Source organism: Delphinapterus leucas, chromosome 17 (genome assembly GCF_059928025.1).
Source record: "Delphinapterus leucas isolate spDelLeu-1000000601 "Yukka" chromosome 17, BTC_Dleu_Yukka2, whole genome shotgun sequence".
NCBI classification, from domain to species: Eukaryota; Metazoa; Chordata; class Mammalia; order Artiodactyla; family Monodontidae; genus Delphinapterus; species Delphinapterus leucas.
In genome coordinates, this window is record NC_143145.1 from 58,102,336 (window position 1) to 58,174,424 (window position 72,089).

The 72,089-nt window shown below is 36.9% G+C and overlaps 2 protein-coding genes across 5 annotated transcripts in view; both read right to left on the reverse strand.

Moving 5' to 3' along the window:
- Positions 1-939: 939 nt before the first annotated feature.
- On the reverse strand, positions 940-48,814 carry LRRCC1 (leucine rich repeat and coiled-coil centrosomal protein 1). 4 transcript variants are annotated; one of them, XM_022555010.3, is made up of 19 exons: positions 48,604-48,813; positions 46,086-46,291; positions 45,706-45,771; positions 41,198-41,365; positions 39,038-39,213; positions 38,877-38,939; positions 34,299-34,495; positions 33,877-34,024; positions 25,235-25,383; positions 19,497-19,701; positions 18,841-18,980; positions 17,235-17,436; positions 16,506-16,691; positions 15,583-15,757; positions 14,557-14,720; positions 11,720-11,928; positions 11,490-11,627; positions 8,851-8,986; positions 948-7,012 (listed from the first exon to the last, which is right to left on the reverse strand). In XM_022555010.3, exons 1-19 carry the CDS (start codon positions 48,690-48,692, stop codon positions 6,890-6,892), a joined length of 2,940 nt encoding a protein of 979 aa, XP_022410718.2. In that variant the 5' UTR covers positions 48,693-48,813; the 3' UTR covers positions 948-6,889. The 4 variants fall into 4 exon arrangements, with proteins under 4 accessions (XP_089755134.1, XP_022410716.2, XP_022410717.2 ...); XM_089899008.1 differs by lacking the exon at positions 48,604-48,813 and having other exon boundaries at positions 940-7,012; positions 46,082-46,183; XM_022555008.3 differs by lacking the exon at positions 8,851-8,986 and having other exon boundaries at positions 942-7,012; positions 48,604-48,814.
- Positions 48,815-64,413: 15,599 nt separating this feature from the next.
- Positions 64,414-72,089, reverse strand: part of LOC111164973 (solute carrier family 7 member 12-like) — an 11,660-nt gene continuing 3,984 nt past the window's right edge. The window contains exons 2-4 of the mRNA XM_022555053.3: positions 70,618-70,749; positions 67,601-67,962; positions 64,414-64,834 (exon numbers count right to left, since the gene is read on the reverse strand). Of these exons, the coding sequence (XP_022410761.1) occupies positions 64,547-64,834; positions 67,601-67,962; positions 70,618-70,749 (782 nt within the window). The 3' untranslated portion in view covers positions 64,414-64,546. The remainder of the gene's footprint in view (positions 64,835-67,600; positions 67,963-70,617; positions 70,750-72,089) is intronic.

The window sequence follows — 72,089 nt, forward strand, 5'->3', positions numbered from 1 at the left end:
CATTCTTTTTTTTGTTTGGCGTCAGTGATTTCCATTACCTTGTCTTCCAGCTTGCTGATCCTTTCCTCTTTATAATTTAGTCTACTGTTGATTTCATCTAGTGTATTTTTCATTTCAGTTATTGTAGTCTTGGTCTTTGTTTGGTTGTTATTTGTATTTTCTAACACTTTGTTGTTAAATACTTCTAACTTCTCAATCTGTGCATCCACTCTTCTACTGAGTTCTTTGATCATCTTTACGATTGTTACCCTGAACTCTTTCCCAAGTAGATTGCCTATCTCTATTTCACTTCTTTTTCTGGGGTTTTATCTTGTTCCTTCTTTTGGAACATGTTCCTCTGTCACTTTATTTTGCCTAACTTGCTGTTTTTTTTTTTTTGTACGTGGGCCTCTCACTGTTGTGGCCTCTCCTGTTGCGGAGCACAGGCTCCAGACGTGCAGGCTCAGCGGCCATGGCCCACGGGCCCAGCCACTCCGCGGCATGTGGGATCTTCCCAGACCGGGGCACGAACCGGTGTCCCCTGCAACTGCAGGCGGACTCTCAACCACTGCGCCACCAGGGAAGCCCTGCTGTTTTTATTTCTATGTATTTGGTAGGTTGGTTACATTTTCCAGCCTTGCAGCAGTAGCCTTTTGTAGGAGATGTAGCTATGCGTCCCAGCAGTGCACTCCACTCTTGTCACGGGAGCTATATGCTCTAGGGGTGCCCCCCTATGTGGGCTGCTTGGGTCCTTCTGTGGTGGTGGGCTGACTACTGTGGGAAGTCTGATAGGCCTGGCTGGTCCCTGGTCCAGTTGGTTGCCAGGCCCTCCTTGTTTGGAGGCTGCTGACCATTGGTTTTTGAGGCTGTGTCATGAGGTAGCTGGTGGTGGAACCCCAGACGGCGAGTACTCGCTCACTGATGGGCTGTCAGCTTCCAGGAGATCTCAGGGTTGGTTCCTGCCCAGTGGTGGGTGAAGCCATGTTCTGGAGCTAGTGATGACCTACCCATAGGCAGAGCGATGTCCTGAGTTCTGCCTGCAAGGCCCAGGGTGTCCCAGAGCTGTTATTGGATGGGAGTGGTTCCTGACACCCCTGGGTGTGGGGTCTGGGGTATTCTGAAGCTTGTGTTCACCTGCTGGTGGGCAGGGCCAGGGCCCAGCCAGTCCCAGGGCTGGGGCTGGGCTGTTGGTGGGTGGGCTGGGTCCACAGGCTGTGGGGCTGCAGTTGTCCTGGGGCTGGTGTCTGCCCTCTGGTCTGTGAGACTGATCCCAAGGCTAGAGCAGGTTCATGGGTGAGTGAGGCCAGGGATTCTGGGGTTGGTGCCTGCCCACTGGTACGTGGATCTGGATGCTAGTGTCTCTGGTTGCAGGGCCCTGGGGTCCCAGGTCTAGGCCTGCACACTGGTGTGTGGGGACAAGTTCCTTGGCCCTCTGGTGGCAGGGTCATGTCCAGGGGAGGCTGTGGGCTCAGTGAGTCTTAAGGCAGCTTCTATGCTGGTGTGTGTGTACAGGGGGCTTTGTCCCTGCTTACTGAGTTGTCCCAGTGTTGGTGACTATAGACTGGTGTGTGGGGGCAGGGCTGGGTCCTGAGGCTTATGAGCTAGAGGGAAGATTCCAAGTTGGCGCTTACAAGCACCAGTGTCCACGTGGTAGAATGAGCTCCCTCAAATGGCTGCCCCAGTGTCTATGTCTCTAGGGTGAGCTCAGTTGCCTCCTGCCTTTCTAGTAAACTCTCTAACATAAGCAGGTTAGGTCTCACCCAGGCTCCTTTCAAACCACTGCTTTTGCACTGGGTCCCAGAGTGTGTGAGATTTTGTGCATGCCCTTTAAGAGTGCAGTCCTTTTATGTTTCTCAACCTTGGAGAAGTGGCCCTCTGTAGGAGATGTCCTATGCATCCCAGCAGTGTACTCCCCTCTTATCACCCAATGGCTAGGGACCAGCTGCTCCCAGGATAGTGTCTGGCCTGCATTTGTGGACTCTGTCTGCATCCTGTAGGACTTTAGTTTTCTTGCTTCTGGTGTCTGCCCCCTGGTGGTTGAAGCTGGTCTGGTCTAGAGACTTGTGCAGGCTTCTAAGCAGGAGGGGCTGGTGCCTGCCCCCAAGGGGCTGGAGTTGGTCTTGGTCCTCTGGTGGGCAGGGCCACGTCTAGGGGCGTGTCTAGAGGTGTCTGTGGGCTCAGCAAGTCTTTAGGAGCCTGTCTGCTGATGGGTGGGGCTGTGTCCCCACTCAGTTTGTTGTTTGGCCTGAGGAATTCCAGCACTAGAGCCTACAGGTTGTTGGGTGGGGCCAGGTCTTGGTGCTAATGACCCAAGCAAGATGTCTCCCTCCAGTGAGAGTTCATATAGATGAACACTCCCCCATATCTCTGCCATCAGTGTCTATGTCCCCATGGTGGGCAAGAGCTGCCCCCCACCTCTCCAGGAGATGCTTCAAGACCGGCAGGTAGGTCTGGCCCAGGCACCTATCAAATTACTGCTTTTGCCCTTGGTCCTGGTATGCATGAGATTTTGTGTGCCCTATAGGAGTGAAGTCTCTATTTCCCCCAATCCTGTGGGGCTCCTGCAACTAAGCCCCGCTGGCCTTCAAAACTGAATGCTCTGGGAACTTCTCTTCACAGTGCTGGAACCCCAGGCTGGGGCTCAGAACACTCATTCCTGTGGGAGAACCTCTGTAATATAATTATTCTCCAGTTTGTGGATCACCCACGCAGGGGGGATGAGATTTGATTATATTATGAGTCTGCCCCTCCTACCAGTCTCATTGTGGTTCCTTCTTTATGTCTTTAGCTATAGAGGATATTTTCTGGTAGGTTTGTCTTTTTAAATGATATTTTCTGGTAGGTTTCAGTCTTTTTAAATGATGGTTGTTCTGCAGATTTTTGTTATTTTTGTGTGCTCCTGAGAGGAGGTGAGCTTAGGGTCCTTTTACTCTGCCATCTTGGCTGCTGTCCCTCTGTACCTTTCTAGTAAGATTTTAAATGAAGAAGTGTGAGTTTTCCAACTTTTTCAAGATTGATAGTCTAGGTCCCTTGAATTTCTGTATGAATTTTAGAGACCATGTTGTCAATTTATGCAAATAAGCTAGCCGAGATTTTGGTAGGGATTGCATTTAATCTGTAGATGAGTTTGGGGAGAATTACCACCTTAAGTCTTCCAATCCATGAATATTGTCTTCTTTGTTTCCTTTCAACCATGTTTTGTAGTTTTCAGAGTATGAGATTTGCACTTCTTTTGTTAAATTTATACCTAAGAATTTTATTCTTTTTTATTCTATTGCCTATGGAGTTCTTTCTTTTTATTTTAAACCACTGTATTAAGGTATGATTGACATGCAAAAGCTGTACATAGTCTGTACAATTTGATGAGCGGGAGTAAGTATAAACTAATGAAACTATCACCATCATTAAGGCCATAAACATATTCAACAACTTCCAGAGTTTCCTCCCACCCTTATTATTATTATTATCATTTTCTTGTGCTCGTTCCTGATTTTAGTAATTTGAGCTCTTTTATCCTGAATTAATTTAGCTCAAGGTTTATTTTGTAGATTTTTCAAAGTCAAAATTTTAGGTGCACTGATTGTATTGTTTTTCTATTTTCATTAATTTCTGCTCTAATTTTTATTTCCTTCAGTCTGTCTGCTTTGGCTTTAGTTTGCTCCACTTTTCCCAGTATTTATAGGTGGAAGGTTAGGATATTAATTTCAGGTTTTTCTTCTTTTTTAATGTAGTTGCTTGCAGATAAAAATTTCCTTCTGACAACTACTTTAGTTACATCTCATAAATTTTGTTACATTCTTTTCATTTCCATTCACCTCAAAGAATTTTTCTAATTTCCCTTGTGATTTCTTCTTTGATCCAGTACTTATTTAGGAGTGTGTTTAATTTCCACATAATTGTAAATTCCCCAAATTTGTTATTCCTTCCTAATTTCAGTTTGCTGTGGTCACAGAGCATACTTCGTGTGATTTCAATACTTCTAAACCCATTGAGGCTTGCTTTCTGACCTTCCATCTAATCTATACTGCAGAATGTTCCATGTGCACTTCAGAAGAATGTAAAGATTCTGCTGTTGTTGAAAGCATCCTGCAGATGTTTGTTAGGCCTAGTTGGTTTACCGTGTCGTTGAAGTCTTCTGTTCTCTTGTTGATCTCATGCCTCATTGTTCTATCCATTATTGAAAGTGAAGTATTGAATTTTCTGTTACTGTTGAATTACCTTTTTTTCCCTTCAAGCCTGTCAGTTTTGCTTCATGAATTTTGGGAATATGCCAGTAGGTACATCCATGTTAATAATTATTATACATTCCTGATAAATTGACATTTTATCATCTTTCCTACTAGTACATTTTTGTTTCAAAGTCTATTTTGTCTGATATTAGTATAGCCACTCCATCTTTCTTATGGTTGCTATTTACATATATTTTTCTGTCCTTTTACTTTCAACCTATTTGCATATTTGAAAGTGTCTTGTAGGCAACACACAGCTGGATCTTGTTTTCTTGTCTATTTTTGTCTTTTGGATTATTTAATCCAGTCACACAACATAATTATTGATGTAGTTGAATTATACATGAGTTGAACTTATTTCTGCCATTTGTTTTCTAAATATCTTTTTTATTGCATTTAATAATTGCTTTATACTTTATTGCTCTACTTCTGCTTCTTTTGTATTACACAAATATTTTCTAGTATAACATTTTAATTCTATTCTTTAGTTATTTGAGTTACTTCCTTAATGGCTTCACAAGGGCTTATACATACCTTATCGGAATATACAACAGATTTATACTAACCCAGTTTCAATGAAATATAGAATCTTCTATATAGCTCTATTCTCTTCCTCTTTGTGCTTTCTGTTATATATGTTACATCTATTTTATAATTGCAACTGTTTTTATAGTTGTTTTATATAACTTAAAGTCTAAGAAGAGCAAATATATATAGTTACATTTTCATATTTATTATTGGTGTCACTTGTTCCTATGATTTCAAGTTACTGTCTCCTGTTACTTCCTTGCTTCCGTACAGCTTTGCTTCCACCCACCTTTGTGCTGATATTGAGAAATATTACATTTTGTTTTACTCCCAATAATACAATTATACACATTGTTTTACATATTTGCTTTTTTAATCAGCTAAGGGATGAAAGGAAAAGAAATATGTATTTATATTCTTTTATAATTACCTTTACTGGTGTTTTTTTCTTCTCATGTGTATTCAAATTACTCTCTAGGGTCACCTTCTGAAAGGATCTGAAGCCTTAAGAACTTCCTTCAGCCTTTGTTGTAAGGTGGGTCTGGTAGGAACACATTTTCTGTTACCTGGGAATGACTTTATTTTGGTTTCATGTTTAAAAGATAGTTTTGTGGGATATAAGATTCTTAGCTAATTTTTTTTCTTTGAGTACTCTGTCAGCCCACTGCTTCTAGTCTCATTTGCTTTGCATTTATTCTGAGGGATAATATTGTTGGATGTAGAATTCTTTTTTTTTGTTTTTGCTTTTTTTGCAGTACATGGGCCTCTCACTGTTGTGGCCTCTCCCGTTGCGGAGCACAGGCTCCGGATGTGCAGGCTCAGCGGCCATGGCTCACGGGCCCAGCTGCTCCGTGGGGTATCTTCCCGGACCGGGGCACGAACCCGTGTCCCCTGCATCGGCAGGTGGACTCTCAACCACTGCGCCACCAGGGGAGCCCTGGATGTACTGTTCCTTTTCTTCCTGTACCTAATATATGTCTTTCACTGCCTTCTGGTCTCCATTATTTCTGATGAGAAGTCAACTGTTAGTTATATTGTTTCTTTATATGAAATAAATCATATTTTCTCACTGCTTTCAAGATTTTCCCAACAGTTTGACTCTTAAGTGTCTAGGTGTGGTTCTCTTTGTGCTTATCCTGGGTTTTACGGAAGTTCTTGAATCTGTAGGTTAATCTTTTTCATCAAATTTAGGAAGTTTTCAGCTATTATTTTCCCCAATATTTCTTATGTCCTCCCCTCCTCCACAGACTCCCATTACATATATTGACATGCTTGATGTCCCACGGATTTCAGTATAAATCTTGCCTATAACAAAATGGGGCCCTCTCTTTACATTTTTTCTGATTCCATTTAATTTTCAAAACTTAGTTCACTGGCTATTAGTTAAGAATTAGGTATTATATTCTTTCAGAAATAGTATTTAGATCTTTGTTCTGAATACAGAGGAACGTAAGAGATGACAAAAGTGAAATAGTAAAAGTCAACTGATATGAAATGGAAGAAAACTGTTTCCAGTTACAAAATAAGAATTCTCTTCATAAATAGTAACTAAAAAGGAAAAATGAGAGAATGACAGTGGAACAGTAGTGTTCCTCTGAGACAATGTTTATAAAACCTTAAATGTAATCTTTAATGAAAAAGTCATATGCATTATATAAAAAGGGGTCATTATGAGTGATGTGGAGATACTTACATATGCATTCTTAAAAATACCACATCCCTTATACAGATTTAAAATATTTTTTAGCTACATTTATGAGCCTTTCAAAAGAATGGCGCTATGTCAACTAAAGGACAACCAATAAATATAATTAGTTCTTCATCAACACAGTAAGGTTAACAATACTAAAATACTTTCCCTCATAGGCAAATGTGTAATTAGCAAACAATGTACAGCACCGAAACAAGAAAAAGTGTTTTAAGTTTAGTTATTTTGGTAGGTTTTTCTAATACACATAATTGTCAACAATTTATTATAAAAAAACCTACATATACAATTAATAAATACTTGATCAAGTCTTTTAAAATATAATCAGAATGAAATGTGTAGAAAAAGACATTTCAAAGTCATAGCAGTTACTACTATCACAATATTTAATCATTTTTACAATAGGTCTGCTGGTTCATTTCAATTCAATCCATTCTCAGAACCATCACATTTCTTGCTGAATTTGATTTAGAGCAAAAGCAAGTTGCTTAATTTTTATTTCCATTGCTTTTTTGTTCTTGCATGTTTCTTCCAGAAGTCCACGCATTTCTTCTTCAACTTGATGAACCTAAATCAACATATAAATTTTATAACATTTACATTTCTTAATGAAAATGTATTTTAAAAAATGCAAAAAAGTGAAAAATTTATTCTTATACATTTTGTATTTTGTGATGTCCATTTAAAGCACAGAGGTTAATAAAATGTTAACTTGTTCAAATACTAATAGGGAAAATGTTATACTGTATACAAAGTACTTACATGTGTATTATCCATTTATTTCTCATAGGTTCTTGTGATTAACACATGGTAATTTATTTTAACTCTATTTTATAATTTAGAAAACTTGTTCAAGTTGTGTAGCTTCTCAGGAGCATATTTGGATGATACCAGTCTTCTGACTTAATCTTTCCACTGTCCTGTGCTGATTATGAATGCTGAATCATGAATTTGACTTTAAAAACTGAAACAACCTCCGTTTCCAAAGAAACTCTTTAAACACTGCATTTCTAAAATTGCTGGTGGTGGTTATAAATTACCATCTTTTTGAGAGATCATCTTATGATTTTATTGTTAACCTACATTCTCCTAGGATTCAATGTATTTGATACTATTAATTTCTGCTTGAAACTCTCTGTCCTATCATACAACATTCCTGAGAGTACTACCAATATCATCATCCCTTTCTGTTTACTTCCCTCTTCCTAATCTCTAGTACAGACTTCCTAATTTTTTTCCCTTTGAAAACATTTTTCCTAATTTAAATGATCACCTCTACGTGATGCCTTACAATTTTTTTCATGATTACCGCATTTAAGCTTTGGTGAAATTTTTCTATTCTCTAACAAACACCTTCCTTTGATATTACATCATATTGGCAAGATGTCCATAATCAAACACAGTATTTTCTTTTTAGCTAAAGGCCTAATTTTATACTTTATTTAGTAATACCTAATGTACTCTTGTTCAACAATCGGTAGATTTTAAATAAAATATCTGAAACATCTGTTAACTTGAAATGAAACAAAGAACTAAATTTTGAACAAGTTATATTTCCTTATTCATTGTGATTATTTCCAAAGACCTAAATCCCCCTTTCTGGTTACATAGACTCCTGAAGGTAATGTCATTTAATTATACAACCTTGATTATAATATAGGAAGTATCACTTCCCTTTTCTATTAACTCTTTTCCTTTTCCAGTTGCTGATTTATAAATCTCCAGTCTTAAAGATATCTGTTTCTTATTATTACTTCAAAATCAGGGAAAAATGGAAATTTGTAACTGTCTGCTCATCTAGTGGATCTTAACAGAGGGGTCATATCAGAAGCACCTGTTGAGAAAAATACCTGGGTCTGATCCCAGTCTTAGTGAATGAAAGTCTGAGGGGGAAGCACATGCATATGTATTATTAAAAAGCTCTGCAGGTAATTTTGATGTTTGCCTCTGATTTATTATCATCCTAACCCATTCCTTTGTCAATGATATTAAAATGAGAAATTTGATAGTTTTGAACCCTAATTGATAATAAAACACTCCTTGAGAACTTGTCCTAGGTAGTGATGGATTGTATTTAACATTCACATTCTCATCTTGCCTATGTGTAACCAAAGGGGCTTCCAGCTGAAATTGGCTAGGGATACAGAAATTTTTATCCAGAGTTCATGGAGCAGGTGCACATCAGAATCAAACTTATAATCTTGGTTTCATTAAAATTATATTCTACAACTAATCTAAGTATTACCGACATTTTGGTCTGGCTTCATGATTGTACTGGCAATTTTCTTCATATCTATTTGGTTATTAAATCATGCTTCCTTTTCTCTTTTACCATTGTCAAAGATCCAATTTACTTAGCTATAACAATTTAATACTGATTATCAAAGTGAATTTTACTTACAGTACCTTTAAATTTGCAGAATCAATACATTTCTGCTTTTCACTTGCCAGTTGTATTATTTCAGCTTGATGAGCTTCAACAATTGCATCAACTTGTTTTTTAAATGCATCATCCATACTATGAAGCATTTCTATTGCATCCCTTAAAAACAAAACAAACCCACATATCTACTGGTACATATAAAAATTAGGCTGTTTTTTGCCTTTTTAGATGGAAGCTCTTATATTCATATTTTAATGGAAGCATAACTCCATTAAATAGCAAAGGGCCATCTTGGGTAACTAAAGATATAAGTAGTTCACCATCCAACAGAATCTTAGTAACAGAATAGAGTAAGGTAACATCAATGGAAGTTTGTTACACTATTACCCTCTGAAAGTTAGAGTACATTGGTTCTCATTTATTTTGAGTCTAAGAATATGGTTTATAAGCACCTTCATAGATGCTACTATCAATCTTTTTTTCCTCCATGTATTAGCAGTGTGATAATAATTTGAGGTATATATACTATAGGAAGGTTCAAGTTTGTAAGCATATATGTCTGACTTCCCTATGTTAATGCTTAATGGGTAAAACCCTATGTTAATAAATTATAAACAGTATTCACAAAATTTTAGTGCTAAAAGTTTCTTATAGGCCAAATACCCATTCCTTTATATTAAGTATGAATAATTTTATTAAAAACGTTAAGTCCATAATGAACAAACTTCCTGGTTTTGGCACAGCCCATTGTAATAGTGGATTGAACATTGGGACTGAAACCAAGCAGGACCCTGTGGGGCTCCTGGGCATGGAAGCCTTTCTGTGTCCCCATTTCTTGTTTGTAGGGAATAGACTCCAGCCTCCATGACCTTCCCTGAGTTCCAAAGGACAGATTCAAACAGTTGCTAATGAGGGAAGGGAGGGGATGCAGAGACTAGGGAGAAGACCACCTGACACCAGATTAAAGGAACCAGAGAAGCTCATCAGGAGACCATCTGAGGCCAGATTAAAGGAGTGCAGGCACTGCACACACCCTGATCCTTATTAGCTGCTCCGCCCTTGAACCATTGCTATAAAACTCCTCACTTCTCAGGCTGGGACACAGTTTTTTGAGGCACAAGCCTGTTGTGTCCCCCTTTGCCCAGCAAAGGAATAAAGCCATTCTTCTCTATTTCACCTGAAACTCTGTCTCTGAGACTTGATTTGGCACCAGCGTACAGAGGATGAGTTTTCAGCATCAGGACCATGAATCAAAAGTCTTTTTTTTTTATTCCCAGTTGCAACAGTTGGTAGCTATGTGACTAAGGGCGAGTCACAAACTCTGTGTTTAAAGTTTGTCAACTATAAAACACAATAGTCCTGCCTGTTCAGCCAACCTCACAAAATTATTGCTGGGTTCAAAATAAGATATAAGAAAAAAATCGATTTATACATTATAAGAAACTATGCAAATAAAATCTATTCTTATGAATAATTTACTTATTTTATTAAAATTCCATTAAATTAAAAATCATATTATCAATCTTAGTCATAAAAGCATTAATGTATAAAATCAGGCCTTTATTGTTTTGCTCTTAAAGACATGATAAACAATGCAATATAAGAGATTCTAAAAATTGTCAGGCTTTATGATTTTTATTAAGTTTAGGAACTGCTAGTTATATGAAATGATTGTTTCTTTTAGGATCAAAAGGACTCCAAACTGCAAAGCTGTGACCAGCAGGAAAGAAAACTGCAATAGGTTCCAAGTCAAGGTCTCTGTATTAGTGCTTGGTTGTAAAGCAAAGTGGAACAGGGTCCATTAGCAAATAAACAAATGACTGTATTATCAATCAAAACTTTCTGGGGAGTAAAATAACACCTTTTCAAAGAATTAAAATATGAGAAATCAAATTTCCAGGTTCTATTAGACTTGATATAATGGGAACCTATCTCTCTCTATATGAGATTTTTGGGCTACCTATATGCCATGTTATCTATGCCATTCTTATCTTGACATGAGCACTGGTCACTAAACCATGCTACCTAATTTTTAAGGCAGTCAACTTTGTAAATTATTTTAACAAGTCTAGTTATACAGCTTACAGGGTAAAACCCTCATTTCCTCTAGAGTATTTTATAAAATCCATAAAACAATGGCATATATGTATACATTTCCTTCCCCTTCTTTAAAATCAACTCTTATCCTCAGCTGGTGCAGGCCAACTGCTACCTAAATCTGTTTTAGCTTCTTCAGGAGCTCACTGTCCCTGGTAGTCAGTGATTTCCTCCTCTAAACTCCACATACAACAGCCAAAAATATCACTTGCTGCTTTCATTCAAACAGAGTTTGAAAACAATAATCACAGTAATAAAAATGAAATATTTATACAGCAATTACTATGTGTCAGGCACTATTTAAATGCTAAATAACCCATACAAACCATATATATATACATAAATACACATATATATAAAGTTTAAACCTCACATCAAACATTAAAGTAGGAACTATTATAATCATTTTATAGATGGAATGGAAATAAAGTACTTGGCAAATACCTATGTGCAGCATGTTTTTACCCTCCTCACCCCCATCCCCCCGCCGTCCTACACAACCCACCCATCCCAATTCAGTTTTATGTTTAAAGATATCCCACATACTTTAGGACTTAATCCTTACTTTTGCAGTTCAATACTTTTGTCTCTTTCTGCTTTAAGTTTCCTTTCTTTGTTTTCAAAGTTTTCTTTCACTTCTTTTACTTGCATTTCAAGATGACACAGAAGCTCTCCTTTATCATGCCACTTCTGATTAAGTGTACTAATATGAGAAGAAATAATTTAAAAAATAAAATTGGTTATATGAAATTATTAAGCCACATGTAATTTCTCAACAGGAAATTCGTAAAATACCTGTAAGCTTTTCTAATTTCTTCAAGTTCTAATTCCTTTACTTTCAACTGCTGTTTCAGTTTTTCTTTTCTTTCATTGTGTCTTTCTAGTTTCTCAATTATTTCATCCAGTTGTGAAGATTTTTCATCAAGTTGTTCTTGGGTACATTTTTGTATTTCAGTGATCTTTTCGTGTAATATTTTGATTTGTTCCTCTCTTTCCTGTAAACACTTCATTTTTACAGAAAAAAAAATCATTATTTAAAAAAATAATTATTTTTATTAATCTTGAATGTCTCATTTCCTAATTAATTCAATATGGTTTAAAGTTATAAAAACTATAGATTAAAAAATAAATTGAACATTCAAAGAATGTTTTAGAAAAGATTTACAGAACATTTTAAAAATCACAATCAATAAGGAATAGCACTACTATGTTTTAACTGCCACTAAGAAAGATGCACTATTTACACTTTTTATTTCATTAAGTGAGTAACTACCAACCACACAGAGGGAGTAGAAGGAAAAGAAAACTGCAATGAAAATTTCAATTAACATGGAATACAGCAAAGACTTATGTTCACTGTGCATGTATGATACAAATTAAAATGCTATTTCTACTATGCTAACAAGGGTCTTCTGCATTAGGATGAGCAAATACTTTAAAGTATGATTTCATCACTATTACAATGTCACATGAAAATAGGCTCTACATCCCCCAAAACTTCCTTTTATTATATCTTCTATACTGTGAGTCATACTTTATCCTCTATTTGCATATTACAAATCAGAGGATAATGAAAGCTCAAGACCGCCTTAGGCACTGTTAAGTGTTTGCAGGTATTAGGCCTTATATGGGTTATTTACTTCAATGAACATGTTTGCTTTAAGGGGGTATGCCTGGACGGCAGGAACAGCCCTGCTATAACACCAACTACTGATATTAGTCTCTGAAAGTGAGAAAAGATGAAATTGGCAGTTTTTGTTTTTACCCTGTTTCCCCTGCCCCACCTTGCCTTTTTTTCCCTTTGGGAAGAAGATGGAGGCAAACAAACAAATACTGAACAAGGCTAATTTAGGCATGAATTCATCACTATTTTAAAAAATGTGGTTCAATTCCTCAGTGTGTTATATATCTAAAAATTCTAAGCAAAGATATCAGGTAGTCTTCTAGTCTTGACCAACATTTGCATAAAAGGCATGAATTGTTTATTTTCTCCTCACAACTCTCGTACTTAAGAGTAATACTTAAGTAAGTACTTCGAGGAAAGCAGTCTTGACACATATTATATTAGGAATCCACAAAAGCTATAGAAGATTCTTATGAAAAACCCCATTAATAGAAAGAATAACATTGTAGCATCAGAGAATTTTGTGATCCATACTTAAAAGTACCAAAATAATACACAGGAGGAAACCAAATCTCAAAAGATTTGTTTCTAATTTCCATAGTCAGAAGCTAACTACAGGATCTACTTAATTGAAAACACTGAACTCCAAATTTTGCAGATTAGGTCATTATCCCTTTAAGTTATTAGCTATGATGAATTTACTGCTAAAAGAAATTATGCCTAGCTATCTCTGTATGTTCTGTGATTAGATGGAATGTACCATTAATGCTCATATCTTTGAGACTGATACAGTGTTCTTTAAAGTAAATGTACTAAGTTGTGAAAAGAAAAATGATGAGTTGAAAATCTGAAAACTTTTTTTTTTAACCAAAAATCTAAGACTAAAAGTCATCTGTTTTTTGGCTCCACTATTTATTCATTTCTAGTCATTTCCTCCCAAAACTCTGCTCAGAGATTAATAAGCAGTAGTCTTACTGTGGAAGCAGTTATGTCAACCACAAGTATTATATACCAAGTATAGATTTTTAAAACAAGAAAAAATGCTCACTGCTAAAAAATTTAAATAATTTTCAGCGTAGCTTGGCATGTATGACAGATATAATTGAAATTCTGGTTTCATGCAAAACCAAAAAACCAGTATAATTGTTTAGGGTTATACAGTTAAATCATTCACAGCCTAAATCTAGCTATGGATATAGCAACATGGTGATAAATATGTTTCTCTATTTTCTGTACTTGACGAAGTTAAGTTCTCAAGGAGTTTCTTAAAAATGACTAAAGGAAAAAAAAAATCAAATCTTAGGTAGTTATAATTACTGTAAAGAATGAGTTCCTAACTTTATGGGTGATAATCTCACTTACAAGTTTCTTAAAAACCCTTTCTCAGCTATTTTTATACCTTAAAGATAATCTCTAGAAGAAAATTTTGGAGTTCAAATTTGATTCACTGTTCAAGCTAACTTTCAGAATATTTCTTTGGAAATTTTCATGTAAGATACTTTGAAACAAGTGATCCTGTTAGTATTCTCTCTTAAGATAGGCCATATTGAAGAAGAGGGTAAAAACGGTTTCCCTTGGGAACAAGCAAGAATCTTTTACATTCTTTCTATTCAGATACTTTAAAATATAGGATAGCAGGTTCTGTCATAATTTCGAAATGTGAATTAGCAATATTGGAAGATACTAAACAATGAAAAGTTTAAATAAAATATTTGTTTTTGTGGTTCCTAACCCTTTATGGACACTACTTCCAATTATTTCAAAGGGCCATAACATTTTCCATAAAGTTTTGAGGTAAAAGTAATTTCAAGTTAATAAGTTAATAAATAAATGTCATATATAACTTTTAAAAGCAAAGAGGCAAACATAAAAGAAAAAACATGATAATATGTCTTAAATTCCATAACAGCTGGGATGCACTGAGACAAATATTTATTATTATACTATGATCCACAGATCTTTCAAACTTTCCACATGTCCTTTTCCTATAATAAAATGTCAAACTTACTTCTTTTAATTTTCCAATGGTTTCAGTTTGGTCTTCTATGATTTTGCACTTAATTCTTAATGTGTCATTATCACGTTCACTTGCCTTTCGCAGAGATTCATTCTCCCTACACAAACTTTCAATTTGAGCCTCTAGTCTCCCATGATTTTGGGCTAGAGAAGATCCTAAGAAACAAACGTCATCAGTAAAAAACTTAAAAAGACCTTGGAGAATTTATATTTTATGAACATCTAATTTTACAATGTATAATATAGTAAATAAAAAGAAAAGCTGAATAAAGAAACAAAATATATAATAGTACAATATGAAGAGGAAAGGGGAAAAGAACAAAAAGGCCTTCTAAACAACTGTGGCTATTTGAGAACCTAAAACCACAAATCATGAACAAGTAACTCAGACATGAAATATTTAATGGGTCATGTTATGCTGTCCAAACAAAATCATATTATAGATTTCTATATGGAATGGACAAATGAACAATGTTCCATTTAGGCCAACACCTACTATTCATAATTGTGAAGTCTCTAAGAATGCCTTAAAATGGTGTATATCTCTTGCCTTATGGTGACTGGAAAGGGAATGAGACTGAGGGTAAGTTTATCTGAACCTAAAGTGGTTTTCATTCATAAACGATTTCACATTTCTCCACATATAACAACATAAATGTTAGCAACATTTTTAGCTAAAAAAAAATGAATGCTGCATATGTACAAATAATTTAAAATCACTAGATAAGAAAGAAATGTATACCTGTTCAGAAACGTAACCAAATTATAGTGGGGAAGAAAACCAACAGCAAAAAAATCAGAGCTATAACTTCGTAACAGGTGTAATAAACTACTTCCCAATTCCTAAGTATAATTTCATTCCTGTTTGACTGGCAAATGACTACTTCTCCTTTCATATACAGTGTCACCTTCTTTCTTGGTATGTCTAGGCAGAGTTAAGCCCTTCCTTTTCTAATACCCGGATTTGTTGGATTAGCAGAATGGGCTATTTTTTCCCTTTGAAAATTGAGAATTTTACCCTGTTGTGCCAACTCATGTCCCCATACTTTTCTTTCTGTCCTTAAACCATAAATTAGCGATTCCTTGGCTGCTAGTTCGGAAATAAGCTGCATTTTTTCATGCTTGAGAAGTTCTATTTGAATACTCTTCTGCTTGTCATCTTCACTTAAAATTTCAAGTGTGTTGATTTGATTCTGTATACCACCAAAACACATTGAAGAAAAATGCAAAGTAATTATTATATTTAAGCTTTTATTTTCTTTTTGCATTTTATAATGAGAAAAAATGCTATTTAAGCAAATACAAAGTAAATGTTCCTAAATTTTACATCAAAAAATGTTTAAATTTTATTAACTAAAGATAAATGTAGGTCATGAAATAAAAAGTCAAATTTTAAGAGCCTACTCCTTTAAATGCTCTGAATTTTATTTAATATCTTAAAAGAGCAACTACACATGTAATACTCAAAATTTCTCAACAAATATTGAATATTTATATCAATAGTCTAAAGGTTACTTATAGAAAGTGAGTCCTTTTGGGCAAAATACCACTAATATTTAAAATTGAGAGAACAGAAATAAAGTAATTAAAAAATTATTATAGTTAGGTATATGTAAAAACAACCACTACCACAAAATTAATATATCAACAATTCATGTATTTCCCAAACTTCAACTACCTGTATCACTGTAAAACTGGTACATTTACTTAGTATGCTTCTTAAAATTAATTCACTTATTTTACTTAAATACTATTTTAGTGTAAGCGATACAATCTGTGCAATCATGGTTTATCTCCTAATTATATTACTTTTCACACACGTTAAGAATATATAAGTAGTGTTATCTAGTTCATAATTGTGTACTTCCTCAAATCATCACAATATTCTTGAGAAAATGACATAAAAAATTAAAAAGGAAATATAATGTTACAATGTCCTACCTGTAAATTTGTTGCTGTTTCCTGTTTCAATTTAGAAACTTCTGCCAGCTTTGTTTTTTGTTCCTTCACCATACTGGTTAGATCTTTAATTAAAGAGGAAGATTCATTTTCTTTTCGTTGAGCCCAAACAAGAGCATGCTTGCTCTTTGCTAATTCAGTTGCAACATTTTCAAAACCATCTTTAACCTATATTTCAAAATTGCATTATAAATAGCAGTTCTGCAAATATTTGGAAAATACCTGTTTCTGGAAACAGCTTACTTCTTTCATTTTTAGAATCAGAATAAAATTGACAGATAATTGGCTTTGCAGGCTAGCCAGGCCATATGTGTTTGTGTTGTAAGTCCTCAACCCTGCTATTATAACATAAAAGCAGCCACAGATACTATGTAAACAAGTGGGCATGACTCTGTTCTAATAAAACTTTATTTATAGAGCCTGGAGACTTTAGTTTGCCAATCCCTGCTCTATAGTAATAGAGAATTCAGGTTTCCTAATTCCTATTTGTGCTCTCTTTACTTGACCATTTATAACCTCACTTAGCTTTGGCAATAGCACTGAAGATTAGCTATTATTTATGTGAAAAAATAAGGCTCTAAGAATTTAAGTAATTTGGTTAAGATCATATAGCCAACATGCAAATAGAGCTAGAATTCTAAAATGTAGTCTTCTTATCAAACCATATCTTGTTGATTCTGTTTTCAATAAAAAGCTAGACGCCATTCTTACATCTTTAAATCTTCTGGCTTCAACAGTTAAAGCAATACGGAATTCATTTTCTAAATCCATATACTGTTGGTTTAATGCATCAATTTTGTCTTGGTATTCTTTTATAACTTGTTCATGTTTTCTCTCTTCTTTAGCAATTTCTTTAGCTAAGGCTTCCTGGAACTCAGCTTCACTAAAAAACTCCCTTGTTTCAAGGTCTTTCCTGGATGAAAAACAAATAAAAATCACAGGATGCTGTTTATCTGGAAAGAAAAACTTTAAAGGTCTTTTAAATAGTTATTAAATGTTCTATATTCCCTATTGTTAAAGATCAGCTCCTCACTTTCACACACAGAAAACTAGAGATAGGATGGTAGATACAGAAAGAATATGAGTTTTGATTGCATATTCAGTGGTGACAGGGATAAGAGGAGTATGCCAAATCTTAACTTCACTGAGATAGTTCAGAATCATTTTATGGTTTCTAAAATTCTTTGGGTGCATTCACAGAAGTCAGGTTCTGTCTCACTGCATCTCCTACTTTGGTTGAGTCTTTGACATACAATAAATACAGTCTGACTGGTCCTGGTGGCTGGTTAATTGAAAACAACAGTTATGTGTGAAATTTCACCAATCTTTTAATATAGGGCCAGTTTTTTAATTTCAATGTGAATTCATTCTTCAGAGTTCTCCATTATTTTTCTTGAATAAATCAAACTCATAAAACAAAACCCATTACTTCTGGTTTTGGTTTCTTTAAACTAGAACATGTTAAAAGATATCTGAAAAGAAAATTAAGTGCCAATTTTTAGATTTTTGTGATTATTTGCCCCCCAATCTTTTATAGTTGTCTTGACCACACATATGATGACAATTTTCCCCAGAGCATCAAAATTTAATTTATATATTAAAATTTGATTTATACAAGGACAAAACCAAAATAGGCCTGAGAACAAACACAATTAACTCATGGCAATCATACAATTCAACTGGTAGTAAGCAGATAACTAGCTGAATGTGCTTAAATTACTGTGGACTCTAAAAAGCAGGTGTTGGCAAACTATAGCCCATAGACCAAATCTGGCCTGCTGTCCTTCTTGTGGGGAAGTAAATTTTTACTGAAACACAGCCATGCCCATTCATTTATGTGCTGTCTATGGTTACTTTTGTGGTACAAAGAGATAGCTAGGCATGACCTGAAAAGCCTAAAATATTGATATTTTCTATCTGGACCTTCACAGAGAAAGTTTGTTGAAGCCTGCTTCAAAGGGATAAAGAATACTGATAATTTAACAAGTAGTTACTTGGAAGTCAATTAAAACAGCTTTCTCTATAGTACAATGATCAATTTTTAGTTGGGCTTAGAGAAATGGAAAATGAGCTTCATTGCTATAAGCCCATACCTCAACCTCAATAAAGTTACTGATTTGTTTTTAAGCTACTAGTTCTAACTCTAAGACTGATTCTAAAGCATACATAAACATGTCATTCTCCATGAGCTAACTGTGCCAGACTTCACCACTGCTCAATCACTGTCTAGTCTTGGCAGGGGCAGGGGGTAAAACCAAATAACTTTTTCCTATTTTTAAATGTCCATATTTTCCTAAAATATACATATTTCATTTACCTGTGTTCTTGTTCTTTCAATGCAAGAAGTTCATGAAGTTGTTGCACCTGTTCCTTTTCTTGATGAAGAGAAGTTCTAAGTAAGTTTATTTCTCTATCAGCAGCTGCGGCTTTGAGTTCCACCTCTTGGATAAGTCGCATCTGAGTAAAATACACACCATTACAGTATTTAGATAATAATCTCCTCTGCTTCTATTTTAATGTCAGTTGCCCAAAGACAAGTGCCTTCTAAATAATAGGACCTAGGGACTAAGTTGATTTTCAAAATTTATTAAATGCTATGGTCTCATAAAGTGTAGTCTTAGAAGCATCAAACACATTAGCATTAACTCGTATTTCACCACAGACTTTATTGAAAATTTCCATTCAGAAGGCATGAAAATTAAAAGTCTCCAAGTACCCCAAGGAGACATTTAAAAACTGGCTCTTAAACACAAGCCTAACAACCTGCAGCATTTCCACCAACTCTGCTTTGTGAATGTTGGCAGCCCTAATTGAAGAAATGATTCCATAGGTTAAATTACTGGCACATTTAAACTAATTTTTGCATTCAGCCTAACATCCTTTATGTTTACCATATAATGGCATAATTTGTTTCAGGACAGAAGCTATGAATGTGTTAATTCATGGGACTGATAGAGTAAAATAGAGAAATACCTGTGCTGCTTGCTGTTGCCCTTTTTGTCTCTCCTTTTTTTCTAATGCTTTTTCCAGGGTTATTAAGTGTCTAACGTGATCCTCTTGTTGATCTCTTGCTTTAATTAATTCAATAGTTAGTTTTTTAATTTCATTTTGAAGACTGTGAACCATAATTTCGAGTTGTAGTTTGGAATTTCTCTCTTTAAAAATAATTTCCTTTAGCCTAAAGCATAAATCAAACGTTGCTTTAAGTATATTACACATATAGAAAGATAAAAACTGTACTAAACATTAAAAGTTACAGTAGAGAGGAAGATTTGAAGTATGTTCCAAATTCTCCTTAGATAAAAAACGTTGAAAAACAGTATGCCTTTCGCCCATCCCTGAAACTAGCATTGGGCCAAGAGGGAAAACATTTTACATAAATCAATGAAACTTTATCTAAGAAGATATAGTACATATATACAGTGGAATATTACTCAGCCATAAAAAGGAATGAAATAGTGCCATTTACAGAAACATGGACAGACCCAGAGATTGTCATACAGAGTGAACTTAAGTCAGAAAGAGAAAAACAAATATCGTATAATATTGCTTATATGTGGAATCTAGAAAAATGGTACAGATGAACTTATTGGCAAAGCAGAAATAGTCACAGATGTAGAGAACAAACTTATGGTTACCAAGGGGGGTGGGGTGAGACAAATTGGGAGACTGGGATTTACATATATATACTACTATGTATAAAATAGATAACTAATGAGAACCTACTGTTTAGCACAGGGAACTCTACTCGGTGCTCTGTGGTGACCTAAATGGGAAGGAAACCTAAAAAAGAGTGGATATATGTATACATATAACTGATTCACTTTGCTGCACAGCAGAAACTAACACAACATTGTAAAGCAACTATACTGCAATAAAAAAAAAAACAAAAAAACCCACAAAGCTGTAGTAACTAAAACAGTATGGCACTGGCACAAAACCAGACACATTGACCAATGGAACAGAATAGAAAACCTAGAAATAAACCCACACATATATGGTCAACTAATTTTCAACAAAGACCCTAAGAATATATAGTGGAGAAAGGACAGTCTCTTCAATAAATGGTATGGGGAAAACTGGATATCTACATGAAAAAAAATGAAATTGGGCCTTATCTTACACCATACACAAAAATCAACACGAACTGGGTTAAGAACATAGACATAAGACCTGAAACCATAAAACTCCTAGAAGAAAACATAGAAGGAAACTCCATGATATTGATCTTGGAAATGATTTTTCCATGGGGACACCAAAAGCATGAACAAGAAAAGCAAAAATAAACAAGTAGGACTACATCAAAATAAAAAGTTTCTGCACAGCAAAGGAAACAATCAAGAAACTAAAAAGGCAACATGACAAATGGGAAAAAATATTTGCAAACCATATATATGATAATGGGATAATATCCAAAATATGTAAAGAATTCATACAACTCAAAAGCAGAGAAACCACAAATAAACCAATTTTAAAATGGGCAAAACCCCTGAATAGACATTTCTCCAAAAATACGCAAATGGCCAAAAAGTATATAAAAACATGTTCAATGCCACTATTCATCAAGAAAATGCAAATCAAAACCACAGTGAGGTATTACCTCACACCTGTTAGAATGGCTATTATCCAAAAGTCAGAATATAACAAGTCTTAGTGAGGATATGGAGAAAAGGGAGGTCTTATACACTGTTGGTGAGAATTTAAACTGGTGCAGCCATTATGGAAAATAGCATGGAGGTTCTTCAAAAAATTAAAAACAGAACTACCATAAAAGTGGGATCCACCAATCCCAATTCTGGGTATATATCCAAAGGAAGTGAAACCAGTATCTCAAAGAGAAACCTGCATTCCCATCTACACTGTAGCATTATTTGCAGTATCGAGATATGGAATCAACCTAAATGTCTATTAATGCATGAATGGATTAAAAGGTTATAAATAAATAAATAAATAAATAAATAAATGCCATATTAGTCAGCCTAATAAAGAATGAAATCTGGCCATTTGTGACAAAACGGATGAACGTGGAGATTATGCTAAGTGAAATAACTGGTGATATCACTTATATGTGGTATCTAAAAAAAGTTGAACTCATGGGACTTCCCTGGTGGTCTAGTGGGTAAAACTCCACACTCCCAATGCAGAAGGCCCAGGTTCGATCCCTGGTTGGGGAACTAGATACTGCATGCATGCTGCAACTAAGAGTCCGCATGATGCAACTAAAGATCCCGCGTGCCACAACTAAGACCTGGCACAGCCAAAATAAATAAATAAATATTAAAAAAAAAAGTTGAACTCATAGAAACAGAGAGTAGACTATATAGTGGCGACCAAGGGTCAGGAGTGGGGGGAATGTTGGCCACAGGGTACAAGCTTTCAGTTATGAGTAAGTTCCAGAGACCTAATGTACAACATGGTGACTAAAGTTAAAAGTAATGCATTGTATACTTGAAATTTTCTAAGCAAGTAGATATTAAGTATTCTTAACACACAAAAAAACAACTATATGAGGTGAAGGATATATTAATTGGCTTGACTGTGGTAATGATTTCACAATGTATAACAAAACATCACATTGTACATCTTAAATATATACAATTTTTATCTGTCAGTTATACCTCAACAAAGCTGAAAAATAAAATATTGAGATTGAGAAAAAAATAAATTAATGAAACTTTATCTTATGTGAACTTTACTATTCAACAGCAAAACTACAAAACACATTTTTTCAGGCATTGTGCTAGATGTCAGCTTAAAAGCAAGCAAGATGAATAAGATACAGCCTGGTCTTCAAGGAGCTTAATATCTAGCAGAGGGGACACTGATGCATTTATAAAGAAAGCTACAGGAGAGAAGCAATATCTGAACAGATACCTGGAAGTCAACTCTGACTTCCCTGTATCTTCCCCAGACACTAAGTATTATATCCTAGTACTATACTACCTCTGTGTTACTTAGAGCCTTTTGACTAAAAACTCTTAACTAGTTTCAGTAAGAAAGGAGAATTTATTGACCCACATAACCAATTCAGAGGCTGGGGTGGCACTATTCCGAGGCACAGCTGAAACCAAGGATATGAATACCATCAGGTCTCTCTCTCTGATTCCCTACAGGCTGGTTTTCAACTTAGAACTGAGCTCTGGGAAAGGCTCTGGTTAGTCCAATTTGGTTCATATGCCCACTCCATGCAGCGGTCACTGTGGCCATGTGGGCTAAGGCCAGGGGCTCACCTCTTAACCAATATTATAGGCAGAGAGGCAGTTCATGACAGAACAGAAGTCAAGTGTTTGAAAAGGGGACAACGAATAGCAAAGATATAGCCTCATGAAGGAATTTCTGAGCTAGGCAGCCACTCCAATGTGTACCTACTATAATTGCCAAGCCATAATTGAGAAAAATCCCTACACTCATCAGCTTCTATACTACAGTCATTTCTCCAATTCCTGTCCTCTTGCCTTTGAGAGTCGTCTCCAAACTGGTCTTCCTTTGTTCACTCTCAACTCTAGTTTGGTATGTTATATGAAAGAATATTGGACTTTATTCTGTGGACCATATGGTGGAAGGGGCAGAGAAGCTACCGATCAGTAAAATTAGAGAAATCCTCTAATCAAGAGATAAGGGCCTAAACTGACGCAACCGTTTGGGGATAGAGAGGAGATAGTTCAACACCGTTTAAGCAGAATGAAGACGGTATCAATACCAACTGGTTATGAAGTTTGAGAATGAGAAAGGAAGCAAAAAACATCATTCTGAAATTTCTAGCTTTGGTGGCTGACCAGAACACCATTTATTAGAACAAAGAATACAGAATAAGGGAGCAGGAAAAAGTCAACCTAAGGACATGCTGATCTTAAGACACTTATAAGCAATGTAGACAAGAAATTTTTAGTAGATGACTAGATGAACAATGTGTTAATCAAGGAGGCCTATAAAACAGATAAAAGATTTGGGAGCTTATTGGTTAGGTATTAAAAGCATAGTAAAGAAGATTCACTTTTTGAGATAATATATACTCACAGCATGGTACCTAGATGCTAGACCCTGTCTTAGGTATGAGGAAAACAGAGTCCCTACCAAGTCACATAAGGGAATATGAAGATTGGTGAGGATCTAATCCCCAAAAAACATTTGGGGTATAAATGAAAAAAGAATCAGAAAAGATTGAAGATGAATTTCCAAGAGAACAACAAATATGTAACACAGGGAACATGGCACAACAGCAAAGAGGTTAAAGAAGGATAAAGATGAGGTGTGTCCAAAGCTTTCCAATTAAAATAGAATTTGGCTAGCAACCCCAGACATAACTTCCTCTAATATTCCACTAGATAATACCTACAAAACAGAATAAAACAAAAATTCATACACATATGACTCTAAACAAGAGAAAACATAGTGCCAAAATCAGGGAGGAATTTCAACAATAAGGCAAATGGAACTAACTTAAAATAATAACAGCTCTTAGAACACTCAGGCTTTGCCTTGTATCTTTCTGGATTAAAAAAAAAAAGATATACCCTCTCTTTCATTCTATGACTGTGACTCATTGAGTCACACAGTCTCTATAAATCTATCATTAAACTATGTTGGCTACCTATGCACCTACTGCAAACAAAAGTGCTGTTTCTTCTGAGGTGGTCAGAGGACAGTTATTTTATCCATTCTGTTCCTTTACCCCTGTCCAGCACTGTCTTGTATAAGGCAAGAAATTGGTGGGTAGTGGTGGTTTGGCTAGTAATAGCACAAAGCATCATAGCTTGTGTAATTACAGAGGTTTTCATGGAACACGTTTGGTATTGTAATTTTCCTTATATTCTATAAGTACAAAGAATCAGAGAATCAGGTAGTGAGGGGTAGAAAATACCACATCAGTACCACACAACTTTACTAGTTAAATGCTTAAAAGAACCTGGAAATTGGGCTGGGAGCCGTGTACATCAACTTACTAATGAATGAAGATTGTAGGAAGGGAATTATCTACTGTATAAGCAGCTAAGAAATGGAACCAAGAGCAACTTCCTAAGCCCTATTTGTTGGCAAACACCAAGTCTAGAAACCCGGTGCTCATTCAAGGAGAAGAGATAAAAATTGAAAGGAATCCCATGGAAAAAATCTTATAACCTTTTAAGGAAAAGCATAACTTTTGAAATAATTGCCTATAGGAAACAGAAGAAAAAAGTTATTGTTATTTCAGAAAACCGTTTGGTATTCGCACATCTTGGAATAAGACAATCCTGTATTACATAATTTACTACAGAAAAAAAAAGAGATAAAATGGGAAATGGAATAAGATGGAATGAAAACATTAGAATTAAGAAACTTGGGTTATCTGGTACTGAAGCCCATTGTTGAGAAGAATATGCAACAGAGACTGATTATGACCCAGAATGCCTAAAGAAAAAATGTGCCAAGCCCCGTCCTTTACAGAAAAAGTCTGCCAATCTCAGCTCTACACTCTTCCTGTTTTTCACTTATAATACTTTTTTTTTATCGATCTGACATCTCCCAGCTTGAGGGCTCAAATTAATATCCTGAATCCTTTGTTAATGTAAAAAACTGACAAAGCCCTAAATCTTTAAATTAGTTCAAACTAAAACCATATGCATAGTTTTTTTTTATCATACTACAGCTAGTTTAAACTAAGGCATTCCAGTTCCAAGTTCAGCATTCTTTGCGCTATGAGATAACTTAAGGTATACAGACTTTCCCCTTACCTGTCTGTAGTAAGAAGAGCCAGGCTATGAATATCTTTTTTTTCATTTGCATGTTTATGCAGTTCATCAATATAATCCATAAGTTTCTTTTCAGTTTGTTCAGCTTTCCATCTCTTCTCTCTCTCTTGATCTAGCTCCTCAACTAGTGCCTGAAAGAAAACAATATTGTTATGTGAAATTGGAAAAGTTACCTAACCTCTCATTGCCTCAATTTTCTCATTTATAATGTGGGAATAAGAGCATCTAATTCAAAGGGCTGTGGTGAGAATTAACCAAAAGAATGGAAGTAAAGCATGCAAAACAGTGTCTGGCACAAAATAGCCACTCAATAAATGTTAGCTGCTATTATTATTGTCATAATGATTTTTATTATTTTCTAAATATTAAGGCCTTTATACCTGAGAATAAGGGGACAAAACCAATAGCATGAAAGGTGTGAAATGTTTCAAAAAGTAATCATACTATTGGAAGAATAGTGCACATTACAATCCGAAGTAAAACCAGTTGTTCACAGTAAAATAAGGGTAAGTTAATAAAAAATGTAAAATAAATCAATGTGTGCTAAAAATTCTTAACATGTGAATGATTAAGGAAAATATTGAAGAATTTTAAAATTCTTGAATGCCTCTTAATCTGGAATCCATGGGTCCAAAACTGGGTTTCAGGAGAGCCCATGAATACCCTGAAATTATATACAACATTTTATGAGTTTCTCTAAGGAAGTTTCTCTGCAAAACACCGTAGATTTCCTTAGATATTTAAAGGAGTCTGAGACTCATAAGTTAGGAACCACTGCTTTAGGAAGAATTCAAATATTCAGACATGTTTTCTCCTCCACAAGCATACAACAAAATGATTTCACTGAAATCTGATCTTAAATAAATGTGTAATTTCCATTCCTTTAAAAATTACAAAAATAGAAATGAGGGGGGCGGGACCTTGAAGATGGCGTAAGAGTAAGACGCGGAGATCACCTTTCTCCCCACAGATACACCAGAAATACATCTACACGTGGAACAACTCCTACAGAACACCTACTGAAGGCTGGCAGAAGACCTCAGACCTCCCAAAAGGCAAGAAACTCCCCACGTACCTGGGTAGGGCAAAAGAAAAAAAGAAAAAACAGAGACAAAAGAATAGGAACGGCACCTGCACCAGTGGGAGGGAGCTGTGAAGGAGGAAAAGTTTCCACCCACTAGGAAGCCCCTTCACGGGCGGAGCGGGTAGCTTTGGAGCCGCGGAGGAGTGTACAGCAACAGGGGTGCGGAGGGCAAAGCGGGAAGATTCCCACACAGAGGATCGGTGCCGACCGGCACTCACCAGCCCGAGAGGCTTATCTGCTCACCCGCCGGGGCGGGCGGGTCTGCGAGCTGAGGCTCGCGTTTTGGTCGGAGCGCAGGGAGAGGACTGGGGTTGGCGGCTTGAACATAGCCTGAAGGGGTTAGTGCACCACGGCTAGCCGGGAGGGAGTCCTGGGAAAAGTCTGCACCTGCCGAAGAGGCAAGAGACTTTTTCTTCCCTCTTTGTTTCCTGGTGCGCGAGGAGAGGGGTTTCAGAGCGCTGCTTAAAGGAACTCCAGAGACGGGCATGAGCCGCGGCTAAAAGCGCGAACCCCAGAGACGGGCGCGAGCCGCAGCTAAAAGCACGGACCCCAGGGACGGGCGGGAGACGCTAAGGCTGCTGCTGCCGCCACCAAGGGGCCTGTGTGTGAGCACAGGTCACTCTCCACACCCCTCTTCCGCGGAGCCTGTGCAGCCCACCACTGCCAGGTTCCCGGGATCCAGGGACAACTTCCACGGGAGAACGCACGGTGGGCCTCAGGCTGGTGCAACGTCACACCGGCCTTTGCCGACCCAGGCCCGCCCTGCAGGCGGTGCCCCTCCCTCCCCCCAGGCCTGAGTGCGCCAGAGCCCCCGAATCAGCGGCTCCTTTAACCCCGTCCTGTCTGAGCAAAAAACAGATGCCCTCCAGCGACCTACACGCAGAGGCAGGGCCAAATCCAAAGCTGAGCCCCTGTGAGCTGTGAGAACAAAGAAGAGAAAGGGAAATCTCTCCCAGCAGCCTCAGAAACAGCGGATTAAAGCTCCACAATCAACTTGATGTACCCTGCATCTGTGGAATACATGAATACACAACGAGTCATCCCAAATTGAAGAGGTGGGCTTCGAGGGCAAGATCTATGATTTTTTCCCCTTTTCCTCTTTTTGTGAATGTGTATGTGTATACTTCTGTGTGAGATTTTGTCTGCATAGTTTTGCTTCCACCATTTGTCCTAGGATTCTAAACGTCCATGGTTTTTCATTTTTTTCTTAATAATTAATTATAATAACTTTATTATACTTTCTTTCTTTCTTTCCCCTTCCTTCCTTCCTTCCTTCCTTCCTTCCTCCCTCCCTCCCTCCCTTCTTCCCTCCCTCCTTTAGACAACGAATCATCCGAAATTGAGGAGGTGGTCTCTGAGAGCAAGATTTATGATTTTTTCCCCTTTACCTCTTTTTGTGAGGGTGTATGTGTATGCTTCTGTATAAGATTTTGTCTGTATAGCTTTGCTTCCAACATTTGTCCTAAGGTTCTATCCGTCCCTTTTTTTTCCTAAATAATTATTTTTTAATTCAATAACTTTATTATACTTTATATTATTTTACTGTATCTTCTTTCTTTCTGTCATTTTTCCTTCCTTCCCTCCTTCCTTCCTCCCTCCCTCCCTCCCTCCTTTCTTTCCTTCTTGCCTTCTTTCCTTCTTTGCCTCTTTCTTTCTTTCTTCCTTCCTTCCCTCCTTTCTTTCTTTCATTATTCATACTTCTACTAATTCTCTCTACTTTTTCTCCCTTTTATTCTGAGCCGTGTGGATGAAAGGCTCTTGGTGCTCCAGCCAGGAGTCAGGGCTCTGCCTCTGAAGTAGGAGAGCCAACTTCAGGACACTGGTCAACAAGAGACCTCCCAGCTACACATAATATCAAACGGCGAAAATCTCCCAGAGATCTCCATCTCAACACCAACACACAGCTTCACTCAACGACCAGCAAGCTACAGTGCTGGACATCCTATGCCAAACAACTAGCAAGACAGGAACACAACCCCACCCATTAGCAGAGAGGCTGCCCAACATCATAATAAGGCCACAGACACCCCAAAACACACCACCAGACGTGAACCTGCCCACTAGAGAGACAAGATCCAGCCTCATCCACCACAACACAGGCACTAGTCCCCTCCACCAGGAAGCCTACACAACACACTGAACCAACCTTAGCCACTGGAGACAGACATCAAAAACAGAGGGAACTACGAACATGCAGCCTGCAAAAAGGAGACCCCAAACACAGTAAGATAAGCAAAATGAGAAGACAGAAAAACACACAGCAGATGAAGGAGCAAGATAAAAATGCACCAGACCTAACAAATGAAGAGGAAATAGGCAGTCTACCTGAAAAAGAATTCAGAATAATGATAGTAAGGATGATCCGAAATCTTGGAAATAGAATGGACAAAATGCAAGAAACAGTTAACAAGGACCTAGAAGAAATAAGGATGAAACAAGCAACGATGAACAACACAATAAATGAAATTAAAAGTACTTTAGATGGGATCAATAGCAGAATAACTGAGGCAGAAGAACGGATAAGTGACTTGGAAGATAAAATAGTGGAAATAACTACTGCAGAGCAGAATAAAGAAAAAAGAATGAAAAGAACTGAGGACAGTCTCAGAGACCGCTGGGACAACATTAAACGTACCAACATTCGAATTATAGGGGTTCTAGAAGAAGAAGAGAAAAAGGGACTGAGAAAATATTTGAAGAGATTATAGTTGAAAACTTCCCTAATATGGGAAAGGAAATAGTTAATCAAGTCCAGGAAGCACAGAGAGTCCCATACAGGATAAATCCAAGGAGAAATACGCCAAGACACATATTAATCAAACTGTCAAAAATTAAATACAAAGAAAGCATATTAAAAGCAGCAAGGGAAAAACAACAAATTACACACAAGGGAATCCCCATAAGGTTAACAGCTGATCTCTCAGCAGAAACCCTACAAGCCAGAAGGGAGTGGCAGGACATACTGAAAGTGATGAAGGAGAAAAACCTGCAACCAAGACTACTCTACCCAGCAAGGATCTCATTCAGGTTTGATGGAGAAATTAAAACCTTTAAGACAAGCAAAAGCTGAGAGAGTTCAGCACCACCAAACCAGCTTTACAACAAATGCTAAAGGAACTTCTCTAGATAAGAAACACAAGAGAAGGAAAAGACCTATAATAACGAACCCAAAACAATTTAGAAAATGGCAATAGGAACATACATATCGATAATTACCTTAAATGTAAATGGACTAAATGCTCCCACCAAAAGACACAGATTGGCTGAATGGATACAAAAACAAGAGCCTTATATATGCTGTCTACAAGAGACCCACTTCAGACCTAGAGACACATACAGACTGAAAGTAAGGGGATGGAAAAAGATATTCCATGCAAATGGAAACCAAAAGAAAGCTGGAGTAGCAATTCTCATATCAGACAAAATAGACTTTAAAATAAGGACTATCAGGAGACAAAGAAGGACACTACATAATGATCAAGGGATCGATCCAAGAAGAAGATATAACAATTGTAAATATTTATGCACCCAACATAGGAGCACCTCAATACATAAGGCAAATACTAACAGCCATAAAAGGGGAGATCAACAGTAACACATTCATAGTAGGGGACTTTAACACCCCACTTTCACCCATGGACAGATCATCCAAAATGAAAATAAATAAGGAAACACAAGCTTTAAATGATACATTAAACAAGATGGACTTAATTGATATTTATAGGACACTCCATCCAAAAACAACAGAATACACATTTTTCTCAAGTGCTCATGGAACATTCTCCAGGATAGATCATATCTTGGGTCACAAATCAAGCTTTGGTAAATTTAAGAAAATTGAAATTGTATCAAGTATCTTTTCCGACCACAACGCCATGAGACTAGATATCAATTACAGGAAAAGATCTGTAAAAAATACAAACACATGGAGGCTAAACTATACACTGCTTAATAATGAACTGATCACTGAAGAAATCAAAGAGGAAATAAAAAAATACCTAGAAACAAATGACAATGGAGACACAACGACCCAAAACCTATGGGATGCAGCAAAAGCAGTTCTAAGGGGGAAGTTTATAGCAATACAAGCCCACCTTAAGAAGCAGGAAACATCTCGAATAAACAACCTAACCTTGCACCTCAAGCAATTAGAGAAAAAAGAACAAAAATACCCCAAAGCTAGCAGAAGGAAAGAAATCATAAAAATCAGATCAGAAATAAATGAAAAAGAAATGAAGGAAACGATAGCAAAGATCAATAAAACTAAAAGCTGGTTCTTTGAGAAGATAAACCACTAGCCAGACTCATCAAGAAAAAAAGGGAGAAGACTCAAATCAATAGAATTAGAAATGAAAAAGGAGAAGTAACAACTGACACTGCAGAAATAGATCATGAGAGATTACTACAAGCAACTCTATGCCAATAAAATGGACAATCTGGAAGAAATGGACAAATTCTTAGAAATAAACAACCTGCCAAGACTGAATCAGGAAGAAATAGAAAATATGAACAGACCAATCACAAGCACTGAAATTGAAACTGTGATTAAAAATCTTCCAACAAACAAAAGCCCAGGACCAGATGGCTTCAAGGCGAATTCTATCAAACATTTAGAGAAGAGCTAACACCTATCCTTCTCAAACTCTTCCAAACTATAGCAGAGGGAGGAACACTCCCAAATTCCTTCTACGAGGCCACCATCACCTTGATACCAAAACCAGACAAGGATGTCACAAAGAAAGAAAACTACAAGCCAATATCACTGATGAACATAGATGCAAAAATCCTCAACAAAATACTAGCAAACAGAATTCAACAGCACATTAAAAGGATCATACACCATGATCAAGTGGGGTTTATTCCAGGAATGCAAGGATTCTTCAATATATGCAAATCTATCAATGTGATAAACCATATTAACAAATTGAAGGAGAAAAACCATATGATCATCTCAATAGATGCAGAGAAAGCTTTTGACAAAATTCAACACCCATTTATCATAAAAACCCTGCAGAAAGTAGGCATAGAGGGAACTTTCCTCAGCATAATAAAGGCCATATATGACAAGCCCACAGCAAACATCATCCTCAATGGTGAAAAACTGAAAGCATTTCCACTAAGATCAGGAACAAGACAAGGTTGCCCACTCTCACCACTGTTATTCAACATAGTTTTGGAAGTTTTAGCCACAGCAATCAGAGAAGAAAAGGAAATAAAAGGAATCCAAATCGGAAAAGAAGTAAAGCTGTCACTGTTTGCAGATGACATGATACTATACATAGAGAATCCTAAAGATGCTACCAGAAAACTACTGGAGCTAATCACTGAATTTGGTAAAGTAGCAGGATACAGAATTAATGCACAGATATCTCTGGCATTCCTATATACTAATGATGAAAAATCTGAAAGTGAAATCAAGAAAACACTCCCATTTACTGTTGCAACACAAAGAATAAAATATCTAGGAATAAACCTACCTAAGGAGACAAAAGACCTGTATGCAGAAAATTATAAGGCACTGATGAAAGAAATTAAAGATGATACAAATAGATGGAGAGATATACCATGTTCTTGGATTGGAAGAATCAACATTGTGAAAATGACTGTACTACCCAAAGCAATCTATAGATTCAATGCAATCCCTATCAAACTACCACTGGCATTTTTCACAGAACTAGAACAAAAAATTTCACAATTTGTTTGGAAACACAAAAGACCCCGAATAGCCAAAGCAATCTTGAGAATGAAAAAAGGAGCTGGAGGAATCAGGCTCCCTGACTTCAGACTATACTACAAAGCTACAGTAATCAAGACAGTATGGTACTGGCACAAAAACAGAAAGACAGATGAATGGAACAGGGTAGAAAGCCCAGAGATAAACCCATGCACATATGGACACCTTATCTTTGATAAAGGAGGCAGGAATGTACAGTGGAGAAAGGACAGCCTCTTCAATAAGTGGTGCTGGGAAAACCGGACAGGTACATGTAAAAGTATGAGATTAGATCACTCCCTAACACCATACACAAAAATAAGCTCAAAATGGATTAAAGACCTAAATGTAAGGCCAGAAACTATCAAACTCTTACAGGAAAACATAGGCAGAACACTCTATGACATAAATCACAGCAAGATCCTTTTTGACCCACCTCCTAGAGAAATGGAAATAAAAACAAAAATAAACAAATGGGACCTAATGAAACTTAAAAGCTTTTGCGCAGCAAAGGAAACCATAAACAAGACCAAAAGACAACCCTCAGAATGGGAGAAAATATTTGCAAATGAAGCAACTGACAAAGGATTAATCTCCAAAATTTACAAGCATCTCATGCAGCTCAATAACAAAAAAACAAACAACCCAATGCAAAAATGGGCAGAAGACCTAAATAGACATTTCTCCAAAGAAGATATACAGACTGCCAACAAACACATGAAAGAATGCTCAACATCATTAATCATTAGAGAAATGCAAATCAAAACTACAATGAGATATCATCTCACACCAGTCAGAATGGCCATCATCAAAAAATGTAGAAACAATAAATGCTGGAGAGGGTGTGGACAAAAGGGAACCCTCTTGCACTGCTGGTGGGAATGTGAATTGGTTCAGCCACTATGGAGAACAGTATGGAGGTTCCTTAAAAAACTACAAATAGAACTACCATATGACCCAGCAATCTCACTACTGGGCATATACCCTGAGAAAACCAAAATTCAAAAAGAGTCATGTACCAAAATGTTCACTGCAGCTCTATTTACAATAGCTCGGAGGTGGAAGCAACCTAAGTGCCCATCATCGGATGAATGGATAAAGAAGATGTGGCACATATATACAATGGAATATTACTCAGCCATAAAAAGAAACAAAATTGAGCTATTTGTAATGAGGTGGATAGACCTAGAGTCTGTCATACAGAGTGAAGTAAGTCAGAAAGAAAAAGACAAATACCATATGCTAACACATATATATGGAATTTAAGAAAAAAAAATGTCATCAAGAACCTAGGGGTAAGACAGGAATAAAGACGCAGACCTACTGGAAAACGGACTTGAGGATATGGGGAGGGGGAAGGGTGAGCTGTGACAGGGCGAGAGAGAGTCATGGGGATATACACACTACCAAACGTAAGGTAGATAGCTAGTGGGAAGCAGCCGCATGGCACAGAGATATCGGCTCGGTGCTTTGTGACAACCTGGAGGGGTGGGATAGGGAGGGTGGGAGGGAGGGAGACACAAGAGGGAAGACATATGGGAACATATGTATATGTATAACTGATTCACTTTGTTATAAAGCAGAAACTAACACACCATTGTAAAGCAATTATACCCCAATAAAGATGTTAAAAAAAAATTACAAAAATAGTGACATTACAAAAAATCTGGAAATCAGGAAGGGGAAAATAACCCAACCACAACCCCCAATAAAATTACACAAAATATTTTTTTGCTCATAAAAACATGCATAGTTTTTCTGGGACTAACTTCGAATTTAAAAATAAGATTATTCATATCCAATTTTTCTTAATCTCTTAAATCATACCCGGTAAGTGGCATTTTCTGAGCTACCGTTGTTTACTTTAATTATTTCAGTCTTCTGCTTTTCTGATTCTTCTAATATATTATTGTTCCCTAAAGATGATCTTACGTGTAATTCTTTAAAGAAAGGTGGTTTCATTTTACGATTACAACTGCAAAGAAAAAACCACAAAAAATAACTCAAAGAAATGTATAATACTTATAAGTATTTTTCACAACTTAGGTAATGACAATCCAGCATAAAGAGAGCCTTTTATATAAATTTATATGAAAGTACTGACTAAATTTGAGGCTGCAAGGCTGAAAAGTCAAATCTTTTGACATTAGAACAGTAAAAAAATATGACCATGAGATAGCTTTAAGAAAGAAGCCAGCAATAGTAACTTTTGTGTGCCTTATCTGAATTCCTAGAACTAAAAGAAGTACCTTATAAAAGCATTGTTGTTTTTACTGTGGTGCTTAACAGTTTGAATAGTTTTGGAATAATATGGGATTTTTGATCTTCGAGGAATTTTTCTATTGCATTCTTTTCTGTTTCCATAGTCACTTTCAGAAGTCACATCTGTGTCTCTTTTTGGTCTGAGATCTTTCTCAGGAACATTATCTATTAAAGAATTAGAAGTCTAGAATAAAAAAACAAAGTTTTTTAAAAGTTCAATTCGGTATAAAAGAACATAATTTGACATTTTCTAAAATGCTATAACTTTTTACAAGATTAAAGATTTATAAACTAGGTATGTTTGGAATTAAAGACAAAGGATTCAACTTCTGGTATGGACAAGTAAGCTCCTATGAGGTTGACGCTCTCAAGATAACAATTACCAACTGGGGAAAAATACAAACAAAACAACAACAAACAAACACTACTTGGAATCCTGGAAAGTGAACAAAAGTAGTTTTATTCTAGAGAAGAGTTGACACCTGGAAATATGACCAGAATGGATTGTTTCTGCTTTATGGCTTTTATCCTAAGAAAACAGCACAATTGGTACTACGTAGGGAGTCTTAAAACTCAGGTGGGAAACCCACAAACTTTTGGGTCTGAAGAATCTGAGGATAGTATGGAATAGACTGCAAGAAGCCCAGCAAAGGATAAAAAAAAGCAGCAGTTAGTCAAAGCGAGTTAAATGCTTGCTATAACAAAACTATTAACACTCTTTGGAGGCCTATAGCAGCATCTCGATTCTCCACAAAGTAACATTCACACTGTCCAGGACAAAATCCAAAATTACTCACAGTAGGAAGAACCAGGAATATATGACCTATTCTCAAGAGAAATGACAATCAGTGGAGACCTGAGAGGACCTAAATGTTCAAATAAGCAGAGAAGAACTTTACAACAGTGATCATAAGTATGCTCAATGATATAAAAAGTGCTTATCATGAATGAAAAGGAAATTCAGCAGAGAAGTAAAAATTATTTTAAAAAATGGAAATTTTACAACTGAAAAATACAATGTCTAAAGTAAAAATTGACTGGCTCGACTAATACAGAATGAGGTGATAAAACAAAGAATATGTAAACCTGAAAAGAGTTCAGTGGACTTATTCAATATGAAGAATACAGAGAAAAAAAGTTGATAAAACCGACAGAGCATCAGGGGATTGTGGGACACATCAAAAGGTCTAAATGGAATTTGAAAAAAGAGGAAAGAGAATGGGACAGAGAAATATTTGAAGCAATGATGTCCAAAAATTCCAAAATTGAGTAAAAACATAAATTTACATTGCATAATGATAAAAGAATCAGTTAAATAGGAAGAAAAAGTAGTCATAAATGTGTATGTGCTTAGTAAGAGAGCTTTAAAATATGACAAGCAAATGTTGAGAGAATTAAAGAAATAGACAAATCCACAATCATAGTTGAAGAATCTAACATCTCACATGCAACTGATAAAACTAGACAATAAAAATCAGTAAAATTAAAACTGCTGCTTATTAAAAGACCCTTAAGGAAATGAATATGCAACCCACAGATTGCGAGAAAATATATTTGACAAAACATTAGTATTCAAGATATAAAATGAATTCCTATAACTCAGTAATAGACTAATCACTCAATAAAAATGTGGGCAAAATTTTTGAACACTGCACAAAAGATTCAATAAGTACATGAAAAAGTGCTTAACATCACTGGTCATTAGTGAAATGCAAATTAAAGTCACAATGAATACCAGTATACAGCCACTAGAATGGCTAAAATAAAATCAATGCTAACACCAAACATTGGTGAGGATATGGAACGACTGGAACAGTCAGTTTACATTGTTGGTGGGAATAAAATGGAACAATCACCTTGGGAAAGCTCTGGCAGTTTCTTATATAACTAAACAAACACCTACCCTATAGTCTAGAAATTCTAGTTCTAGCTATTTACTGAAGAGAAATGAAGACCTAAGTTCACAAAAAGACTTGTACTATAATGTTCATAGCAGTTTTATCCACAAACCTGGAAAGAACCCAGTGGTATATCAATAGGGATGATGGAAAAATAAACTGTGGTATACTCATACAACGGAATACCACGCAGCAATAAAAACAAACTACTGATACACATAATAATGGACTGATTTCAAGGTTATTCTGAGTGAAAGAGGCCTTACACAAAAGAGTATATATACTGTATGATTCCACTTATATTAGGTTCTGGAAGGAGTATTAAATAGTCTATAGTCAAAAAAAATGAGAAAAGTGATGGTGAGGGTGGGGAGTGCAGTAGAGGAACCCCTGTGAACAGCAGCACGAGGGAACATTTTAGGACAGTGATGCTCACCTTCATAAACGTTTGGGTAACAGGCCTATGTACTGTCAATTCAGGGAATACACACATCTCTATTTTACATCAAAAGTAAAAAAAAAAAAAGTGAATGTAAAAAAAACTGTAAAAAAATACTGAACTATAATGATATGATACGCAGGCTTAAGTATTTAGGGGGAAGTATACTGATATGTGTGATTCACTTTAAAATGTGTCATAAAATAAGATAGTTTGATAAATGAGTAGATGGATAGACATATGATGAAATAAGTAGAGTAAAATGTTGATGGTGGAATCTAGTTGGTGGGTATCCTGCTAATTCACTAAGAAATTCTCTTAAATTTGCTCTAAGTTTTAAAATGTTCATAATAAAATGGTGGGGGAAAAATGAAAACTTAAAAGACAAAACAGCCTTTCACAGACAGAATTCTCAAAATCAGTGTAACAATTATAAGTCCAGTAATTAAGAAGAATAACCATCATTATAGCACATTTTCAGTAACTTTATGACTTCACTTATAATTTAAGTGTATATATCAACTGAAATTCAAATTGTATGTTTACCCTTTATACCAAGTAAGTTAGCAAACAAGAAGTCCTTCTCCTAAACAATTTTATATGCATAGCAACAAATCATCCTTTTTCCTCCAGAGAGCTAGACTCCTATTCTTAGTTATAAAGTAGGAAGAATTATCACTAACTGAATAAGAAGCATGATAGTGGAAAGAATACCAGATTGGATATCAGGACATTTGCGTTTGAAGTTCAACTCTGCCTCACTAAAATAAAGGACTCTTAAATAAACTGAGTTTCTTTTCTACATAACAAGAACAACGATATACTAATCTCTATCTACTTGATTGAGTTATTGTGAGAATGAAATGAGGATGGCATAAGAGAAGCTGGAAAGTTCACTTCAAATTTAGGTTATTAAGCTTAAATCTAAGTTCTGACATTGAGAAAGAAGAGTCAGCCATTCTAAGATGCAAGATGAAACCTGAAGAGATGAAGAGCCTAGTACCTCAGTAATATGTTATCAATGATGTCAAAGAATGCATCTGCCAGCATTCTTGTCCCAGTTCTACTACAATCTACCTCTGTGGCCCAAATTGAAATCTCTAGGGATTTTTGGCACACAGAATGCTTATAGTCTTATCACGCACCCACCTAAGGTAGACCTCATGTTTATCAAGCATTGCTAATGTTATAGCTAAGACAATAGTTCAGGATTATTAATAACCCATCGAACCATAATCATTCCATAAGCATTTTCCACTACCCACCCCCATTTTGAGAAAAAATTTAAATATTAAAATTCAACTACAAATTTCTAGGTCAAACTGACTTTTGACTAATAGCCTTTCGGGCCTATCCCACAGTCTTTCTCCTCCATGTCCAGGTAGGGGATAAAGGAAAAATCTGTTGCATTCTGGGAGGTGTAGTGTTCAAGGAAACAACTGTCAGTATAGGTCAGAGCAAGAATGCTAGAGAGAAGGTTGGAGACTCAAATAGTAGTAAATTCTAGGAATTACGGATCAACCACATAGTTCAAAATTTCTAAAAACCAGAGAACTAGTAGCAGAGGTAAAAAAGGATTAGTATTTCAAGAAAGCAGAGGTTATTTGGTAAGGGTCTGCTGTAAACAGGAATTGAAGCAGGAATTATATAAAATAACTTGCCATTTAGCTATAGGTTATAGAAGTGGCTTTGACCATGAAACAACTGAAGAGAAAGTAGAGGCCAAAAGTAGCTCACATATCCTCTATGTTAACAAGCACTGAATCCAAAGAGTTGTATTTACTTGAAATAAAAGGTGGGTGGGTGGAAATAATAACAAATAATTCCTTTGTTGCAGAACAACAAAAGAATTACATAATGAAGATTTGAAGGAGGACATTAAGGAAAATGAGTGAAAAAAGTATGTTTTTTCTACCACTACTACTACAATAGAATCCTATTTTAAAGAAAAAAAAATAAACATACACACCAATGCAATAAATATAGACTGTTTCTGGTGGGTCAGCTTGTATGCAATTTTATTGCACATTTTTTTACTATTTTTTTTCCAACAAACACACTGCTTAGAAAAGTAGGAAAAATATTTACTTCATTGAGAAGCTGTAAAATTTGGTCATCTAATTTCTGAAGTTTCATCTCATTCTGAAAATCATTTTCATTATTAACTTTCTCTGGCTCAGAAGGACAGATATAAAGGATGTCAAACCAGTATCTGCTGGCGTACTTACAAAGTGATCCAAAGGAGCTACCTCATCGATAGGTGGTGTTACCACTGGCATACCATCAAAGATCTAGGACACAGAAACAAACCAAAATCCTTTAAATTTACATTTATTTATTAATTAAAATTTGAAGGTATCTTTTATATTAGGAAAAAAAAATACTATACCTCATCTTCACTTATATTTAGGGGAGAGTCAGAAGAAACTAAATTATCCAAAAGACCTTCAAAGCACTGTAGGTGTGATGAGTTTATTTCTGCCATATTTACTGGTTCACCAAATATGTTCTTACAATCTAGGATTCTAAGCTGTGGCAAAGTCTGGAGCATAACTGCTCTGTACCCTTGGAAACAAATCATTCAAAATGAAAACTCAAGCATAAAAAGAAAGGTTAATTATTTCTAGAATGAAGTAAATTTATCAGCTACCAGATATATCACCTGAATGATAAAATTAGTCCTGGAATGCAACTAATAAACGTGTAATAAAAAACTACTTAGTTCTTCTCCAGTACATAATCATTAAATACAAAACAAACAAAACACTACCCCCCAATCCCTCCCAAACAACCCTCCTGATGAAAGTCAGAAAGTTAAAAAATCATCATTTCTGGATCTATCTTTTATAAAATTGCTGTAAAGCTATAAATGCATGAAACAAGTAGCAATTTATTCCAGACAGAAAACCAAATATAGCTCTTGTTTATTTGTAATATGATTAGTACAGATGTAAATCAGGATGATGAGAATAACAATCAGAGAAGCAAGAATTTTGCTAGTGAGGCCATAAGCATTAACAAACTTAAACATTCCTACTTTCTCCTCTTAAATTCTATATAACTAGGATTAAAACAGACAATCTATCAAGTATTTAAGAATATGTTTATTTTCCCTAATTACATATGAGAAGTCTGGCAAATTAACATTAATTTGGTGTTTAGGCTAATAGAAACACTTCAATTTTGATAAATTTTAAAACCAAGTAAAATAAAGTGGTTGGAAGAACTACAAAAGAAAGAAGTCTGGAAAATTCATGTTAGAAATTTTGAGGAAAGAAAAGTAATTTCAGTAATAATTCTGGGGGGAGGGCAACTGTGTTCAGAGAAATACCTCATCTAGGAAAGAAGATGAAAAACAAAGGTTCAAACTATAGGAACTAGAGGTTCTTGAGACGAGATTATTAGGGAAAAAATCCAACTTGTGGGTCAGTAAATCAAAGTTGTCTTAGGAATAAGGTTTTTTTTCCAAGAAAAGGGTTTCCCCCCAAAATGGAAATCTGCTCTGATTTTTAGGGAGACTCTATCATTATATGGGCTTAGGAAAATAGTTGATCTTAAATCTAATATATTCTTCTGCAAAGTAAAATTATCAAAATAGGTTTCCATTCTGGGAAAAGCCTTCTCATAGCTGCATATTAATGACAACACAGCCTCTGCAGCCAACTTCTACCCAAACACATCTTTAGAATGTATATTCATATTCTACGTTTGTATCTTATTGTTGGGTTAAGCACTTTGAGATAAGTGAGTTCTAGAAATGGCAGTCTGGTCTGCTTTATCTTTGCCAACCTCAATGATTTTGAATTAGGTCAAATGGCATTTCAGCAGCATCTTCTATATATCTTGTATCTTAATAAATCTAAGCTCATATTAAGTTTAAGCTTTCTTCTTAAAAAAGTCATTTACTTGTTAATAATTTAACACATTCACATGGTGTAAAATTCAAAAGGTATTCAGTAAAAAGTTTTCCTAACATTTCCTGATTCCCAGATGCCCTTTTCTCATTTCCTGATCCCTACCTACCTAATACTGAAGTTAGCCACTATTATCAGATTTTTGTGTCTCCTTCTAGGTATTTTATATATATATTCTCAGCAAACACACACACACACACACGTTATCCTTTGCACACAAATGGGAGCGTATTATACACAATGTTTCGCAACTTGCTTTTCTTTCTCTTAACAGTAGCATATCTTGGAGATAACTGCTTATCAGTAGCTAAAGAGATTCTATATTCTTTTTTATGGCTGCTTAGTATTATACTATAAGAATATATCATAAGCACAATTTAATTTTGAGGCATTCACTTATCAAATATAAAACTGTCTAAAGAGAATTACTTATCTCTTCAGTTTGTGTTCCTCTTTTAACAGCAATTTAGTTTGTCTTAATAAAATAATTTATTTGCAATTATACTTTTCCAAATACATAATAAAAAGTTGCAAAGCTTAAGACAAATTCAAGGAGGTCATAAATACAAGTTGCAGGAAATAAAGGAGCTCTGAAAATCAACTGTTAGAAAAGGTATTAAATTAATCGATCATACCTGGCAAATGACAGACAGGATTATCTTCTCCATTTTTCTCCAAAATAAGATTAGTCAAGAAGCGCAATCCTACCGTACACTGAAGTAGGTGATGGATACTATCTATACAATTACTATGTAGGTCAATATATCTAAGTTTATGTTTAATTCCATGAAGGGGCATCAAACCTGCAACAGGAAAAAAAATGTTTTTGATGTCACAACAGTAATTTTTCTAACAGCTAACTAAAAATAATTTTTATATAGGTTGTATTTCAAGAGGCAAAGGAGTAGCATTAATAAGATCCTTCTGTAAACAGCTATATCTAATGAACAGGGTATCAGCAAAGTCAATTGTTGTTTTGAAGAAACAAAGGTTTGGCATCTCTTTGAGCCTCAGCCCAGGCGTACCTGGGCTCTGTTTAAACAAAACAAATGGACCTCCCCAGGCCCATGTACTTTTATGAGAATAAGAATAAAGCAATGGCTTCAGACTCTCAATCAACACATTATTTTTAATTAGGAGACATAAGCTAACACTCCAGTTTCATTGGTTTGAGCATAAAATAAATATAAATAGCACCCATTTGATTTAGCTCCCTGGTAACATTTCTTGCATGAGATTATCTAGAGCATGGTAATGTTAGAAACTAGGTTTGTAGCAGAGGCTACTGGTTCCTGGCACATCTCCCTGGCCAGCCTGACTTCAGCTGCAGCTGTGGTGGACAGGGGCCATGCCTCAGAATTTTCTTTAAAATGGAGCTTGTTGAGCAAGAGTTTAGCTCAGAAATGTGAAGTAGTTAACACCTCCAGGAACCCCTCAACAAAAGGAGAATCATCCATGGCTGAATGCCCTAGCCTTCCTTCTTTTGGAAGGACCATTCTGAGATACACTCTACACTGTTCCAATGAAGGTCTTATTTTTCAATTTTGCCTAGTTTAGTACTCTCCATGTATATATTCAACTTTACTCACCTTCCCCCCACCCCTGCAATTTCTTCAACCTGACTGGAATACTCTTCTCTCCTCAATGATCTTTATCATATCTGGCTAACTTCTACTCATCTTTTTTACAGGGTTGCCTCATTTTCTTCATAGTCCTCGTCATTAACTTCTGTTCATCTGTCACACCCTCAGAAAAGTCTTTGACCACTCACTACAGGATCAGATTTCCTGTCAAGCATTCTTATGAGTACTCAGCATTTCTTCTTAATTTACTACCACATTTCTAAGTTCCTGTTCCATGTTACTGGTTCTTTCTCTTATGTTGCAACTTCATGTCCCTTTTATGTTTTGATTTTAAAGTGCCCCAGGGCACATTCCTGGTCGCCCCCTCCTCTATTCATACACTCTCCAGAATCTCCTATAGTGTCACAGCAACAAACAGCACTGATGTGCCAAATCTACAACACCAACCCTGATGCCCTACCCCCAAACCGCAGGTCATACACATACACACACACTTATCTAATAGGGCTCTCGAATTTAAGATAGGATCCTTCATTCTTACCCCTTCATCTCTAAACCTGTTCCTCCTCCAATCTTCCCCATGTCAGGAAATAGTACCATCAACCACCTGTTACTACAAAGATAACTCTTAATTATCTTTGATTCCTTTTCCCTTCATCTCCTCATCTCAATCCATCAGCAAGTTCTATGAACTCCACATGCAAAACATAATGTATTTACTCCTCTACATTGTTTCCATCCTAGTCCAAGTCTCCATCATCTCTCATCCAGACCACGGGAAGAGCTTCTTGTCACCTGACTTTCACCCCGTCCTACTGAAGTCCATTCTTCACCCACTCAGCAGCCAAAGTGATCCTTTAAACAGATGTATTGAGTCACTTACTTGTTTAAAGCCTTCCAATGGTTTCCTATTGTACTTAGAATAATATGCAAACTTTTTACCCTGCTTATGAAGCTGTACTTTTTACCCTGCTTATGAAGCTGTATGACTTTTGCCTGTTTTGTTATCTCTTTTCTTAGCACATTAATCCCTCATTTGCTATGCTCTAGCCACAGTAGCCTTCTTACTGCCTTTATCATGGCAAGCTTGATCACGCCTTAGTGTTTTTGTATGTTCTAAATCATATGAACTGTCATTATTTACTTACTGAAGTGTTTCTGAACATATAAAATATTATCATTCTAAGTATTATCTATTAGAACTTATAGGTTTGCAGAAAATATATACAGTAGAGTTTGATGTGCTTTAACAAACATATACGGTTATGTAACCCCTACAATGGAGACACAGAACATTTTCATCACCCAAATCACTGTGTCCCTATGTAAATCAATCTTCTCTCCTCATCTTCAACCCCTGGTAACTAATGATCTCATTCTGCCCCTGTATCTTTGGTTTTGTCAGAATATCATATACATGGAATCATACAGCATAATCTTTTGTGTCTGGCTCCTTTCACTTAGTATAATTATTTTTAGATTTATCTATGTTGCCGCATATATCAATAGTTCATTCCTTTTTATTGCCAAGTAGTGTTCCATCCTGTGGATGTATCACAATTTGTTTATCCATTTACCAGGTGATAGATAAATGGGTGGTTTCTAGTTTTTGGAGATTATGAATAATCATATAAACATGATTATATTAAAAAGTAATATAATCATATTAACATTCATGTACAGGTCTTTGATTAGACATGTTTCATTTTTCTTAGGTAAACAACTAGAAGTAGAAATGCATGATTATACGCTAAGTATTTGTTTAACATTATAAGAAACCTTCAAACTGTTTTCCAAAGTAGTTTTACCATTTTGAATTCTACCAGTGATGTATGCAAGTTCTAGTTGCTCCACAATCTCACCGGCGTTTTGTATTTTAAATTTTTAAAAGTATATCTACTCTAGTAGGTATGAAGTGGATCTCATTATGATTTTAATTTGCATTTCCTTAATTACTAAGGATGCTAAACATTTTTTTAAATCATGGGCTTGTTTGCAACTTGGATATCCTCTTGGGGAAGGGTCTGCTCAAATCTTTTGCTTATTTTTTGGGGTGGTTTGACATGATCTCATTTATTTGTTTTACTTCCCCACTACAATGTAAGCCCTGTGATAAGAACTTTATCTATTTGTTGTTGTTATTTTTTCATCACTATAGAAGTAAATGAATGAACTATATTATCCAAAATTAACATTTTTCAGTTAAGGAAATTGCATCCAAAGAACAATATACTTTGCTCAGCATCACATAGCAGAGACAGAGCTATAGTTAATACTCAATTCTAATACTTCCACATTTTTGGGGAAAAAGGTTTTTAAAAATTAAAATACTGTTGCTACTTTGGTTAAGGGTAGGGACTAGGTCATTGTATTTTATTCTTTTGTGTACTAAATACCTGGCATAGGGTTGTATTTTTCTAGCAGGGGAGAAGAACAAACAAATGAATAAGACTGTTTCAAATACTGATAAGGATTATGAAGATAATTAGAGAAATTCTGCTAGTTCTGACAGATAATTTTAAGAATTATCATAAAACTCTGTTCATTTTATCAGTGTATCACTTTAATCAATTAAAAGATTAACAAGTTTTAACCTTCTTATATATGGTAAAGTCTAAAAGAAAATAAAAAAAAAATCCTGGGACTTCCCTGGTGGTCCAGTGGTAAAGAGTCCACCTTCCAATGCAGGGGACGCAGGTTTGATCCCTGGTCAGGGAACTAAGATCTCACATGCTGCAGGGCAACTAAGCCTGCGTGCCACAACTATTGAGCTCGCGCGCCTCAACTAGAGAGCCCGCATGCCACAAACTACAGAGCCCATGCGCTCTGGAACCCGCGTGCCACAACTATGGAGCCCATGTGCCACAGCTAGAGAAGAAAAACCTGCATGCCACAGGTAGAGAGAAGCCCACACACCGCAATAAAAGATCCCACATGCCTCAACTAAGACCTGACACAGCCAAAAAAATAAATTAAATAAATAAATAATAATAAATCTTTGAAAGAAAAAAAACCTTGATTGTTAATTTGCTATAGCCTTTGGAATGCTATATACCTACACTGTCCAATATGGTAGCACTAGCCACATGTGGCTTTTTAAATTTAAATAAAAATTTAATTAAAATTAAATAAAATTACAAATTCAGTTCCTCAGTGTACTAGCCACATTTCAAGTGCTCAAAGGCCATATCTGTCTACTGATTGCCATACCAGATAGCACAGATACAGGATATTTTCATCATTGTAAAAAGTTCTGCTGGAACTCTCTCTCTCTACATAATAGTATATTAATTATCTAAGATTAAAATATTATTCTCCCAAAGTAGGTTCTTTCTAACCAAGCTTTTTCTGTTACTGATTACTCTGGTTTTTATTCCTAGTTTTTTATTCAGCTGTAGCTTTAGCACCAACAAAAAACAAATATGACTGAGAAACACCCTCTAGATAAGATTTTTGGTCAAAAATTGGATTATTCAGTTCTTCAACATGCATAGCTCAGTCTAACTCATTATACATGGCAAATACGCAGCATTATAGAAAACATAAGCATATCAACTTACCACTAAGATCATTTATGTGGTTATAAGATAAATTCAGTCTAGTCAGATTAGTTAGTGCTTTAAGTCCTAAAACAAAATAAAGCCATTATAAGATTCAAATAATCAATTAATTAGAGTTATATAGTATTACAATACTATTTCAGACTGCTCTGAAGCAAATCTACAGTCTGATAACAGTGAAATCAATTCTGTTGGTATTTTACAAAATATATATTTTTTAAATTGATAACTTTTCTAGAAGAAAACTTTTTATGTAGAGTTTTAGGGTCAGTTTTGAAAAGTTTATGATAATACTTATCCCACTCTTTTGGGAAGAAGATGAAAAATGGACTTAAATCAGCTCCCTTATGCAAAGTATTAGATGAAAATCACTTACAAACCTTCTATTCTTGTGATCAAATTGCAGGACAAGTTTAAAGTACGTAGTTTTGTCAGTGTGTTTAGCCCTTCAATTTGACTTATTTGATTAGATGACAGATCTAGATGTTGTAAATTCCAAATGTGATCAATGGCTTTGATCTTCGAGATGTTATTGCAATGAAGATTGATGGCACGAAGGGCTGAATCTAAAGATAACTCTGATATGCTACAAAGGAAAATATATATTATCAAAAACAAGTAAAAAATGGATTTAAAAATCATGACCAAATAACTAAAATTAGCCAAACAGCATGTAGATAGTAAGTATGTACTCTATTCATTCTATAATAAAATCCTTCCTACTTGTGGTAGCCTTGAAATGTCTCATAAAGTACAGTGCTTCTTACAACTAACCAGTATTTTGGACCATTATCAAGAGAGGCAAGGGATACCGGGCATTTCTAGCTTTTATATGCAAACAAAGTCATCAACACTGAGTGAAAGCAGTTATTTGTAAAGTCAGTTCCTGGAATCATAACACCCCAAGTTCAAATCTGCACTCTACCACTTTTGCTGTGTTACTCGAGTAAATGAATTAACCTCTCTAAACCTGTTTCCTCTGCCCATTTAATCCTCACAACAACTCCAAGCAGTAGGTATCTAAGGATGCCACGGTTTACAGAAATTAAATAACTTGTCCAAATTCTTGTAGCTATTACCAAATTGAGCCAGTATAAATACAGATCTGGCACTGGAGTTTACAATCTTATTCTCTTCACTGTCTGCTATGTCTGTTTAACCCAGAATGTAGTTGATTTCAAAATAAACCATTAGTTATTGCTATTCGTAGTGAAACAGTCCCTGTCCTCCCTCGCTGAAATTTGGAAAGCGTCTCCTCTAAATGGAACTCATCTCTTCATTCTGTCAATTACTGCTATTTTTAACTGGAACCTCTTCTGAAGATAGGAGTTCCAGGAATATAAACTACAGTGCACATAATTCAGAGATGCTTGAACTGGGACACACAATGTCATTGGCATCTGTTCTATGTTCTACAGCAGCTATAGTAAAGCTGTAGGAAATCTAGTAGCAGGAAAATGAGAAGTTTACCAGTCAGGGAGTAAACGGAAAACAAGGAATTCAAGTTTGCTTCCAATTTGCATTAAGAATCTCAAATTTAAAATTAAAACACTTAAAGTATGAATAAGTCACAAGGTCATTCAACTTATACTTTAGTCTTCAGACTGAAGCACATAAGAACCCCTGGCAGAAAAAGATAAAGCATTTCTAAATTTCAAACTGGCAATCTCTAAATGTGACTGTTTCAAATATTTTCCAATTATCTTGCTTCTGTCATTTACTGAGCTATTATTTAATGCCAGACCTTATGCTATTAACACATGCTCATTTTAATGATAGCCATCTAGTTTCTGAAGCATTTCGGTTTCTGGAAATTAGTATTGTGCATATAATGTAGTATAGCCGAAAAAGCAGACAGTGAAATGAGATAGAAATGGTTTTGAATTCAAACTTAATCCACCAGCTGCATGTTGGGAAAGTTATAAAGATCCTCTGAATCTCAGATCTGTCCCTCGTAAAATTACTACCTCGCAGAATTGTTGTGAGGATTTGTGATAATATATGTAACATGCACACATAAATGGCATTCGGTAAATGGCAGCTATTATTAAATATAAATATAAATATTCTTTTGAAAAACACCTTCCTGGGGCTTTCTGGCAAATTTTAGATCAGGATCCAGAACAAGTTGCTTTAATTATCAGCAAGGTGCACAGAGAGGGCAGGCAACAAAGGAACAGTATGTGGAAAGGCACAGAGAAGCCTACTATGGAACTGCCCGCTTGTAGCTTAGTGTGTCTAATCACAGGGTGTAACCGGAGAAAGGGTAAGAGGTAAGACTGAAAAGGCAGAGAGGGACCAATCAGCAACGCAGAACCAAGAGCCTAGTATCGTGAACAAATTTGGGCTGCATGAAAGAGGAAAGCAGTGAACTAAATATGTTATGTTTAGTATTTTCAAGAAGTATAACAGTATATGTATCACAGGGCTCTGCAAAGTAATTAGACCAGGAGCTAAGACAATCAAGGCAAAACCAATGAAGCGCAGCAAACTCTTGCTTTACGGCTGCCAGAGATATTACTTTGCCACTTTCTGTCATAGAGAAAGAGCAAAGGAGAGGACAGAACCTGCGAACACCAACAGTTACAGGGCAAGCAAAGAAATAGTTGCCAGCAAAGAAAGGAGAACCAGCGAAGAAGGGAGGATGGTCAAACGCCGGCAGGGAACCAGGACGTGGGGCAGTTTCCAGGGTGCTCATTAGTCCCTGGAGGAAAGGAAAGGGGGCTCATTGGATTTGGATCTGGCACTTCTGCAGCGCAGTTGTGGCGGAGAACGGCGGGCGACAGCCAGACGCCTTCGTGTGCGGTCTCGGTAAAGCTGCCCCGCGCCTCCGCTCCACCGAGGCCGCCCGCCACCCTCGGCCCCTGCCGTGCGGTCTCCGGTAAAGCTGCCCTTTACCTCCGCAGGCCTTTGTCCATGAAGCACAGATCCCCGCAGCGGCTCTCGCCGTCCTCATTCTCGACTTCCGGCTCCACCAGCGCCTCCATGGCACCAGCAACGGGGAGATGGGTCTTAACCGGCGCCCAGCGCTGGGTCTGAAAGGCCGGAACACGCCTCCCGGGTGCGCGGAAGTCCGGCCCTAGGGGACGGGCCGACTTCCTCCAACCGACAGCCGGCACTTTCCCGCCCCGACGGTGTCGCAAAGCCAGAAGCCTGAGCTTCCCCAACGAGGCCTTCCCTCCCTTTTACGGTATCTACGGCGCGACTCCTGAGACTTGCCGTAAAGCGAAACATTTTGCCTGGCCTGTGGTGGTTGGGGAAGGAATGCGTCTTTCCTTTGTGGCTCTTCTGTATGATTTTTGCATTGTAGGCGACTGACTTCTGAAGGCGATTTCACAGCAGCTTGTTTTTACAGACCTGTAGTCTTACAGACCTATAAGTTGTTCCCCCAGGTTATTGCGTCTACTGGATGCCTTACTTGTGCCAGGCACCTCCCTATGCAGTGAGGAATAAGATGAAGCCCATTCTCGTTCCTGGAAGCATTCATAGTTCAGTGGAGGAAACAGAATTGTTGTGCATCAGGGCCAGTGCTAGGAACAGCACAGAAGCATTTAAGCCAACTGTATATTACTGTGGGTAGTGGGAATGTTTTATAAAAGGAAGTCATCCATAGATGACTGAACAGAGTCTTGCTAGCTCACTGTGTTCTGGACAGAATGGCATTCCAGGTAGGAAAACAATACCCAAATAAGGTCCAAGAGCCCTCCTGGTTACATTGCTTTCTGGGTCAAGGGAATATTTTTAAATGGAGACAAAATATTTATCTCAACCCTGGACCAGTCACTATCCTAAACTAAAATCTTCCGTGGTTTCTCACTAGTGACGGAAGAAATTTTCACATACTCAGGCATGGGGAAGTCATTCTGGCTTATAGGTGATTTGGCTTTATGCTAACTGGAACAGCCTACCTTACGTCAAACATGCATTGTACATCTGCTTTAACCATTAAAGGAAAGAATGCATTTAAAAATCAAAATGGATTAACTGATTCAGGCATTCAAAATGGAGCTGAGCAGCCTTGTAGATGTGGTTTCAAACACATTCCTGCATCTTCCAGAACTTGAATTTTCTGAACTGTATCAAACTCAAGGACACCACCAGCTGTTTTCAAAACAATATCTGCTAGAAGCTGCCAGCTGCAACATTATGATCTCAAAGTCTCCCCTTGTAACTATGTAACCATTTCAGACCTCAACCTAACCTTGCTTAACAAACACCCTTACTTCTTACCAGCTCCAAGCCCAATTCTTGACAATTTATATAATTTTGCTGTTTTTTGCTTTCCCCATTTTGTTGCCCAGCAGAACATAATTCAAGTACTTATTGAATCTGGGTCCCCTGGGCTATAGTTCTTAGTTTGGCTGGAATAAAACTCTTTCCTATTTTTATTATAGATCATTTATTGATTATTTGTGTCAACATTGGCTGTCAAATAAAGGCCTTTCTAATGTTGAAGATATATCCAGACTTAACTGTCATTAGTCTCCTATTGTTCAGCTGTACCTAATATATTCTAAAACTTGTAGCCACAATTCACTATTTCCTATATTTCACTATAGCTACATGCTTTACCATGCATCTGCAGCTCCTTTTTTTTTTTTTTTTTTTTTTTGCGGTATGCGGGCCTCTCACTGTTGTGGCCTCTCCCGTTGCGGAGCACAGGCACCGGACGCGAAGACTCAGCGGCCATGGCTCACGGACCCAGCCGCTCCGCGGTATGTGGGATCCTCCCGGACCGGGGCACAAACCCGCGTCCCCTACATCGGCAGGCGGACTCTCAACCACTGCACCACCAGGGAAGCCCTGCAGCTCCTTTTAACAAGAGGTGGAGGTATAAACTCTTCACTGGATCCTTGATTCTGGGCTTACATGTTAGTTTTTGTTTTGGTCAATAGAATTCGTTGGAATTCTAGTGCTAGTCCCAAGACATCTAGTGCTAGGCCTCAGGACGTCTTGCAGGCTTCTGCTCCCTCTCTTGGAAGACTGCCTGAGCTGCCATTTGAGCAAGCTACATGTAGCAGAAACAAGTCACCCCAGCTAAGGACACACAGATGCATGCGTGAGCCTGGAAGCAGCTAGCTGAACCAGTGCAAATTGCCAACTAACAGAAATAGGAGCTAAATAAAGGGTTTTGTTTTGTTCTGGAGGAGATAGGATTAGATAACAGATAAGCCACTAATACGATAACTGAATATCAATTAAAATAGAGATTTTTTTCAATGAGGATAAGTATTATAGTCTAACCTAAAACAAACAACTGACCTAAGAAACAAGTCATTCTGCAATGATATTAAATGTACTGGATATTTTCTCCAAAATTATGTAATTAATTATAATTAGTTAAATTAATCCATCAAGATATTTATTATAGTTAGTAGAGTTTAAAAATTGTAGATTATATCTGGGTTACCTCAGCACTTAAAGGTTGATTGTTTTTTCAGAATGATAATTTGATGAATTTGTATTTCTATTATTTGCCTGTTAAAATCACAAGTGCTTAGAAACCTGCAGTTTTGCTTCTAATTCTTTATCTGCAAAACAAAAATTATTAAAGTAGTTTCTATAGGAGATCTCAGTTCTAAAATTCAAAAAACCTATCATTAATAGGTTGTAATTGTAAATAATTGTAACTGTAAATAATCTGTAATCAACTCTTTTCAATAACTACATTCTGCAGTTTTATTTTATATTTTTAAATTGTACTTCAGTCTGCCTTGGACTTGCTTTACATGATATCTATGATGTATTCATGGGTGCAAAATGGGCAATATATCTGGAATCAATCTTACCAGTGTGACATCAAGTATGAGATAGGCAGTCAGGCTGGGGCTGGTGAGATAGCATTGCGGCATCATTTGGCTTTTTAACCATCTAAAAATATATAAGCTTTTTTCAAAATAAAACCCAAAGCTTTAAAAATTTTATGATGACTTGATACATTCAGATCCCAGTGCAGAACATCAGGTCAATGGCATGGGAGCACAAGATCAGTCCCCTTTGTGATTTGTGGCCTTGAAAAAATTTGCATCACTCATGAATTCTAGTTACTTAGTTGTATGTACCACCCCCTCCAAACACTGGGTAGAGCATGCCAGAATGTCCTGGCCTTTCATGGCACTGCCAGTGGGGCTGGTTTTGTCATAGTTTGCTGGGGCAGCTAAGAACAAAGGAAAAGGGATGAGAGCCTTGCTGTGCACCCAGGCACAGCTCTGCTAGATTGGGAGAAGGCCAGGACTTGAGGCTTCTCCACAGGAAAGCAGGGAGAGCAGTGGAACTGCCTTCCATCCTGGCCCCTAGTTAGTACATCAGTCGGACACCAGAGGGAGTATAAGACTATGGGCTCCTGCAGAAAGAGAACTAAAGACTAGAAAAACACCAGGAAAAATCTACAAAACAGAGTTGGTTTTTCAAAAAGATAAAATGGAGAAACTGTTAGACTAACAGAAAAAAAGAGGGAAGGCTCATTAAGCTAAAAAAATGCCCTACATTAGATGATAAGAAAGCATAATTATCTTAATGAAGCAAGGGTCATTTAGTAGATTCAATATTCTTTCATAATTTAAATCTTAGCAAGTGAAGGGTAGACGATGGTGCTGTAACTAAACAGCATTTTCTAAACACCTACAGCAAACATCATACTTAATATGAAACATTAGAAGTATTCTCATTAAAGTCATGAGCAAATCAAGGATTCCTGCTCTATTTGAAAAGTGAACTAGAACCAATGCTGTAAGAAAGTAAAATATCTTTTAAGAATTTAAAAAGAAGAGATTAAACTGTTTTTATTTGCATAAGATATAATTTTATTCATAGATTCTCTTGAATTTTCTAAATCAACATAGCAACAAAAATTTTAAGCTGTGGAATTAGCAGGAAGTATGCAAAATTTTGTGTAAGAAACTGAAGTTTATCAAAAAGTTTAATCAAGAGAAACCTTTAATCATTATTATAAAGATGTCAGTTTTCCCCAAATACACTTCAAATAAAATTCCATCATGAGAATCCCCACTGAATCTTTTATAGAACTTGACAAAATTATTCTAAAATGTATATGGTTTCAAAAATTAATTTTGAAGATGAAAAAGATTTTATATTTGAAATGACTATAAAATTTTAATTCAAAAAGTTTTAATGATTATCTCTTCAAGTTCTTTTTTTTTTTGCAGAAAGTTCTTTTATTTTATTTTTTAACATCTTTATTGGAGTATAATTGCTTTACAATGGTGTGTTAGTTTCTGCTTTATAACAAAGTGAATCAGTTATACATATACACATGTTCCCATATCTCTTCCCTCTTGTGTCTCCCTCCCTCCCACCCTCCCTATCCCACCCCTCTAGGTGGTCACAAAGCACCGAGCTGATCTCCCTGTGCTATGCGGCTGCTTCCCACTAGCTATATATTCTACGTCTGGTAGTGTATATATGTCCATGCCACTCTCTCACTTTGTCACAGCCTACCCTTCCCCCTCTCCACATCCTCAAGTCCATTCTCTAGTAGGTCTGTGTCTTTATTCCTATCTTACCCCTAAGTTCTTCATGACCTTTTTTTTTCCTTCAAGTTCTTGATGGTCACCATCGATGAGAAACTTTGCTCACTCAAGTAAAAAGTAAAACAAATTTATTTATTTCACAGTCTTTTCCTGTCTATCCTCACTGCTTCCCCGCCTGCGCTCCATGGACACCTAGAACCTGGCAAAGAAAGGCTGAAATATATAGCCAGATGGTAATAAGATTTGAGCAGCCATTCTTAAGGGATAAAAAAAAGGTTTGATCCAAAGACTGAGGAAAGTGACAGAGGATCCAAGAGATCTTTTGAGGAAATAATACTGTGCTTCACTTCTAAGAAAGATCATCCCCAGCTCTGTGTGACTGAGAGTGGAGATCAAAGTCAGCACAGCACAAGCAGCCCAAATTCTCAGGGAGACAGCTACATTCAGTGAGGAATATTTCAATACCCCTTTAGGAGACAAAGATTCCTGCCCCTATTGTGGCACTAAACATTAAAATGTTTACACAGAAGAATCCTATTGCCCTCAGGAGTTGCATGCTTTTGCCTTTTTTTTTTTAAATCCTGAAAAATAATTTTAAAATTTCATGTGGATTAAAATTTCATGTAGATTGCTGTAATTAAAAAAAATAATTTTAAAATTTCATATTCCTGTAAGGCTCCCCAAACAGTGACATGGCCTTAATTTAGCCATCTCATCCTTCCACAAGTGTTTTATTATTAAACCTAATTTGGTTTTAAAAATGATTTACTTGTGAATTGTTATTCAATGTTGTGACCTCTTTGAAGGCCAGAGTTAAAATGTTTCACACGTTAATTATTTTTAAAAAATTGTCTATGCCACTGAACAAGTTAGTCACAGCTAATTAAGAAAGGACGATTTCAAAGGTTCTGGTTGGAGAAGTCTCCACTGGAGGTATAACAATGATATTATTTAACTCAAATAATACTTTGTAGATGAGTATCTAGGGAAGAAGTTGTAGTTTAATGGAAAGAATGTAAACTTTGCATTCAAGTGAGCAAAGGTTTGGATCCCACTCTTCCACTTACTTGCAGCATGGTTTTTAGCAAGTTGTGTTATTTTTTTAGAATCCACATTTCCTTATCTATGAAATGAGGATAACAATTTAATATTGTAGTATAAGCTCCATAGTATTGAATGAGATAATATATGTGAAACACCTGTTGGGTTACCTCACATATTAGGATTAATTAGTATATCTATATTGGGCCTGAGTATACATGCAAACCAGTCTAGTATTAAATTTATGTAAGGCTACTGCTCTTCCACCAGTTTATAGGTATTAATTTACCCAATGTGTATTTATTCATTAATTCAAACATTTATTCCTCCACTAATTTTGTAGCAGGATCAGCTATAGAGAAATTAACTTGTGATGATGTTTTGCTCATTTCACACATGGTATGTGAAGGAGCCAAAGATGACCTCTGCATACTGGACTCTAGGTTGTCTGCTTCCTCACAGCAGGCTGAAACCCATTAGCTCTAAAGCCAGCAAGCAAGTTTTTAAACATTCCATTGTTTTAAATATAGTCCAAATAAGGATATTTTAGCCATTTAGAACTTGTCTGCTTTGCATGCCCTGCGAAACTGCACACAACATCTGTTAGCACAAGTAAGGTAAGCTCAGGGCAATAAAGACTCTACATCACTGCTGCCCTTGGAAACTCTCTGATCCAGAGACTGCATGCTGTGCTGCTGAATGACATCTTCTAGATGCACAAGCCTCTGTCTGATTTTCCTTTCCCCAGGAATTTTCTTGCCTTCCTCCCCTCCAGTGGCCTGCCATGGCCTCTGGGAAGTCTCATGCTGTGAGTGACTTCTCTCACTTGCAAACCAGTAAGAGTGCTGCCCAAGTAAGTCGTGTATGTGCTATCACAAGCTGATCTTATCCTTTCCCTTTATCGGCCTCTGGGAAGTCTCATGCTGTGAGTGACTTCTCTCACTTGCAAACCAGTAAGAGTGCTGCCCAAGTAAGTCGTGTATGTGCTATCACAAGCTGATCTTATCCTTTCCCTTTATCAGCCTCAAAATCTCTAGACCCCCTAAAATGCAACAAATATTTATCTAGTACCCACTATATGAAGGATCAAAACAGTCAAACCTTCTATATTCTAGTCAGGACAAAGTGCTTTCTTATTATAGTCAGAGGAGAGGTAAGCAAACAAGTAAACACACATGTATAATATGTCAGGTGGTGATGAGTGATAGATGGTGACTGTGTGGAGGCAGAAGAAGTAGTGGTGTTGGTGTCTGTGTGGAAGGAAAGGGTTAATAGTTGGCAGATAAATATTTCCTCAACTACAAGATTTTTTTTCCAGGTATTTCAGCTCTCCTGTAAAAAAAATGAGGCCATTTATAAAAAAATAACTTCTTATATAATCTTTGAAAGTGGCTTCATTGTAATATATAGTATAAAAGAAAGTGACTTTGCAAATAGTGTGAGCTTACTGGATCATTTTTGTTGAACGCTTACCATGCATTCAGAATCTCTACAAGGTCTGACAGAAGGGATTTTTATCTCAAAGCAAGTCATTAAAGACTGGAGACAGTGACTGCTTCTTCAACTGCAAAGATAGCAATACAAGACTTAAGGGAACATCAAAAATCAAGGAAACATGACAGCACCAAAGGAATACAATACTCTCCCAGTAACCCAAAGATATGGAGATCTCTGACTTACCAGATATAGAATTCAAAATAGCTGCTCTAAGGAAGCTCAGTGAGCTACAAGAAAACACAGAAAGACAAGTCAGTGAAATCAGGAAATCAATAAAACAGTAAAACAATAAATGAATAAAATAAAAAGTTTAACATGGTAATAGAAATAATAATAAGAACCAAACAGAAATTCTAGAGCTGAAGAATACAGTGAATGAATAGAAACATGCAGTAGAGAGTATCAACAACAAAAAGGATCAATCAGAAGAAAGAATCTGTGCAGTAGAAGGCAGGTTCTTTGAAATTATCCACTTAGAGGAGAACATAGAATGGAGGATGCAAAAGAGTGAAGAAAACCTACGTGAACTATAGGATACCATTAGAGAAATAATCTATGAATTATTAGAGTCCAAGAAAGACAAGAGATGGAGAAGGGGAACAGAAATCTTATTTATAGAAATAATGGCTGAGAACTTCTTAAATCTGGAGAGATATTTAAACATCCAAGTTCACAGTGCTAATAGGTACTCGAACATTTCAATCCAAAATACTCTTCTCCAAGACACACTATAATAAAACTGTCTAAAATTAAAGACAAAGAATTTTTAAAGCAACAAGAGAAAAGAAAAATCTCTCATACAAGGGAACTCCCATCAATCTATCAGTAGATTTCTCAGCAGAAACCTACTGGGCCAGGAAAGAATGGGATAACATATTGAAAGTGCTGAAAGTAAAAAAGTGCAAACCAAAAATACTTTACCTGGCAAAGTTGTCTTCCAGAAATGAAGGCGAGATAAAGACTTTCTCAAATAAAAGCTGAGGTAGTTTATCACCACTAGAACTGCCTTACAAGAAATGCTGAAAGGAATTCTTCAAGCTGAAAAGAAAGGACACTAATTAATAACATGAAAACATACAACACCCTGGTAAAAGGTATATAGTCAAATTCAGAATAGTCTGATACGTTAATGTGGAGTGCTAACTACTTAACTCTAGTGTAAAGGTTAAAGGACAAAAATATTAAAAATTTCTATAGCTACAATAATTTGTTAATGGCTAGACAATATAAAAAGAAGTAAATTGTGACATCAAAACGAAAGGTTGGGGCTTCCCTGGTGGCGCAGTGGTTGAGAGTCCGACTGCCGATGCAGGGGACACGGGTTCGTGCTTCGGTCCGGGAAGATCCCGCATGCCACGGAGCGGCTGGGCCCGTGAGCCATGGCCGCTGAGCCTGTGCGTCCGGAGCCTATGCTCCGCAACGGGAGAGGCCACAACAGTGAGAGGCCTGCATACCACAAAAAAAAAAACAACAAAAAACAAACAAACAAACAAACAAACCGAAAGGTTGGAGGGGGGGAGTAAAAGTTTGGGGTTTTTTTTGTGCAATCAAAGATAAGTTGTTATTGAGATATCAGCCAAGATGATAGACAGCCAAGAGTAGAAAGAGCCTGAGCTTACATCCTCTCTGGGGCACACCAAAATTACAACTATTACAGGACAACTATTGATGAAAATGACCAGAATCTACCAGAAAAGATGTTCTGCAACTAAAGATATAAAGAACCACAATGAAACAGGTAAGAAGGATGGAGTCATGGTGTAGTCAAGACCCATAGCCCCAGCTGGGCGACCCATACATGGGAGAATAATTATAATTGCAGACGTTCTCCCCAAAGAGTGAGGGTCTGAGCTCCACATTGGGCTTCTCAGCCCAGGGTTCCTGCCCTGGGAAGATAAGCCCCCAGAACGTTTGGCTTTAAAGACCAGTGGGCTTACTTTGGGGAGTCCCAGAGTCCCAGGGGGCTGGGGGAGAAAGACACTCCAGTCTTAAAGGGTGCACACAAAATTGCACATGCCCAGGGACCCAGGCAAGAAGCAGTAATTTGAATGGCATCTAGGTCAGACCTACTGGGGGATTCTACTGGAGAAGCAGGATGCAACTGCAGCTCACCCTGGGGACATAGACAGTAGTGGCAGCCATTTTTGGAAGTTCTTTCTACCACATGGACACTGGTGCTGGCAAATGTCATGAAATGTAAACAACCTACCAGGTACACAGTAATAAAGACAGCAAGTTAGGCAAAATGAGGCAACAGAGGAACATGTCCCAAATGAAGGAACACGATAAAACCCCAGAAGAAGAACTAAGTGAAGTAGAGATAGGCAACCTATCTGAGAAACAGTTTGGGGAAATGATTGCAAAGAGGATCAAAGAACTCAGGAGAAAAATTAATGCACAGAGTGTGAAGTTAGAAGTTTTTAACAAAGAGTTGGAAAATATAAAGAACAACCAAACAGAGATTAATAATACAATAACTGAAATGAAAAATACATTAGAAGGAATCAACCATAGACTGAATGATACAGAGGAATGGATCAGTGAGCTGGAAGACAGGTTAGTGGAAATCACTGAAGATGAACAGAAAAGAAAAAAGAAATGAGGACAGTTTAAGAGACATCTGGTACAACATTAGAAATCGTGCAGAAAACTTGAATATACATTTTTCTAAAGAAGACACAGTGAGGGCAAACAGGCACCTGAAAAGATGATCAACATCACTAATCATCAGAGAAATGCAAATCAAAACCAAAATACATGTCACATTTCACCTGCCAGACTGGCTATCATCAAAAAGAGCACAAATAACAGATGTTGGAGAGGATGTAGAGAAAAGGGAACCCTAGTACACTGTTGGTGGGAATGTAAATTTATGCAGCTATTATGGAAAACAGTATGGAGGCTCCTCAAGAAACTAAAACTAGAACTACTATATGATACAGCTATTCCACTCTTGGGTATATATCTGAAGAAAATGAAAACACTAATTAACAAAGATACATGTATCCCAGTGTCCATAGCAACATTATTTACAATAGACAAGATATGGAAGCAACTTATGTATCCATCACCAGATGAATGGATAAAGAACAAGTGGTATATATATACAATGGAATACTACTCAGCCATAGAAAAGAATGAAAATTTGCCATTTGCAACAACATGGATGGACTTGGAGGGTATTATGCTTAGGGAAATAAGTCAGACAGAGAAAGACAAATACTGTATGATATTGCTTACATGTGGAATCTAAAAAATAAAATGAATAAAATATAATAGAAATGACTCAAAATTATAGAAAACAAACTAGTGGTTACCAGTGGGGACAGGGAAAGTGGAAGGGACAAGATGGGGTATGAGATTAAGAGATACAAACTACTATCTACCAAATAAATAAGCTACAAGGATATATTGTACAGCACAGGGATATAGCCAATATATTATAATAACTGCAAATGGAGTATAACTTTTAAAAATTGTGAATCACTATGTTGTACACCTGTGACATATATATTGTAAGTCAACTATATCTCAATAAAAAAAAAGGAAAAAAGAAAGTACTTTGTGTGTGTGTAAATGTAGATAACAGAAAACAAAGTTAAGGCATAATATCATTACTCAGAAAAAAAGTTGTTAGCAGATTAAATTAGACTTTTATATCTCTAAGATATTTTATGTAAGCTGCATGCTAACCACAAAGCAAAAACCTACAGTTGATACACAAGAGATAAAGAGAAGGGAATCAAAGTATACCATTATGGAAAATCATAACAAAGACGGCATAAGAGAAAGAAAGGAACAAGGGAACTACAAAACAGCCAGATAATCCTTACCTGTCATAATTACTTTAAATGTAGATGGATTAAATCCTCCGATCAAAAGGCATAGAGGGGCTGAATGGATAAAAAAAAATCAAGACCCAACTGTTTTCTGCCTAAAAGAGACTCACCGTGGCTTTAAGAACACACGTAGACTGAAAGTAAAGAGATAGAATAAGATATTCCATGCAAATGGAAACCAAAAGAAAGTAGGAGTAGCTATACTCATATCATACAAAATAGACTTCAACTTAAAACTGTAACAAGAGACAAACAAGGTCAGTATATAACAATGAAGGTGTCAGTTTATCGAGAGGTTATAACAATTATAAATATGTTCACCCAACATCAGAGCATCTGACTGTATTAAGCAAATACTAGCAGATTTGAAGGGAGAAATAGATAACAAGATAATAATAGTAGGGCACTTCAATATCCCACTTTCAACAATGGATAGATCATCCAGACAGAAAATCAATAGGGAAATGTTGGACTTGAACTATACTTTTGACCAAATGGACCTAACACATCTAGACATATATAGAACATTCCATCTTGCAGTGCTTCTGCTGAAAGATCAGCTGTTAACCTTATGGGGATTCCCTTGTGTGTTATTTGTTGTTTTTCCCTTGTTGCTTTAATATTTTTTCTTTGTATTTAATATTTGATAGTTTGATTAATATGTGTCTTGGCCTGTTTCTCCTTGGATTTATCCTCTATGGGACTCTCTGTGCTTCCTGGACTTGATTAACTATTTCCTTTCCCATATTAGGGAAGTTTTCAACTTTAATCTCTTCAAATATTTTCTCAGTACGTTTCTTTTTCTCTTCTTCTTCTGGGACCCCTATAATTCGAATGTTGGTGCATTTAATGTGGTCCCAGAGGTCTCTGAGAATGTCCTCAATTCTTTTCATTCCTTTTACTGCTCTGTGGTAGTTATTTCCACTATTTTATCTTCCAGGTCACTTATCCACTCTTCTGCCTCAGTTATTCTGCTATTGATTCTATCTAGAGAATTTTTAATTTCATTTATTGTGTTGCTCATCATTGTATGCTCTTTAGTTCTTCTAGGTCCTTGTTAAACGTTTCTTGTATTTTCTCCATTCTATTTCCAAGATTTTGGATCATCTGTACTCTCATTGCTCTGAATTGTTTTGCAGGTAGACTGCCTATTTCCTCTTCATTTGTTTGGCCTGGTGGGTTTTTACCTTGCTCCTTCATCTGCTGTGTGTTTCTCTGTCTTCTCATTTTGTTTAACCTGCTGTGTTTGGGGTCTCCTTTTCACAGGCTGCAGGTTCGTAATTCTCATTTTTTGTGTGTCTGCCCCCCGTGGGTAAGGTTGGTTCAGTGGCTGTTGGAACACAAGACTGGTGCCTGTGTTCTGGTGGTTGGGTCTGGATCTTGTCTTTCTGGTGGGCAGGACCACGTCTGGTGGTCTGTTTTGGGGTGTTTGTGAACTTAGTATGATTTTAGAAAGCCTCTGCTAATGGGTGGTGTTGTGCTCCTATCTTGCTAGTTGTTTAGCATGGGGCGTCCCGCACTGGAGCTTGCTGGCTGTTGGGTGGAGCTGGGTCTTAGCGTTGAGATAGAGATCTCTGGGAGAGCTCTCACCAATTGATATTACATGGGGCTGGGAGGTCCCTGGTGGTCCAATGTCCTGATCTCAGCTCTCCCACCTCAGAGGCTCAGGCCTGACACCCAGCCGGAGCACCAAAACCCTGTTAGCCACACAGCTCAGAAGAAAACAGAGGAAAAAAGAAGGAAAAAGAAATTTTAAAAAATTATTAAAAGAAAAAAATAAATTATTAAAATAAAAAATAAAGGGCTTCCCTGGTGGCGCAGTGGTTGAGAGTCTGCCTGCAAATGCAGGGGACACGGATTCATGCCCCAGTGCAGGAGGATCCCACATGCTGCGGAGCGGCTGGGTCCATGAGCCATGGCCGCTGAGCCTGCGTGTCTGGAGCCTGTGCTCCGCAACGGGAGAGGCCACAACAGTGAGAGGCCCGCGTACCGCAAAAAAAAAAAAAAAAAAAAAAGTAATAATAATTAAAAAAAGAAGAGAGCAACAAAAGCAGTAAACAAATCCACCAATGATAATAAGTGCTAAAAACTATACTAAGATAAACATAAAAATCAGAAACAAGTCATTGGCAGGCAGCAAATCCCAAGTCTACAGTTGCTCCCAAAGTCCACCACCTCAATTTTGGGATGATTCGTTGTCTATTCAGGTATTCCACAGATGCAGGGTACACCAAGTTGATTGTGGGGATTTAATCCCCTGCTCCTGAGGCTGCATGGAGAAATTTCCCTTTCTCTTCTTTGTTTGCACAGCTCCTGGGGTTCAGCTTTGGTTTTGGCCCCACCTCTGCATGTAGGTCATCCTCAGACATCTGTTCCCCACCCAGACAGGATGGGGTTAAAGCAGCGGCTGATTAGGGGCTCTGGCTAACTCAGGTTTGGGGGGAGGGAGGGGTACATAGTTAAAATTGGAATGCAGGGGGATCCTGCGGTGGCAGAGGCCAACATGACGTTGCAACAGCTTGTGGGGAGCAATGTGTTCTCCCAGGGAAGTTGTCCCTGGATCATGGGTCCCTGGCAGTGGTGGGCTGCACAGGCTCCGGGTGGGCCCGGGGGTGGTGTGGAGGGTGACCTGTGCTTGTACACAGGATTCTTGGTGGCTACAGCAGCAGCATTAACATTTCACGCCCATCTCTGGTCCCAAGCTGATAGCTGCAGCTCGCACCCATATCTAGAGCTCGTTTAGGTGGCACTCTGCCTTCTGTGGGCACATGGGGAAGGAATCCCCTCTCCTCGCACACCCTGAAACAATGGTCTCTTGTCTCTTCAGCAGTTCCAGACTTTTTCCCAGACTCCCTCCCAGCTAGCTGTGGCGCACTAGCCCCCTTCAGGCTGTGTTCATGCAGCCAACCCCAGTCCTCGCCCTGGGATCCGACTTCCGAAGCCCAAGCCTCAGCTCCCAGTCCCCGCCTGCCCCAGCGGGTGAGCAGACAAGCCTCTTGGGCTGGTGAGTGCTGGTTGGCACCGATCTTCTGTGCGGGAATCTCTCCCCTTTGCTCTCCGCACCCCTGTTGCTGAGGTCTCCTCCGTGGCTCCGAAGCTTCCCTCCCCCGCCCACCCCCTCCCACTCCCGTCTACGCCAGTGAAGGGGATTCTTAGTGTGTGGAAACTTTTCCTCCTTCATAGCTCCCTACCAGAGGTGCAGGTACTGTCCTTATTCTTTTGTCTCTGTTTTTTCTTTTTTTCTTTTGCCGTACCCAGGTACGTGGGGAGTTTCTTGCCTTTTGGGAAGTCTGAGGTCTTCTGCCAGCGTTCAGTAGGTGTTCTGTAGGAATTGTTCCACGTGTAGATGTATTTCTGATGTATTTGTGGGGAGGAAGGTGATCTCCACATCTTACTCCCCCGCCATCTTGAAGGTCTCCCCCTGCCTTCTCTTTTGTCTGTATCTAATCTCCCTCTATCTCTCTTTTATAAATACATCTGTGATTACATTTAGGGCCTACATAGATAATCCAGTAAAATGCTCCTCATCTCAAGATCCTTAATCACATCTGTAAAAACTCTTTTTCCATATAAAGTAAGATTCAGAGGTTCCAGGGATTAGGGCCTGGAGATCTATATCTATCTATATCAATATCTATATCTATCATCTATATCTATAAAATGAGTTAAATATTAAAAAATATATATAACCTTATACATATATATATTTTAAAAAATATTTAACTCACTATTTAATGAGGGAACCAGTGAGATATTATAACCAGTTTAAAAGAGAATTCAAACAATGTACACACATAGGCAGTCAAGAATGTCGAAACAAATTTACAAGTAGAAGTAAAAGTTGTCAGTATCCATGGTAATCACTGCATCCACTAGACAAAATTCACTTATGTTTCTATTGTCAAAAATCATTTGCATTATTATGAGTATTCTACAACTTAGAGTTGTAACATGGCTTAAAGACATTAAAAAGCACAAGTAACTAAGAAAGGTATACTAGACAGGACATCCAATAAGTTCCCCACCTCGATTTCAAAGTCTTTAAACAAGTTTTCATGACATTCTATCCCTTCTTTTTTTTTAAATAATGCCTTGTTTATTTTTATTTTTACAGGAACAAAAGAAAATCATTATTATTATTACTGGATTTTAGAAACTTTAGTGTCTTTATGTTTTTTTATTCCCTTTTTAATGCCAGTTAATGTATTGATTTTAGGGTTCCACAAAATTTGGGAAGTTTGGTTCCACAAAACTTCTCTTACTAGATATGAACTTAATTGACCTAGACGTATTTTTGAGGGCCATGATTTAGCGTATCACACTTTATAAAGGCTAAACACAGAGACTTGAAAGTAAAATATGTTATTTTAATTGGTATCACTGTGAAGAGTTTAGACCAGTGAGTAGAAAGTTATGCATAGTATTTATTAATATCAATTACAGATTTACAATATTTTCTTTATTTTTGCTGATGCAACTATATTCATTCATTCAACAAATATTAAGTATCTGCTATACACTAGACACCTATGAATTTATCTTCCTGGCAATGACTTTTTGTTTTTTTATTTACTTGTTTGTTTATTTTATTGATATATAATTGACATACATTATATTAGTTTCTTGTTTACAACATTATAATAATTTTTACACATGGAAGTAGGCAGTAATTAAGTGACTAAGGCATATTATGCCTTTTAAACTTTGTTTGTGTGTGTGTGTGTGTGTGCACGCATTTAAAATTTTTGACCAAGAAGAAAGTGGTGAGAAACATGTTGGGCACTATGGAACTAAGGCTTCAGTTACCAGGAGAATAATTTGAATTGTAAAGAGCTTGAATATGTAGCTAGGGGGGTGGATTTGATATGTGTAGCTGGAGGTTGGACAGGAGGTAGAGGCTTTGTGTTTGTGTGTATATATTTTAAAGCAAAGGTTGCCTTTAAGAATGTATTCATTCATTAAACATTTTACATTTTAAAGTTTCTTATTTACAAAGATTTCTTTAAGGTCATTTTTTCCTGTTGAAGTACCTTCATCATGGTCTTCAGGTGGTGAAACATTAAACAGTAATTGTAAATAACAAGTGATTTTGACAAAACAGACAGAATGTTGATTAAGGTGAACATGAATCCAGTAACACAAGAGTCCACTGAACATAAAGATAAGCCCATAGACATGCTCTATTTTAGGAGCCTGAATCAATGGCGTCAAAATCAGAAACAAAGATATAGCTATGCATCCAAATATAAATGGCAAAGGCACCTGAAAGTTAAAAAAAGATTAAGATTAGTGATGACGTTGTCCTCAGGTTTCTATAAACAACATAAGAACATCCTCTTTCTTATGGAACAGATGTTTCCAAACTATTACATTACAGAAAGTAAATCAATGGCAGACTGAATGATTGTAAAAAAGTGGAACTGTATTTTATTTATTCTATAGTTTTCATGAATGCCTACTCAATTCATCAGATATTGTCATTTATTTACTAAAATTAGTGCTTCATTTTCAGGCATAGAAAAAATACATTTAAACATCATCAAAAATTAACTATATCATTCTAGTATTAATCATTGAAACATTCTTAGTTTTGGGAATTTGAAAATCCAGTAACGTCATAACTGAAATATTTGTTTATAATGCTTCTTTAAGGGAGCATGTGCCAGTCTTTCTTAGGGCAGCACCATCAAGTAATAGAAACAACAGAAATACTGGAATCAGAAAAGTCTGGTTAGAAATGCAATCTCTGTTATTTTAATTGCTCATTCTTTCAAGAAATATTCACTGAATTGCTTAGTGGCATGTGCTATGCTAAGGATACAGAGGTATTTAGGATAGATAAAGAAGGTTCTTCTCCAGGGAGCTTGTGACACTGACTAGCAGTATAACTTTGGTCTACCTAATTAGTCTGATCTTCAGACCTATTTGCAGAGAACAACCAGAAGGTGGTTCCCCAAGTGCCTGTTCCACAGGGACCCCAAACATGGCTCAGTGAGACCCTCAGGGCCCCGCACCCCTACCACAACTGAAGGAAGGACACGGTGGGTCGGCGGGTACTAATGGATAATTATGTTCAGAGGTTTTTAATCAAATATTCCTGAAATATGTGTGTGTTGTGTGTTATTACAGTTTAAATATAAAGTCTGAGTGTTGAAAGAAAAAGGGTCCTCTTAGACTCATTTGCAAAATGAGTTTTTTATCTAATGCTGGTCTCCTAAAATCTTTGTCAGAATTGCATACAGTGTACTTCAGTAAAATGTGCTCAACAAATGGCATTTCTTAATAAACTTTATAACAGTGATTTGTATACATTTCTTACTCTTCTATGAGGCTAAGAAGATTCTTGATGGAAAGATTCATCTTTATTTCTCTGAACTGCCTAGGAGAGTGCCTGAAACATAGCAGATAGTCACTGCATATTTGTTGAATAAATGGATGACTGAAATTCAAGATATTATTGTTTTCTTTTTTCAACTTGGGACATGGCCAAGAGGGATCCAATTTTTTGGGAGGGAAGAAAGTCAAAACTGTCTAAGCTAGTGTTTCTTAAAATATGGTCAATCAACCTCTCTGCATAAGAATCCCCAAGATAATTGGTAAATATACCGATTCCTAAGACCCATCTAAGACCTACTAAATTAGAACCTCCAGGGGTGAGACTGGGAATTCAGATTTTTAACAAGCACACTCAAGTGGTTTTATGGTCGCTGGCATGAAATATGGGACTATCATTTTATTTTCCATACAATCTCTACAACCAGGAAGTATCTTAATTATATGGGCCACCGGATTATATTTATAACATGATTAAAGAATAAAACAAAGACTGTTTGGAAACTGTTAGGATTTACATTATAGCAAGGTATGGCTTACTTTATACCAAGGCAAAATAAATGAAAATTAAAAAAAGAAATGAGGGAAATAAAGAAACATGGATAAACAATAAATTTGGCTCACAAAATTCATGCCACAAAGCCCCATATAGATTCTGAAAGCAGGCCACCAAAAGGCATAAGCAAATCAGTTGTTTAGAAGAGGCCCAAGTATTCCTGATGCTAAGATCAGAGAAAATTTCCTCAGTGGATCCTTTATAGAATAAAAAATTCATCACTATCTTTTCAGTAAATATAACAAAAATTTGGTCTCTGAAATCAGAATGTGTGGTTTAAATCCCAGCCCTGATCCTTTTATCTAGGGTAATTTACTTAATCTCTGAGATCTAGGATTCTCCTGAGTTAAAAGGGGTAAAGCTAAGAAAATCTATACCAGCTCTTTGACCTGAAACTGCTCACCCCTCCTTCTAATTCACTTTCTACACTATTGTCAGAATGGTCTTTTCAAATGAGAGTCTGATTTTATTTCTTTTGCATATGGTTGCTTAGGCAGTTCACACTCATACAAGCATGCCCATCTGAGGGGGCAAAAGGGGGCTGATATCTAGCTCACCAGGCTCTGTGCCTGGGCACGGGGCTGGGACTGCCTAGAGGGAGGGGTGCTTTATTATATTTTGCACAAAGACACTCTAGGAACCTACAGTAGCCCTGCTGACATTACATAGAGGATAGTGATTCTATCTTGCTAGTTAAGTTCAGGTTCAAAATTTTTGTAATCACCTAAACTGAGGCTTCGATTAACAACTTATTGTATAAAATAAAGACCCTATCAAGGCCATACACAAGAAGAGTATGCCACATCACCCTCATTTGTTCATGGACTGAGGAGATGCTTTTGAGTTGGGCAAAAAGCCCTCCCCTCAGAAGTGTTATTACCTAGCTCCTGAAAGATGACAATAAGGATGACATCTGTCTTCCTTGAGGAGAATCAGTTTTGACATTTTACTCTAGAAAAATCAGACCAAATGCAGCCCATACAGTCGATTACACATCAGTAAGCTGGGAAATGGAGGTCTGGTTCAGATGTTTCATAAATTTGACTCATGACTCGTTAGAAGTGTCCCATATAGAATAAGAAATTATATTCCTAGACAGAGAATAGAAGTTTAATATTAACATTTTAATTTTGATTTACCTTGTAAGGTCTAGGTAGATTGGGTTCCTGGTACCTTAGTTTAAGTAAACCTATCATATGTAACCCTCTTAAAAACCATATTGCTAATCCTGAATATTTTATTAAATTTATCAAATCTGAGGTTATAATAACAACTGAAGTTAAGATGATTATCTGGCTGACAGCCATGGTTGGACACGAGTGGTTATTGAGCATCGAGAAGATCAAAGGCAGTTGTCCTTCTTGGCTTGCTGTGTAGATCATCCTTGATGCCGAAAGCACTGTACAACACATGCTGCTAAATATTGAAGTTGAAATTCCAAAAGAAATGACCCATTGCATGGAAGGGATTATTTTGTCCGTCCAGGTGACAGCAACAGCATCTATGAAAATTTTAGAAAAATTTCAAAAAAGTCAGTCCCTTTGCTTGATTGAAACTACGGCAGTAATTCTTCACTTTCTCTGCAACCATACCCTTTGTAATATGATTTTGCAGCTCCTTCCAAGAAAGGGAGTCTCTTTACTTATTCTTCAATACGGTCTGGCCTTGTGGTCTGTGTTGGTCAGTAGAATGCATTGGAAGGGGTGATTTGCTACTACATTTCAAACTTTCTAAGACTAGCATGTGCATGGGATTTAGGAGGCACTTTTCAGGACTCAAAGTGTATTAAACTTAGAATAAATCTTATAAGTGGGACATTAAGCATGAGAAAGGCATCTAAATCAGGCAGGGGCTGGTGAGATGGCATTGCGAGGGAGGCAGAGAGATAGTATTTATTCTGGAAACACAGTAAATTGTTTAGAAAGTCTGACGTGTGGTGAGGGTGTGTGTGTGTGCAAGGGAAGGCAGGAGATGAGGATAGAAAGTTAGGCTTGAGTCAGATCTTGGAGAACCTGCCATGGTCAGGTTAGGAGCTCATAGTTGGTCTGAAGGAAGGTGATGATGGAGTGATGGTGTGGTGGTTGCAGCAGCTGTGAGAGTGAGACTGGGAGGAGATGCGAGAAAACAAGATGGTGGAATATTTAAGCAGGGAGATGACAGGATTAGATTTGTGTTTTATAGAGTCATCTCTAGAGACTGAGTGGAGGCTGGATTGGAAGGAGGAAGTTAGAGGTGAGCGTATACATTAGGAGGTTATTGCTGTAAATGAAGTAAGAAAAATAAGGGCCTGGGCACTGAGTGGGGGAAAGAAGAGGAGGGAACACCCAAAGAGAGATGTTAGTGACGTGGGTCTTTACAGAACTTGCTGCCTGGTTTGGATGTAGGGTGAAAGGCAAATTATAGTTCTCCCCCTCATTTTCATAGTTAAAAAAATCTCCTTTAGTGTGTTACTGTATTCCTGTGAGACCAAACTATGGGAAGCAACGTGTTTCTTTTTACTTTTAGAAATGTATATTCCTCTTTTTCTTTTAGAATCAACATAACATTTTTATACTAGTCTCAGAGAAGATGTATAAATGCACCTTTTGACTTTTGGGACCATGTAAAATATCGATTTTTTAAAAAATGAACTTCAAATCTTAGTTTTGTAAAGGCTTTGAATGCAGATGATAGAGCAGAACTCCAGTTCAGTGGTGTGGCTCACTAGACTGATCCTCTTTGTGACCTCTGGCCTTGAAAACACATCCATTACAGGGAAATTCTAGTTACTGGAGTGACACAGTCAGCCCCTCCAAAACCACACACCCTATATGTGTTCATAGACCCCTGTGCCTATTTGTATATACAATAGTTTTGGAGTCTATGTTTCTGTTGATGTATTATTTGACCTCTATCCAGAATATTTGAAGAGTTAGTTGTTCTCAATAAATGAATTTTCTAGATAACCAAACTTCTCTTCTTTCAGGAGTAATTATTTTTTAAAAATTAAAATTTTGTAGAATTTGTCTAATATATTTCAAATTCTACTCTGCCTTTTTAAAGTAAAGTGAACATAATTTAACATTTTTTAAAAAAGACCCAGTGGTGTCATAAAAATTCATCACTTGATTCTGTGGAAATATAATTATTTGGTATTAAAATTTTTTTTTCGGATCATAAGTACAACATGCTAATTGTGGAAAATATGAACAGTATAAAAAAGGAAATAAAAGATATCTTGCAATATTATCATTCAGATGGTGTCATTTACTATTAACTTTTTGTTGTATCTCCATTTAGTCATGTATATGTTATATGATTACATGTATTAATAAAACTCATCATCTAATATATATTAATAAATATTCATACTATTGCTTGCTTTGCTAATAGGCCCTATTAGTGGTGGTTATGCTTTGATTTGGTTTGCTTGTGTTGAGGCATTTTAGTATGGTGGTTGAGAACACAGGTCTTGGAGTCAAACAACCTGGATTTGAGTCTGTCTTTTTCAATTACTAGCTGTGTAACTTTGAGCACCATGCTTGATGGAATTGAGAAGAATATATTTTTGAAGGTCAGATCTCGCAAATTGATGTCCACATTTACAATCCATTACTAGCAATAACCTGAACAAGAAGTAATCTTTTATCATTAGAAGAGCATGACTGAGACCTATTTTTGAATCTTATCAATGCTGTTCATTATTTAACTTTCCTCGCTACAGTTTCCTCATCTGAAAAATGAAGATAATGAAGGTGGTACTGCTTGTTCCAAACAACTGTTTTGAGGGCAGGTACCTGGGTGCACCTTAAAGGGTGGAACATCTTCTAACAAAGTGTTTCTTCTTTGCCTTCTTGCCTTGCTTGCTCCTGTTTCTCCTCTTCTCTTTCCTCTTTCTCCTCCATGTCTCTTCCTCCTCTTCTTCCTCTTCCTCATTCTATTTTCAGTTCTTGCTTCTTCACATTCTTCTACCCTTCGACCTTAGTCTTTAGCATGTGCTCATTTTTTTAATAGATTGTTTAGATAATTATTTTTCCTTTCTTGTGAAAACCAAAGCAGGACCACATCACATTTACACTCTTATGGGTGTATCGAAAAAATAGCAGTATATAGGAGTCCCTGTTTATTCAGAGGAGGTAGTAGTGACTATTTCCTCTTTGTCTAGACACATTCATACCTGCAGAGATGATTTCCCTGGGAGTCAAAACTGCCAGGTAGGATACATTAGCCAGTAAGTAAATCACAGCCACCATGGGAAGGACAGTAATCAGAGATTTGGGAATATTTTCACCAGGATTTTTTATCTCTCCTAAAAAACACAAATAAACTCATCAGAAAAGGTCATATTATTATGAGACTTTTGAAGACTTCTTTGTAATGAAAAGGATGAGAAAGTATTATTCATGTGTCTGTTGTTTCCTCATCTGCTTGACTGATTCTACTCCTTTGCAAGTTTTGCCTGAAAGCTTGGATTTCTCACCATCTTATACTAAAAATCCAATTTTTCCAACTATTTCATGATTATGGATTTACAGTGATGGAAAAGACTATATAATACAAGCTACTATGTATAAAATGATAAGCTACAAGGGTATATTGTACAGTGCATAGTATATAGCCAATATTTTATGATAACTATAAATAGACTATAACCTTTAAAACCTGTGAATCACTATGTTGTACACATGAAACCTATATAATGTTGTAAATCAACTATACCTCAATAAAAAAAGAGAAAGAAATGAAACAGGGATGAGAGCAGAGTGGGGGGCGGGAGGAAATTTGCATTAAATAAGTTAGCTGAGAAATGACATTTGAGGGAAGACCTAAAGGAAGTGAGGGAGGGAACTATGTGAAGAACTCAGTGGGCAGTCTTCTATGCAAAGGGATCAGTTGGTGCAAAAAGAAAACAGATGCACCCCTCCCCCATGCCATGGCAGCCTTTTGTGAGTGCATCTATGTCTTGCTTTGTCACAGAGGCTTCCAAAGTGTAGTGTTGAATACCCATGATAGCATCAAGGACATAGTGTGCTTTGTCTACATTTCAAATACAGAGGAAACTGCAGGGACTCAGAGAGGTTAAGAGACTTGCCCAAGGTCACACAGCAAATACGTGGTGAGGGCAGGATTTTAACCAAGTTTTGTCTGACACCAGGCAGTAACCATTGCACCCTCCAGCCTTCATGTAGCTAGATCTCTTGGACCTTGAGGTGATGGATTTCCTGGACAGAAGGTGCAGAGTTCTTTTTGACACTTACTCCCACCCTCTTGGATAGACGTCCTCAGTTGGGAAAATCTTTGAGCTCCAATACATAATAAAGTTTTTAAACCAAAAGCAGGGATGAGCTCAAGGCACCTAACAATGTTTGGGTCAGTTTCTGTCAATTGTAGGGGCCTTTTAGTCAGTTTCTGTCAATTGTAAGGGCCTTACCTCAGGGGAGGAGACACTGCATCAACAGTGGATTCCTAAAATTGACATATTATCTCAAAATTCCTAAACATCATACTGTTTTTCTTAAAAACGAAGTTCAGGGGAGTGGTTAAGAGCATAGGCCTGGACCTAAATGGTCTGGAGTTCTAACCTGGCTGTGACCCTTAATGGACTTTGGGAAACAGGTTTTGCAGTTAGCAACAAAGATTGCCAGCCCA

What these genes read in the sequence shown, in the direction of transcription:
- LRRCC1 (XM_022555010.3), bottom strand. Translation starts at nt 48,692, where the DNA reads ATGGAGGCGCTGGTGGAGCCGGAAGTCGAGAATGAGGACGGCGAGAGC. An exon ending in TCCTGTCTGTCATTTGCCAG is followed by an intron (nt 39,214 to 41,197) that starts GTATGATCGATT and finishes TTTGTTTCCAAG; the next exon opens with GGTACAGAGCAGTTATGCTC. An exon ending in AAAAGTATTGAACTGCAAAA is followed by an intron (nt 8,987 to 11,489) that starts GTAAGGATTAAG and finishes TTTGTTTTTAAG; the next exon opens with GGATGCAATAGAAATGCTTC.